This window comes from Akebia trifoliata, chromosome 15 (assembly GCF_017979445.1).
Source record: "Akebia trifoliata isolate Shusen 1 chromosome 15, ASM1797944v1, whole genome shotgun sequence".
NCBI classification, from domain to species: domain Eukaryota; kingdom Viridiplantae; phylum Streptophyta; class Magnoliopsida; order Ranunculales; family Lardizabalaceae; genus Akebia; species Akebia trifoliata.
In genome coordinates this window covers 11132179-11204267 of record NC_141389.1, presented here as the reverse complement: position 1 = coordinate 11204267, position 72089 = coordinate 11132179, and the positions used below count along the sequence as shown (strand labels likewise).

General features: G+C 33.4%; 4 protein-coding genes and 2 pseudogenes across 6 annotated transcripts in view; 5 read left to right on the top strand and 1 right to left on the bottom strand.

The window, feature by feature from the left end:
* The window catches only part of LOC147384338 (octanoyltransferase), an 8069-nt gene extending 6205 nt beyond the window's left edge, over positions 1–1864 (top strand). Inside the window, exons 5-6 of the mRNA XM_086426469.1 lie at positions 1289–1348; positions 1457–1864. Of these exons, the coding sequence (XP_086282595.1) occupies positions 1289–1348; positions 1457–1525 (129 nt within the window). The 3' untranslated portion in view covers positions 1526–1864. The remainder of the gene's footprint in view (positions 1–1288; positions 1349–1456) is intronic.
* Positions 1865–19367: 17503 nt separating this feature from the next.
* Positions 19368–32381, top strand: LOC147384337 (casein kinase 1-like protein HD16; annotated as a pseudogene).
* A 3808-nt stretch (positions 32382–36189) lies between these two features.
* On the top strand, positions 36190–40406 carry LOC147384336 (casein kinase 1-like protein HD16; annotated as a pseudogene). Its single transcript, XR_015172451.1, has 6 exons — positions 36190–36486; positions 39315–39552; positions 39775–39830; positions 39936–40007; positions 40140–40234; positions 40327–40406. The product of XR_015172451.1 is annotated as a casein kinase 1-like protein HD16 (transcript).
* Positions 40407–40514: 108 nt separating this feature from the next.
* On the top strand, positions 40515–41869 carry LOC147384335 (casein kinase 1-like protein HD16). Of its 2 annotated transcripts, none has more exons than XR_015172858.1 (4): positions 40515–40856; positions 40956–41098; positions 41183–41357; positions 41457–41869. XR_015172858.1 is itself a non-coding variant. In XM_086426159.1 (4 exons), the coding sequence occupies exons 1-4, from the start codon at positions 40674–40676 to the stop codon at positions 41478–41480; spliced, it is 480 nt and encodes a 159-aa protein (XP_086282285.1). In that variant the 5' UTR covers positions 40515–40673; the 3' UTR covers positions 41481–41869. The 2 variants fall into 2 exon arrangements, 1 of the variants encoding a protein (XP_086282285.1); XM_086426159.1 differs by having other exon boundaries at positions 41001–41098.
* Positions 41870–53831: 11962 nt separating this feature from the next.
* LOC147384334 (casein kinase 1-like protein HD16) lies at positions 53832–61287 on the top strand. Its single transcript, XM_086424912.1, has 9 exons — positions 53832–54166; positions 56985–57050; positions 57152–57222; positions 57445–57930; positions 58021–58087; positions 58193–58598; positions 58744–58841; positions 58927–59150; positions 61142–61287. Exons 4-9 carry the CDS (start codon positions 57660–57662, stop codon positions 61285–61287), a joined length of 1212 nt encoding a protein of 403 aa, XP_086281038.1. The 5' UTR covers positions 53832–54166; positions 56985–57050; positions 57152–57222; positions 57445–57659.
* Positions 61288–69353: 8066 nt separating this feature from the next.
* The window catches only part of LOC147384333 (10 kDa chaperonin-like), a 13267-nt gene continuing 10531 nt past the window's right edge, over positions 69354–72089 (bottom strand). The window contains exon 3 of the mRNA XM_086425679.1: positions 69354–69627. Coding sequence (XP_086281805.1) covers positions 69579–69627 — 49 coding nt within the window. The 3' untranslated portion in view covers positions 69354–69578. The remainder of the gene's footprint in view (positions 69628–72089) is intronic.

Here is a 72089-nt window from a genome sequence, read left to right as displayed (position 1 = left end):
ACGTTATTTGTTAAAAATCCTAAGGAAAAACTTGGCATTATAAAGAGTTCAGTAACAATAATCTACAACAAAAGACATGGCTTTGGATGAGTAACAAGGTTCACTTAGCCAACTCCAAATCTTTGGGGTAAGGCTTTGATGATGGTGATGGATGTTTGGGGATAGTATATGAGTGATCAAGGGGTGGTAACTCATATCATGGGATGATCGATTTCTTGGAATCGGTGGAAGATCTCTCATTTGATGACTTTCAACTATCAGGATTTTCTCTTGATAGATCATCAACAAAAGAAAGAAGATGAATTTGCTGGTCAACGTGACACAATCATAGCTCCATTGGACTGGACACGTAACAACTAGGACATCAAACTTGGCATAAAAGTTACAATAATGGACTTGATGTTTGATAAAAATATAAAAAAAATTCAACCAAATAAAGCAAATGACATGACACACACTTAAAATAAAGACTTGACATAATGAAAACATTCTTAGTCTTCATTGTTATAAAGATATTTCTTTTGGTTTAGTATTTGTAATAATTTCTCATCTGACTCACTAACATTTTCGTATATCCTTGTTTTGATCTATGGTGGGACTTTGGATAGACAATCATATGCATAATTTTCATGTCGTGTGTGAGAAAAACAAGCTCTTCTTTTGGCCTAAAACCTTTGTTTCGATTTCTTGAGATAATGTGTTGCTTAAATTTTTTCAATTGTGAGTTCTTAGGAATTGATGTCACTTTGGTAGATCATATAGTCCAACATCTATAATTTCGACATGGCGTGAACGCACTTTGATAGTTCTCATTATAGGAATTTTTTCATAACTTTGATTTTATTCAAAACAAGCAACGCCTTATTAGAAAGAGAAGAGATTCTTCAGAGGTTGAGATGACCTTCTTAGGCAATATATGGCGAATGCACAAAAAACAAAGCTAAATCCCACATAAAAGACGAGATCCCAATTAAAATGAAAGTTATGTATTATCCTCGGGATACATGTCTTATCTCGACCGTTAGATTTTTGTTTTAACAATTGGGATATCATGTTCTTATTTTTACCTTTTTTAGGAGTCATTTTTCAGGACACACTAGATCCAATTGATTTTTTCGTTACATGTTGGCAAGTTTTCAATACCTAATTGGAATCATATGTGAGGAAGATTTAGTAAATAAATTATCATCATCATCATAATCATTAAACCTTATCTCAAGGATTTGGGGTTGCCTAAATGATCTGGTTCCCGTTAAATTTGACTTTTTTTTTTTTTTCTGTTTTGTAGGTTGGCGCAGCTGAGGCAGAGCGATTCTGCAAGGTTTTCAAAAGTGTTCATAAGAAACTTGTATGCATGCATATAATGATCCTTAACTGATAATATTTTTCATTTTCCATTTTCTTTTCAATTATTAATGCATGGATATATGTCTTTGGCATTTTATTTGATTTTCAGGTGTACGAAGAATTAAGTGTGGATGCTGCCCAAAGCTTTATAAATTCAGAGACAAGTTTCAAAGGGTAGCTTTTAATATACTTCTCTGAAACCATTTTTATTTGAGGCCATCCATGAATTTGAATTCTTAAGGCAAAAAAAAAAAAAAAAAAATCATTAATTGGAAGTTGTAATTTTATTTATATATATATATAATCAGATCTATGAATGCTGGTTGATTGATGATGCCCTTGGTTCTAAGCTCACTTGTAGCAGCTTCAGTAAACTATTCTTACATGAGTTTTATTAGAGCCAATTTAAATAAAATGAGTTAACTATTGGCCTCAAGTGAAAACTCTTAAGATTCTATTTGTTTTCTGGGAAAATCCCTTTTGTTAGGAAAATACAAAATTGTGCCTATTTGTTTCAGTATTTTGCTGAGAAGTTTATTTTCCATTCAAATCTTATTTTCTGTTGATCGTGGTTAAATATTAAGATGAATTTTGAGCTGCAAAGCTTGAGGGAAGTCTTTGGCCGCGGTGTTGCAACCATGGTGGAGCCCCTTGACCAATGAGGAGCCGTGGTGTTTGGGTTCTGCTAGGTGTGTTGACCATGCAACATTGGTTAAGGTGATGGATAAGGTGTCGACCACCGAACAAGTTGGGGTTGGTCGGTGGTGGTATGACAAAAAACTCTAGGCAACAGAAGAAGTATATATTCTATATGGTTTTCACATAAATTTGTAATTCTCAAAGATAATAGAAAAAATATAGTCTAGTGATGTTCTTACACTTGAATTAACAATAGATATGGTTTTAAAGAAAATCAAGTGGACATGATTCAATTAGTTGGCTCCAAATATTTTAGATGATAAAGGCTTTGATGAGGATATAATGAAGATGCCTAATCATCTCTAGCTCTCTTCAACATCTATGAGTAGATTATGTCAACTTGTAGATTTAATCTGGATCCAAATAAGATTATCGTAACTAGGACAAGTATTTTTCTGCATATTTTTCTTGAAAAATCATTTTTCCGGACATTTTTCTAGCTTTCAAGTCAAGAGATGCTACAATTTTAACATACATAGTCTCTTATGAAAATATTATCACTCTTTTTAATTATGATCCTGAAAAATTATTGAGAGGAGATATTAGAAAAAAATCAAGCAAACCAGATAAGAAAATTGAAACACACGAAACATAAACTAGATAAGAAAATTGATTGAAGGATAAATACTGGGTTGTCGATATTAATGACTTAAATGCTAATTAAAGTTGAATTAGAATTAGAAATTAGAAAAACACTTTCATTAATTTAGTAATTCCTGACCGCATGACCTTGTGCTTCCAAAAACATGCCCAATCAGATGACACATCGTGGTAGAAGGATGAAATTCTAAGAATTTTGATGAAAAAAAATTCAATTCTAGAGAAAGAAATTATTAAGCAATTTGATTATTTTCTAATGCATTTTTATCATCGTAAATATTACCATGCCATTTCATCTTGACATCAAAAGAAGCTTCAAGCCCATTTTATTTCAGGGAATGAGAAAAACCAAAATCCCTTTAACCCAATGGATGGACTTTTGAGAGGAAAATTAAAAAAAAATATAAATATAAATGAAGGGCTCTATCTTGAAGTTCAAAATTTAAGTATTTTGGTATGATAAAATTTTTGTTATTATCTCAATGGCAGTTGAAGTCTGAAAATGCAAAAAATTGGCTCAAACCAGAAGAGGTATACCAAAATTACTTCAATTGGGTCCAGAATATTGGTAATTGGGTGGACGCCGTTAGGTCACAAGGGCCGCTGTGTGGTGTGGTCAAACAACAAACGTCGTGTTCTTTATGTTTTTTCTTGTTTGGTATTACTAATTTCCATTTGTTGTAGGGTAAATTTGTATTACTCCCTCGAAGTAGGTGAAATTAGGATCATCCCCTACGAAATGCAAGATGTGATCTACCCCCTGAACTTTTGTTGACCCAGTCAAACTGTTATCTAAATTGTTTATCCATTAGTTTGAAATCATAAATAGAATTAGCCAATGTTTGAGTGTGATGTATAATAGGTAAGAGTTGGTGTGACAAATAAAAAAACAAATTCTTTCTTTGCAACCAATACGTCCATTCAATATGTTTCCAACACAGCACCACCTAAAAACTTTATATTTTTATTGCTGCCAGCAGCGCAAATCTCATAATTTTTTTCTAACTTTTTTTTTTTTTTTTTTGCCACAACATAAATTTTTTTTTTCAAGAAATATTTGTGGCTGTTAGCAACACACAACCCAAAAAAATTTTGTTTATATATGTTGCCAACGAGTTTTTTTTTTTTTAAATTTATTTATTTAACAGTGCACACAGCTATATATATATATATATATATATATAGAACAACGTTATTACGACCCGTATTACGACTCATATTGTGACACATCATTTTGTCTTATATGGGAAAAAATATTTGGAATGGGCTGATTTTTTGTAAGGATGATCTCTGTGATGAGAGGATCATCCTGGCAAAAAATCATCAAATTCCAAAACTTCTAACCCCATCAAAATTGATTTACAAAAATTGGACGGTTTATAATTTTTCAACAAAAATTAGACGGTTTAGAAGTTTCATAGTGAGCTGATTTTTGGCAAGGATGATCTCCTCACCATAAAGATCATCCTCACAAAAAATCAGCTCATTCCAAACATTTTTGCCCATATAAGACAAAATGGTGTGTCGCAATATGAGTCGTAATAGGGGTCGAACCCGACCCATATATATATATATATATATATATATATATATATATATGGGGACGGTTCGGCAGCCCTAAAGTTTACCAAGTTTGGTGCCAAACATTTTTCAAAATATGGGTTAGAAGCTTTGAAATGAGCTGATTTTTTGTGAGTATGATCTCTATGATGAGAGATCATCCTCACCAAAAATCAGCTTATTCCAAAACTTCTAATCCCATCAAAAGTGATTTACAAAAATTGGACGGTCCACAATTCTTCAACTTGTAAACTAAGGTTAGAAGTTTCAAAATAAGCTGATTTTTTGTGAGGATGATCTCTTCACCATAGAGATCATCCTCACAAAAAATCAGCCTATTCCAAAACTTCTAACCCCATCAAAAGTGATTTACAAAAAATGTTTGGCACCAAACTTGGCAAACTTTAGGGCTGCCGAACTGCTTCCTATATATATATGGGAAATATTCAGCAACAAACATTTTGACAAATATTTTGGCAAAACATTTTTCAAAACATGGGTTAGAGGTTTTGGAATGGGCTGATTTTTGGAGAGGATGATCTCTACAGTGAGGAGATCATCATCACCAAAAATCAGCCCATTCCAAAACTTCTAATCCTATCAAAAACAGTTTACAAAAAATGGATGGTCCATGATTTTTCAACTTGTAAACATGGGTTAGAAGTTTTGGAATGGGCTGATTTTTGGTGAGGATGATCTCCTCACTTGAGAGATCATACTCACCAAAAATCAGCCCATTCCAAAACTTCTAACTCATGTTTTGAAAAATGTTTTGCCAAAGGACACACAAAAATACCTAAATTTCCCTTCAATATCCGAGTCCAATTACATGGAACCACCGTGATCTGATAAACTTCACTAAAAATCTGATTAAGGCACGAATTGAAGAACAATAAAGGTTTTGGGATTCGATAAGCCACCTTATTTCCCTAGTTCCTGGAGTTAGAGATCATTTAGTAGATTTAGAGGTTTATGCGACTAAGATTTCAAATTCCAACGAAATTTTGGTAAGAAAACGTTTACTTTCCAATTTGAACTTCATAGAATGCCGATTCATTTAGTCGCTTGGAACTACAACATTTCTTGATTTTGTGAAGAATTGAGATGCAACCTGGAAAGAACATCGGATCGATTGTGTTGCAAAACTCCAATCTCGAACATTTATTGGTTGAAGAGAGAGAGAGAGAGAGAGAGAGAGAGAGACGTCTCTCTTGCTGTTTTTTCGTCCTCTTCTTTCTCATTGGAGAAGAAGATAGAAATAGGAAAAAACAAACGTTTTGACTATCGACACCCCTGCCAAAAAAATATTTTTTTTTAATTATTTTTTCTTGGAATCCTCTCCTCATCACAAATAACATTAAAAAATGTAATTTTTTTTATTTCTTACCATATCACTCACAAATAATTTATTTGAGAAGAAGATGAAAAATAAAAAATCGTTTTCTACTAACGACACACCACATGTAAAAATATATTTTATTATTATTTTTTTTTTGTAATTTTTTTTCTTAGAATTCTCTCCTCATCATGAACAACATTAAAAAAATAAATTTTTTTGTTTCTTAGCGCATCACTCACAAATAATTTATTTTCATAACTTGCCGCCTATGCCTAGTAAAGCACTAAAAAAAAAAAATCTTTTAAAAGTCTATGGCTCCTCATCTTAACCACCATCATTCCGTCCTCAATTCATATGTTAATTTGAATATTTCATTATTTAGAGTCGTCCCAAAATGACCCTAGATTGAATCATAGAAAGAATGTGCCAGTCACAATTCAAACAAGTAATCAATAATCGAGCAAAAAAGAATGATAAAAAATAAAAATAAAATAAAATAAACTAGGTCGTTTTGACAAAACTTCCAATACTTGGGGCTTTTCAAGTCTGATCCTCAATAATCCCCAGTGGAGTCGTCACTAAAAGTGCCCTCGATCCGCGGAGTGTGCGGATCCGCTTTTGATGTTTGAGGTTTGGGAGTCGCCACCTAGTTATTATGGTGTAGAAACCAAATATTAACTCTACTAATAGATAAAATACTGATCTACACAGAGAATAGATCCGGGGATCAGGTTACGGGATTGGAAGATGTTAGGCATCAATCTCGTCTGGCAAACGCCGATCTCTACTTTTTCCAAATAATACTACATTGCAAGATAGACCTAAAAATAATAATAAAAATAATTGCCCAGCGGATTACAACGGTTCCTTAGTACTGGCAGAGAGTGTTTTTATATGAGTTTCCTTGCTATTCTTCCATCAACAGATCTATTTCTGATCTCCAAGTTGAAGTATCTTTTTTTCTAGATTTGAGTGTTTCTTAACTTTTTAAGGGATTTCTGGATGTTTTTGAAGGGTTTCTAGGAATTTCTGAATAAAAGTTGGGGTTTGGATGATAGGTAAGGAGTTAGGACTTCAAAATTAAGATTTGGAGAAGGTTAAGGAGACTTTTTGACCTACTTTTTCCAGGATTTATTTTGACCTGCCAAATTAGGTTGTGGAGGCTTTATATTTATAGATTTTTTTTGGAAGAATTAGGATTTGAATATGTTTCCTTTTAGATAAGGTGAATTAGGATTTTGACTTAAGTCTTATTTGATTGATTATGTTTATTTAGATTAGGGTTTTAATTAGGGTTTTGACTTAAGTTTTATGAGATTGACTTGGTCATTTAAATTAGATTTTTTAATCTTGCGTACATTGAAAGAATATATTTTTTAAGTTTCATGAAGAACCCCCTAATTATATCTTTAATTATTTGGACCCCTAGATGGAAAGGTTTTTTAATAAATATTAAGGGGGCTCCACTTAAATAAGTGAGGGTATTTCGTCACTGGATCTGATTTTGATATCCAAAATGAGGTATCTTCCTCTTAGATCTAAATATTTTTTAATTTTTTTAAAGGTTTCTAGGTATTTTTTGAGTAGAAACTGGGGTTTTGATGTTAGGTAAGGAGTCGGGGTTTCGAATTTAGGTTTTGGGGGTGTTTCTAACCTCTTTTTCCAAGGATTTCTCTTGACCTGCGAAATTAGATTGTGGAGACTACTATTTATAGATTTTTTTTTAAAAGATTAGGTTTTTTTAAGATAAGATAAAATTGTTTAATTAGGGTTTGATTAGGTCTCTTAAATTAGGATTTTGAATTTAGGATTTTTAATCTTGCGTACAATGAAAGAATATATTTTTAAGTTTTTTGAAAAATCCCATAATTATATCTTTAATTCTTTAAGCCCCAGATGGAGGGGTCTTTTAATAAATATTAAGGGGATCTATTTAAATAAATGGACAACCACCTAAAATATGGCGTCCCGCCAAACACTAACACAAATCCCCATGTCAGATCTCGAGGTATTAGGTGGCACTTTGAAATTTTGGCATGGTCTCCTCTGTTTATGTTAGCATTCCAAGATGTTCAACCTGCACCTGATAAACGATATACAATCCTGTATATAACTAAACAAAATATAATACTAACGAAAGCCTATATATGTCTAATAACGTACGATAAAGACTGCGGAAAAAGAAAATTTATATACAGGATTATACAAAAATTTCTCACTCTGACAAAAGTCCTAATGCTCGGAACAACATTTATAATACTCATTGACAAATCGACTCACTAGAGGGTGTAGCCCTAATACTCACCAGGTGACGAACTCTGGTTGTTTATCTGACCCACCAGATGATCCTCACTTGTGCTCTATACCTACATCGCCAAACTCTGAATCTGAGACTAACAAATGGAGAAGGAAATGGTGAGTAACAATGGTTATCCAGTAAGGAAGAAAACAATTGCTACCAATAACCTCTCCTAGAATGAACGAATAAACATATTGAATCATTTTAAAATATGCAAAGCTTTAAAGAAGAAACTACGATTAACTGGTACATATAGCTAGGGAAGAGCAACTAAACATTTTAAAACTCACATTACATCGATCATCATTACTTACTATAACATTTTCTTTTTATAAAAATCTAATTGATCAAATGGAAATGTTAAACATGGATTTCATTTTATATATCAAAATAAGCAACAGATACATAATACACAATGGTGGAGTATTGGAATTAGAGAGTTGGGATTCACGACTGGATCGCTCCCAATCGAGACATGATGTTACAATTCTTCTCTGGCTTTTAATTCCTGATTTTGTGGTCGGTTGTTGCACTTGCCACGCTTGGTTGACCATTTATCCAGCTTAGGCTGGCCGTTTGACGTGACTATAAGCAATGGGTCTCTTTTCGATGTGTCAGAACGTTCGACTACTATAGATTGTTAGTGATCACTGACTAATCATCTTCGTCTATGCCTATTAGGCGTGCATGTGATTCCCAAATATACAAACCATTTGTATACGACCACCTTTACATTACAAGTTTATTGGTAAAGATAAAAAGGAATAAACCCGGATTCTAGTTGTGACTCCATTATCATACGCGTCCCATACCACGTATAAGCTTGGTGGTCCCTACCGTATATCCCAGGATAATACACCATTCCGAATGATATGACGTACTATCCCTTCAGACATTCACAAACTCTTTAACAGCTCACGAAATAGCTACATACATAAATAATATATATATATATATTATTTTCATTTGAAAATAAAAGAGAAATTAACAATACAAAGTTGAGAATGGATATCCAATTTCCTACCATAAAATAAATAACAGAACATAAACGTAAATAACGCCTTGCACTAACATAAATTTAAATAAACATGCAACCAGTAACGTTATCCCTGGATATTCGTCCACTAACCTGCACACCACACAACAATGTAAAATGCAGACATCACCCCTTGGGTGTGATTATGACATTTTACTATTTCATACCATTTTTTCCTTTTTTCAATTTTTACAGTTTTCAATCTCTTCAATAAAATATCAATTTTCTAATATTCATCAACTCAATATGAGTTTATTGAATATTAAATCATAATTTCCAACTATAGAATTTATTTTTATCAATAATATTGAAAAAGAATACAAATTTTATATCAAAACGGGGTCCGAGCAGTGTACAAGATCCAACTGATGGAAATAACACGTTAAAATACCCTACCCACGTATAATTTATTAAAAAAATACAATTAAACATATCAAACATGCAATTTCTGACGTGAATTTTGAAATAACAAAAGAATTCTATATTTTTAGAAATACATCAAAATTTTTCGATAAAATCCTAAATGTAATTTTCACAATATACGATTACTAATAGAAATTGAGAGTTCCTTATAATCTTTAGGCGACAGAATTGAGGCACGTGCGTAGAAATCAAGGCGATCGGCACAAAAATCAAGGTGACTCGTACTTCGAGGTGGGTGATTTTTGAAATCGACCCAGTGATTTTGAAAATCTCGATGTCGTCGTCCTTTTTCCCTTCTATTACGAAGGACGGTGTGACACCGAAACAGATGAAATCCGAGGTCGAAGTTACGAAATTCCCGTATATATATACGATTGTTTTTTGACGATACGGAGTGAAAAAAATGAGAAAACGTAAGAAATTTGGGTGGGTTTTGTAGATATCGAGGCTGCGGACGTTTCTTCATTCTACGTTGGAAGTCAACGACGAGTCGTTTGTGAGAGATCTAAGGTTGAAATTTGAAAAAAATAAATTTTTTTAAAAAAAATTTGGTTGCTGTTTGACGGGTTGGAGAAGATGAAGTAATAAAAAAAGTATTAAAATTTTATTTATATAAAATTTGGGACAAAATCGGTATTTCGCCTATTATTTGATCGACGATAACTTGATCGTCCGCACTCCAAAAGTGACAAATGAATATTCTATTTCGCCTAATTTTTTTTATTCTAGATCTAATGGTGTACTCAATTTCTATAAATTCTGTCTCTAACAAAAATTTACATTTTTGACCTAAGGTGACCCCTAAAATTGACGTCATTTTCGTTTTTGACGATAATTCGACTTCCTAATCTCTAAAAATGACAAATAAATAGTATATGTTCAATAATTTTTCATTACGAACCCAATGATATAATCTAATCTAAATAATTCTTGCTCTAACAAAAAAAATCACTATTTTAGCCTGATCCAACTCGGTAATCGAAGATTTTGCAACTTTTATGTTCGGACTCGCATTTGAGCATGCTTACAAGCTAAAATATGTTTTTCGATCATTTTGAATCCATTGGTGAGGTCAGATTTCTTAAAAATGATCAGAAACCTCCTAAAGTTTTACCACTAAGTCCAACTTTCAAGATTTTCTCAAAATTCTACTATTTATTTTTCTCGAGATACGAATTAAAAACTTGGGTTTTACATAAAATTTTTCCTGAGGGTTTGATTGATTGATTTTCTTTTTTCAAAATTTTAATTTAATTTTATTAAGATTTCACTTTACATTAATTAATGTTTTATTTATTAATTTCAGAATTTAAAATTTTAAAAATTGAAAAATTATTATTTTACCCTCGAAGAGGACTTTTGTATTGAGAAATCATTTTTTGATATTTTAAGATGTTTTGAAATCGATTTTTCGTAAGAAATTCAATGGGATTATTGATTTGTGTCATTTATGAATTTTTTGGTATGAAATGATTGTGAACCTATGAAGGGCATTTTTGTAATTTTATCGAATTTGATGAAAATTGGCGAAAATGTTTATTTGATTTTACTTTGTTATTTTATATATTTGAAAGAGTTTTCCTAAGCATGATATAAGATCTAAGGATGTTTTGATGTTAAGGGTATTTTGATAATTTGATTATTTTTTAGAGATTTTTATCATAAAGCTTCTTTTTATCTGAAAATGATGATCTCTATGGTTTCTAAAGTTTTGTTTGCTTAAGATACCTCATTTGAATTTCTGGAACATATCTAATAAAAAATAAAAAATATTATAATATTCATTTATCATTGGGAACCGTCGCAATCGGGTTGACGAATTGATTAATCAGGCGAGTGTGAAAATGAGGTGTCTACAATATGCATAATATATAATTTCTAAATTATACAATATTTATGCTTAAAATATTATTTTGCATAATATTGAGTTTAATTATGTAATTTATTAAGTTTTATTATGAGAATATTTAAGTACATAATATTAACATAATATACATTTAATTATAACTAAACTATGCAATATATTCGCATAAAACTTAATTTTTTATGTATAAAAGAAATAATGTTTAAAGTGATCCATATAATTTTAGTTAATTAGATAATAGCCACAATATCTTTAATTAAATAAAAATATTAGGATCACATAAAGATTATTTAGATATTAATTGTAATTATTATACGTAATATAATAAATTTATTGCACAAATTTTTTTTTTATTATATTTATATAATTAATTAGGATAAAATATCAAATTATTCATAATTTACCCATAAGAATTATGAATTAATAATTTGGTAGTTTTATTATAAAGTTTAATCTAAGATAAAATATATATCAAATTATAAGTATATACCCTTTATAATTATGAATTAAGTAAATAATTTGATAAATTCTATCATAAAGAATAATTAAATTTGTTTGAATTAAAAATTTAGCCCACAGGCAATTTTTTTGTCATTAGATTCAATTTTTAAGTATGATTTACATTGGTAAAACATGAAATTTTATTTAGGCCTCAATTTTAACATAAACATGTAATTTTAATTTATGCAACTTCACAAACTACGAATTTTTCAAATATTCGATGTGATATTCTCAAATTAAAGAGTGATAACTATAAAATATGGAAAGAGAGAATTCTCTTTCACTTATGGTAGATGGACATTGATTCTATTATTAAGAAAGACGAATCACCTCTAATTTTTGATATCAGCTCTACAACGGACATTACGTTTTAATAAAAATGGGAGAGATCTAATTGCCTCAACATAATGTTCATTAAGATCAAAATCTCTGCTGCTATTTGTGATTATATAGATCAGCATGATAATGTTCGGGATTTGCTGAAAGTCATTGATAATCAATTCGTTACTTCAGACAAGACACTCATAAGTACCCTAATCATGAAATTCTTATCCTTAAAGCTCACTAGTGTAAAAGGTGTACGCGAGGAAATCATGCATATGGGGGATATTGATAATCTAAGATATAGTGGGAGATATGCCTTTCATAATTCATCTGTCAATGATCCGATATGCTCAAATCTCCAAGTCGTGAACCTTGTTCCATGGGATCTTTAACTTTCCAAACTCACATTCTCTCTCCTCTCTATGTTGGATCTAGTGATTGATGAAGAACACCACAATTAAGAACCCAATCTCTTGCACCGTTTTGTATGTATACTTTTGTTTATTGTGGGGTGTCAATCCACTTAAATAAATAGAAATAGAGGGCCTAAAGACCTTTTTTAGTAGGATTCATATCCATCAAGGTTTCCTATTAAAACCTAAAGGTAGAATCCTTGTGCAAGTCAAAAACTAAAACGTGTATGTCAATTGGGCCACACGGTTATTATGTTCTTACATATATCACCACCCCATACATGGCTAATATGAACTAATTCTCTAAGCCATAAATCTTTAGACTGGAGCTTGTTGGATGCTAGCTAGCAATGCTATGCATGTGTACTTTATATGATGTTTCTCTAGTAAATGTTAATTAATTTTATGGGCACACATGCATTGCCACATTGGCAATCCAACATCACAACCATTTAGATTTTATGGTAAACTCAAATTTGAAAAAAAAAATAAAAATAAAAATAAAAAAACATTTTTGGGTTTGATCAAAGGTTTTGAAAATGGATGGTTACTAGACTCTCAAATTAAAAATAAAAATTCAATGGTAAAAAATAACTTTCTAATTTTCTTTGGAAATTCTTAAAATTTTGTGATCTACATTCTTGTGTATATCCTATTGTTTTGTATGCACATGTTGATGTGGTCATGGAATTCACCTTACTCAGTGAGTTGTACTTCTTCGGGGCATGATTGAATTAACAATTGGTCAACTTTTCGAGAGTTCAAGGTTTGAATTTGTTTCAATAGTTTTTGCGTATTTTTAGGTTTGAAGGGTAATTTTGTAATTTGGGGGGGGGTTACTTTCGTATTTTGTTAATAGTATTTAAGATCGCTTTCTTAGAACTTATATCAATTTTGCAGTTGCCCTAATTTCAAAGAAAGAACTTATCTTTATTTTCTTTCACTTCTCATCTCTTTATTGTGGTTTTATAGCCTACACCATACACCGCTCTCTAGTTATAAGTATGGTGATCTTAGTTTTCCATTAGAATTACTTCTATAGGGCCTTGTTTTGAGATTCTAATTTTTGTGCTTGTATGCTTTAGAATTGCTTCGTTCGTGTTGTTGGTATCTTTTGCATGCCAAATTTGTCATAATACATCTTATGATGGATGAAAATATATTTCCTTTTATTTTAATTATTCTCCACCTTGATCGAAATCTGCATTTATGCATGAAGTCACAGGCCCGATCCCATTTTCAACAATATTTCATCACATAAGGTATGTTTATCTACTTTACTGATTTTAATTTGACTAAAATTTTGAATGAAAATTATAATATTTTTCTTTTTATTCATTAACAATATTTAATATGCAATATTTTAGCATATTGCCTACAGTATTTCTTTTCATATGGGAACCTGTACAATTATTTGTTTTTTTTAGTTTGGAAAGCAATGGTATTATAAGGACCCCATCCATCAAATATAAAGAAAGATGGCTATATATCTAATGTAAGATCACCATCTAGTTTGTCTAATAATTCCCTAGGAACTCCATTAGAATCCTGAAATCCAAGAAATCTTATATGCTATAGTTTTAGTTAGACAATCAACTGTCTGATTTGCAAGATTTGACAAATAATGAGCAAATATTTTGATGATAACACAATCTCACCCTTAAGACAACCTATAGCATAGGTTAAATATTATGAAATTAAAACTTAGATCAATGATATCATTTGTAGTTGTGCGATTTTTAAGTCTGAAATTCAACATTACATGTATTTGGAGTCATCACCATTCTTTTTTAAAAAATGGTGTGAATGGACACTCGAAAAATAGTTTTGAAAAATTATTTTTTGTTAGTAACTCATACGAATAAAGGCCATTGATCTACCAAAAATTTAAGTAAGGGGGTCCATCTTAGGAAATAGGGAAGGTGTTAGGCACCATATTTTCTCTACTTTAAGTTGTAACCTTATATTCAGTCATTTTTCTATTTTAAAAATGTATGGTGGGAAAATGGTGAAATGAAAAATATACCTCAAAATGTACCATCTAGGCCTTAAGCACTTACATTTTTATGGAAGTAGATATCCAAAAAATCTGAAAATGAATAATTGAATGGGCAAATTAAGAGGAGAAGAGAGGGAAATTATTTCCTATACCTACCTTGAAGCTTGGACTTTTTTTTTTTTTTTTTTCTTGATTCCTTAATGAAAATATTTATGTTAAATCTTTTGAGAAAAGAGAGAGAAATGAAGAGAGAGTATAGAGATTAGTAAACAAATGAGTGATTTGAGAATTGAGAAAGAAGAGAATGGTGAGGTTTGAGAGAAGGGATGCAACCATGGACTATTTCTGAGGGAATAATGGGTTTTTATAGGAATTTGAGACATTTTCTAAGGTCAAAAGGGACCTAAAATAAGGGTTGAGGGAAAATGACATAAATTATTGAAAGAATAAGGTTGAAATTAAAATCCAGTAGAGGACAAAATGGTAAATGGGATATATGGACCCTTTTGACACAGGTTAAGTGGTTTGGCCCATGAGAGTTGGATCTTTCAATGCATTTCTATGTTGAGTATAAGCCAAGTTAAAATGGAGTGGTAGTTGTTTAAGAGAATGGTTAAAGTGAGGGATTTGATTTTGGGAGGGTGGAGGTGGTGGTGAAAAGTGTCCATAGGTAAGCATGTGTTAACTTTTCAGGTGGGTTAGGTGAATTGATTAAGGAAATTGGGGTGTGGGGGTATGGAGATGACTCATTGAGTATTTTGAAGATAGTGTAATGGGGCTAGGTGGTGACATATGATATGATGTAGAAATAGTGATGGGGATGATGAGAATGATTTCTTTTGGGAGGTTGGTTGTGATTGTGACAAATGTCCCAAATCATTGAGTATGGGCTTATGGTGTTGTATGGACTTTGGTAGGGCTCTTAGAGTGATGTTGGCTTTGGGTTAGATCATAGGTAAAGTTTTGGACTTGGGTAGATTTTTGTAGGTTAGATCTTGACTTAGGTTTGAAATTGGTTAAAGGATGGAAAGTAGACTTGGATATTAGATTTAGTGGATTTAGTATTGTTGTGGGTTTTATGTGAGAATAGTGTTGAGGATAGGATTTGAGTAGGTTTGAGGGGCTTAGGGGATGAGTTGGAATTGTCTTTTGTTAAGGTTAACATAAAAATTGAGGAATTGGCTAGGATTAGGTTGAGACATTTTTTCGGGAGTCAGATGGGCTTAGGAATGGGTTTGAGGCTTGATTTTAGGTTTGGGAATGTGATGGTGATGAATGGATATTTAGGTGACGAATTAACCTTATTATGAGACCATGAGAAGTCCTAGGACCTTTACTTTAAACAAAAAGATCGAATTTTGAAGATTTGGACCCTTAGGCTCGTTGAAAACTTTTTTATTATAAAAATACGTATTTTTGAACCTTTTACAAATGGGTCTATTCAAATTGGGGTGTCTATAGCTGACCCTCTTTGCAAGAGTTGTGTGCAAAAAATAGACTTAAACTTTTTTTTTTACGGGCTCAAATTGTTTTGTTAAATCACGATTTAAAATATTGAATGGATTGATGATTTTTTGTAGAAAGTAGTCACACATGCACAGGGTTTAACAAGTTGGGCCTTGGAATTCCTTAATCTTGTTACACGGAACTCGTTTGAAATCTCAAATTTGATGAAAGTTTGATGAATTTGGAAATTCTGGTGTTTTTTGTTGTGTTCTAACAAATTGAATTTGAAGTGCAAGTCGAAAAAGAATTTTTGAAATAATTTTTTTTTTGTTTTAAATTTACACTACGTCATATTTTACATAAAACGACGGCTTTCGTCGTTGCAACAACAGTTGTATAATTTGATGTCGTTTTTACTGAACGACGGTCGGCATCGGTTAACAAAGTGTTGTGAAAAACGACGATCATGCTCTGTCGCACAAAAATGACGATGCAAATTTGTCATTTGTTTTGCATCAAATTTAAATTTACTGTCACAATAAAACGATGGCTTTAGGCCGTTGTTTTTTATGTCAAATTTAAATTTCAACATTTTTATCAACTACTAATTTTTGATATTTTTAATATTGTTCACCTGAGAGAAAAATGAAAATTTTCATCGGACAGAAAATTGAAATCTAACAAAATAAGTAAATACATCAAATGGAAACCATTTTCCTTCAAATGAAAATTAAAAATTACATTAATCCTAATAGTTCATTACTAAAACAATAAAACTCAGAATTAATTATCCTTTGTGTCAACAACTCAAAAAATTAAAATAAAACTGTTTGAAGCACCACATCCCCAATGTTTAAAATAGTTTCTCACAAAATATCTTCTGCCAACTTCACTTCACTTGACTTGTAGAAATCAAAACCAACACCTATCTTTGTCGGTCCTTGGAAGAATGACGTAGTGATTCTTAAGGATAACATCCATTCCTACTTCTTGTGACATATTGCCTAAATCTATGGTTGAAAAATTAAAAAATATTGTTAGATATATAGTAGTGACACCGACTACCTAAAGCAATCCAAGTAATTATGCAAGAAAGATGAATATACCAAATTACAAAATAAATGAGTTCTCATATCTACCATAGTCTATAACATTCAATTATTTTATTATAATTTTTTATGTTTAGTATCTATCTACCATATAAAGCAAGAAAAATACCTCTCTTCAGTAAAACTTTATTCTAAATTTGGGCCAATCAATAACATCACCGCATGTCAAATCAACGAATGTTCCTTCTCCACTCTGTATAATTACATTCCCATCAAGGACCTCATCTATAAGAATATCGTAACTATCTGAATCTACATTAGATGCACCTATCACTCTTCCTTCAGCAACACAATCATGTGGTCGTTGTAAACGATTCACCTTACAAGGACCTGTCTGTATGCTTGGTGGATCAGAATATGACTCATGATGTGGAGAATCGGGTCTTACCTATAAAATCATGTAGGCAATATCATTGCAACAATAGAAGTTTACTCATCTATTAAATCATTAATACAAATATATCATTACAAATCTCACAACACTTTCACATATATACTAGTAATTATAAACAGAGAATGCTGATAAGTGTTTGAATGATGAAAGTATTCTAGTTGGACTAACGCCTAGAAGATCCACTTCAATATTGCATTGTGCAATTAAACTAAAATCCTTGATTTTTAATCAACCTTCAATCCAGATATGATGATTTTTTGGCGGCTGCAAAATCTGACAACCCATCGGAACATTTTAATCTTCCTGCCTTTAACCAAGATAAATCTACCCTCTATGATCACAATGCCTCCTTCTACATTCCTTAGTCAGTCCAAAACTCTGCTTCTGATGAGCATTTTAATGGTGAAAGTAATTTAACTCCACTTGCACTAAGATCCTCCCTTCCCTTTGGAGAAAGAAGAAGCTCGCAATATAGGGGCGTAACACGGTATTAATTTTGGTTTATATGTGTAGTTTTGCATACTATGTTTATGTATAAAAAATGAAAAAAGAAGTATACTTTTTATTGGATTCTTGGTGTTCGTAGGAACAGATGGACAAGAAAATATGCAGCCCATATATGGGATAATAGTTATAAAAGAGAGGGATGGCCAAGAAAAGGGCACCAAAGTAGACATTCTAGCTCTAACTTTTTTCTTTTATTTTGTTGGTTAATTAACAAGGTTTATGTGTTCTTTGCAGCTAAATATTTATGAGAAAGAATTAGTGGAAATGAAGAAGCTATCAAAAAAAGAATTTATTGCATATCTTAAAAGGTAATTTATATGCTCTGTTCTCACAGAAAACTCACATTAATGTCCCTAAGATAATTTGAATTACCTAATGAGTTTCTTTTCATTAGAAATTGAAATTCTATTGATTGTTGGATGATCATACTATACCTTCACTATCTCTAGTATTGAAATTCTATTGGTTGTTGGATGATCAACTTCTCATATTGAATATTCTCTGAAGAATCATTCTCAACTTGAACATCATCTACATCATTATTTTCATCCACATATGCATCATCCTTATCACAAACACGTCCAAATGCATCATTTACCATGTCAACCATTTTCGGGACTACATCTTCGATATGATCACTAGCAAGTGTATCATCCCCGATGTTTACACAACTTCTTGGATGAGTTTCTCCATGATGGATCCATGTAGTGTAAGATGTATCGATACCATCACAAATCAAATGAGTGCGAATATTATTTATCGTTTTCTTCCCCCCGACCAGATTACGACACTTTACATAAGGGCAACAATACCAATCATCCTCCACTAATTTATGTGTATTAGCCTTTATGAAATCAAAAAATGTATTGATTCCTTCTAAGTATTCAACAGAAAGCCTTGGCGCAGTCATCCATGTCTTACTTGGGAGTGTGGGCTTTGAAGACATCTTCTAAGTATTCAATAACGATGTCTTTGTTGTATTTTTTGAAATATCAAAATCCTGAATTTTTCTACCCACCCTGCTAATAACCATAATAACCATAGCTAATATTATAAGTAAAACTGAAATAAATAAAAACATGAAAAATATACATCCAACAAATGCATACAAGATATATTTTTCATGCATACAAATGTATATTTTTTTCAAAATATCATTTTCTACTACTTTCTATAAAAATAGATTCACATAAAATGAATTGGTTATAATGTTAAAATAAAATAGTATACAAAAGAGGAGTTCTTGTGAGTTGGACAAGTTGAAATGTTGTGTGGGTGTGTAGAGTGGTAAAGCTCTTCCTGAGTTTATGGTAAAGAAGAATATGCAAAGGTGGGGTTGTTGGGCAGTGGTTTGATATTGGTGGGAGTGGGGTGTTATCATGGATGGCAGATGCAAAATGCAGGCAATAAGTTCCAAGATATTGATGAAAAATGTCAAACCCAAATGGTTGGGGTTGAGCGCATATTACATACTGTTAATTTTATTGTAGTATGTAACATCTTATAGATGGACACATTACATTATAGAATGCCATACTTTATCATTTATTCTGGTTGCATGTTGGTATGTAATATCTTAAGATTTCAATTGGATATCTTAAATATTTCAAATAGCTTTTGTGACTGTTTAAATTTTGAATGGTAGGCCTTGTGGATATCAACTTGTATAGCAGCTCAAAGAGCTTTGACTGCAGATTTGATATGTACTGAAAGATCATTGACTGCAGTTTTTCAAATGAGCTGTTATGACTACTTAACTATGTGTGGATCTGGTGATTATAGCAACTAAAAGAGATTTGACTACAAATTTTATATGGATGTTGTGCAGAACCTCTAATATGATGGCCTTGATCAAGACAAGCACGTAAGTGCTTCTAAGACACCGATATGGAAAAATAGTCGAATCCAACTACTAGAAATCACATTAAGCTGATTTTTGTTTTTTTTTTTTTTTGTCCATAATAATTTCAAAAGTTCTATTCACATTATAATTAGACGCTAAGAAGAACATAAATCACAACCACAAAAATAAAAAGTGTAGCCAACTAAGACACATATTAATGTGTTAAGGATGGATGGTCATAAAAATGTTAATATCATACAAAAGTCTGACCTCAAAAGATTTAAATCCACAATTCGTCAAGTGCTTCGCAATTGTCTCTCCTAATTCGGTGTAGCCTTGGCTTCACATATAGGCCATACAAGTGTTGTCTCTATTGCAAGATTGACACTAACAGAAGATACCTGAGGCTATCCATATTTATAAAACATCACTAAATGTGCTATAGTAAACTTAAAACAACAAAAGAGAGATAAGTTTCATTGCACTATGAACTGATGCTTCAATAGAAAAATAATGAATTAGTTCACCAAACATGCTGTAGTTTTTTTTATAAGTAAAATGAATTACACGAATTCAAATTCGGAAAAAAAAAAAAATTCACTAGTCTCCGTATTTAAATCCAATTAGATACCTATATTCAAATTAGGTAATGCTAAAATCTCATATTAAAGAAATTTATATATAATACAAGCTAGAAAAATAATACTCCCTTCCCCCCTCCTTCCACCAAATATGATCATTCTAAACCTATCATAGACATTACTGTGGAAAGTTTGGCCCACGTTTTTGTGGATGCATGAAGAAAGCAAAAAAACCAGCCAACTTAGTTAGTTGAAACATGATTTTTTTCATAATGGCCTTGATCAAAACAAGCCCGTAAGTGCTTCTAAGACACCAATATGGAAAAATAGTCGAACCCAACTACTAGAGAGATGGAATGTCTAAAATCCCACCCATTGCCATGCATAATTTGAAGACCCAAGAGCATCCCCCCAACCACTAAAAATTGACGTTTCAGAATGAACTTGAAGTAGCAGCACAAGTCAACTCCATAATGAAATAACAATTAAAACAAGCATATTGATAATCAATCAAGCTTTAACAAAGGTCTCAAAAGGTAGACTACAAACAATAGCAAAACTAATAAAACCAGGATGAAAAAACAATCACGTAATCAATTTCAAACTAAAATAAAACCCTTGTCTAATCCAAATAAAACTGTTCAACCACTCTATGAAGACGACACTGAAAATAAGAATTTATACTTTATTTTTCATATACATTTATAAATAAATAAAAAGGATAAAAAAGAAAACATAGGTCCATATTGTACGTCAGATCTCACATGTGACAATGATGGTAAGTCATTCTCAAGCAAGTATATCTACAGTCTGAATTATTGAGATGCACACCTTGCAAACCTCAAAGCTTACTTATCAAAAACAAACAAAGAAAAAAAAAAGAAAATTCTCTTAAGAGCTTCTTCAACAAACAAAAAATGGAAGGATTGTTTAGCCAAAGTTTGATCAAGGGGTCAGAACCAAAATTCCAGCAAAAAATTAGCTTAACCTCATCAACACACAGCTTCCAATGTGATGCAACAAACACACTAACCATACATGACAAACTTGTTCGACAATTACAGAGATAGAATCCCTAATCTTGAGAATCAAAACTAATCGGATTTCAAAATTATTAAATTGTTTAATACTTCTAAAATTATTCTTGATGTTATTTCTTGAAACATATCTTATTAGATCATATTTATTTGAAAAAATTCCATATACAGTGAATTCCAACCAGTCCCATCATCTCTTCCTCTTCTTAAGGTTACAAATACAACAACTTGGAGAGAGAGAGAGAGAGAGAGAGAGAGAGAGAGAACTGCCTGCAAAGTTTTTGCCGGAGAAGATGGTGTTGAACTTCGCTTGATTTCGTAATCTCTTTGGATTGTTGAAGACTTTCTGTTGAGATCGAGAGAGAGACGATTGTAAATCCAAAATGCTAAATCGTGCAAGAGGATATTGTGAGAGGAGATCGAAAATCAAAAAGCCTAGAATCATGAGAGAATAAATCGAATCGAGTATGAGATTTGAGATTCTAGGGTTTTTTGGAGAAGAAATTTCGAATCGACTGTTATTAAGGTTTGAGTTTGAATTTTAATGGATATAAATAACAGTGCCACCATAATTTTTTTTAACGCCACACCAATTGGTGTAGCATTAGTAAAAGTGGGTGCGGCAATAGTAACTTGCTTAGTTATTTAATGACGGATTAAGTTAGTTGTTAATAATTGACAATTATAAACGTCGTTAAGGGTTAAATAACTAACAAAATCCGTCGTAAATAAACAACTGCTTTAGTCCGTCATTTTTTTCACCTTATTTAGTTGTTTTTTCTTATTTGTGACGTAGTGTTAGATATGTTCTTTTGAGAAAACAAACTTAAATAATAAAAATTTTCTGAAGAGGAATTAAAGAGCTTGTGATGGTCTTTTTGAAGGTCTACCTTGAAAAACCTTTCAAACTTATCGTAACACTCTCTGATTGTAGTGTTTGAAAAATTAGAAGAAAATGTGATATTCTCAAGTTTTGAATCTAATAGGGATGGGATCTATTGTAAGAAGTTAATATCCTAGGCTAGGAGTCCAACAAGGAGTGAACCGACTGTGAAAAGTGAAGAAGAGATTTCCATTCTAAGTGTGTTTCGACAAGAATGATTTGACCTTTTTTTATTTTAAACGATGAACCTGTAAAATCTAAAGAAGATTGATATTCTTTTTTCCTTGATTTTTTTTATTACAAGTTGAGAATATCGTGCAATTTATACTCATGTGATAAAGAAAAACATGTAGCTTAAGCTCTTACTAAGAAGCAAGATGTGGTTTAGGGGTAATACTGGAGAATATCATACAATTTAGGCTCTTGTTGAGGAATAATATGTAGTTTAAACTCTTACTAAGGAGCAATATGCAATTTAGGTTCCTGCTAAGAAGGAAATGTATTTAAGCTCTTACAAAAGAGCAATATATAATTTAAGCTCGTATTGAGGAACATCATACAGGTTAGGTTCTTACTAAGGAGAAATACGCAGTTTAAACTCTTACATGAGCAATACACAAGAGCAAGCTAAAACAAAAATATTACTTGCTAGAATTTTTTGTGAGCCTAGGATTTTGGTGGGAATCCTTATGGATTTCACCATCTTGGATCCCAAGGCTCTTTTAGAAAGTAGGTGGAAATTCATTTGTGTTAACTACTTGTTCAACATGGAGCCTTTGTTGGAATTTAACTTTTGTAACCTATTTTATTTTATGGTCTATGTATTATTCTAGGTGGCCTTAAAATTTGAGCACAGAAGCTGTAAGGGATGTAACTGCCCTCAAATGGCACGTCTACAAGTATGATGCATTTCTGTTTGAAATGTAATTTGTAACTTTTATTTTACTCCTCTCTACAATATGTATGATTGTCTCAACGTCTTTCTCTATTATTTTTCCAGCACCCCTAGTGCCAATCTTGGTATGCCAAAAGTCCACTATAAGGGCCGACAAGGGGACTATTATATCATGGTATGTTCTCATTTCCTTTTTTATTTTTTCTCATAAGCAATCAAGTTTGTGGCTAGTAATTAGTGGGTGAAGCAGAATTTATACCCAGGTCATGATATCAACACTCACAAACTTTATCAACTTAGCAAGCTGGTACATTCACGTGGTTCGAGCTTTAATTTTGAGGAAGTTCAATCTTCTGTGTCTGTTACTTAAGTTTAATAACACCTCTTAATTCTACAGGTAATGGATATGTTGGGACCAAGCCTGTGGAATGTGTGTAATGACAACTCTCATAGGTGAGTTTCTGTTAGAAGTTAACTCCTGAATATATTTATTACAAGGCTTTTAAGTATATTAACCCATATACTAATCTGTTTTTCCATTGTATTTTATTATCTGTAGGATGTCCATGGAAATGGTTGCTTGTATTGCCATATAAGCAATCTTTATATTGGAGAAGATGCATTCTAGAGGGTTAGATTCTTTTGTTATAAGTTCTAAACCTCTGGTTATGGTTCTTTTACTTTTTTATTCCCATCCCACTACAAAAATAGTGCTTTTTAGCAACCCATTGTCAGCGGCGGCCAAAATAGGCGCCATTGTAGAGCACATCTTGCGCGCCAAATACCGAAATTTCGAAAAAAAAAAAAAAAAAAAAGAAAAATTCTCTCTCCATCAATAGATTTTGTGAAAACTTTTCTCTCTCTCTCTCAAGTTCATCACAGCTCTTCTACATCTAGGGTTTCGATTTCCATTCTAATAGGTCTCACACACACACACACACACACACACACACACACTCTCTCTCTCTCTCTGTATCAAGCTCTACTTCACATTTTCTGGAGTTTTGAGAATTGAAATCGCAGATTTCGAAGTTCTTTGAGTTTTTGAGAATCCAAATCACTCTCTCTCTCTCTCTGTATCAAGTTCCTCTTCACAGTTTTTGGAGTTTTGAGAATTGAAATCTGCTCTTCACATCTCCTCTTCACATTCTCTGAAGTTTTGAGAATCGAAATAGCAGATTTCGTAGCTCTTTGAGGTTTTTAGAATCCAAATCGTAAAACGAGGTATGATTCTTATAATAAGATTTATTCTATTTCTTTCTCCTATCGAATTCGATAGATTTATGATTTAGGATTATTTTTTGTAGATTTCATAGCATTTGGGGGAGATTTTTTTATCAGAGATTGCTTAAACCTGAGCTATGTTTGCTGTAGGACATTTGGGGGAGATTTTCAATAGAGCTTGCTTGAATTTGAGCTAAGTTTGCTGGTTTTAGAGATCAAGATAAACAATATTACTCAATTAGTAGGTACAATCTTGAAACTCCAGATTCTGTGTAATTGATTTGAGATGTGGTAGATTTGAGAGTTTTTTATTTGTTTGATTAGTAGGTACTATGTCTTTGTTGTTGGCATCAATGCAATCACTTCCCATGATGATAACCTCATGCATGGAAACCTGATTTATGAAGCTTTAATTGATATGTTTTATAAACCATGGAAGTTCAGTTCAATTCCATTCATTAGTTCATGTTAAATCCAACCTATGTATCATAGGTTGAGTTATCTTGTCATTCATGCTTATTACAGCAAGGTCCCGTTGTGACAATAAGATCTCAGAACAAGGTGTTTCGATTGTAATCAAAGTATTTCAATCTAATCTTAGATGGTACACCTCTTGTCAAGCATGGTTCTGATCTCATCCCCGTGATGTTTTAATTTTGATATATGTAGACTGTTTTTAGTGATAATCAGTTTGCTTTGAATTGTTCTTTAATTTGGCTAAACCCCCTTCCTTTGTATATATATATATATATATATATATATCTTTTTAATGTATTTCAACTATTGTCCTGAATTTGGATGTAATGCAGTGCTTAGTCCACATGTGTTGATGGCATGGCTTCCAATCATTTATTTAGTTATATTATAGTTATTATGTGATTTTATATTGCAGTGTACTTCCTTTAATACAATTTAACCATTGTGTCTCATTGACTGCTAACACTTCATAATATGATCACATATGCAACTTGAGCCATACTTGCTCATGACCAGCACTGACAAAGTTGTTTATTTGTGCCGCACACCCCACCATTTTACTATCTTAGTAACGCGTCGTACAAATTATAAATCAAAATTGCTTGACATGTACTAAACTTATTGTCTAATCCTATTGGTAGATTAGTTTGTCATGTAGAGGTACAACTTTCAAACACATTAAATAGGAAGGTGGAAGCTGTTGTAGATATGAAATGGCAGCAGGTGACTGCTGTTATGACACATGACTACCAAGTAGAAATGAGCACATGTGGGATGGTGCATTACCTTCATAGCAGATGCTTCTCAACTTGTTCATCATGCTTCATTTTCTGGAAATGAATATGTAAATGAGATTTTAAAGCATGCAAATATGCAGGAAATTAGGAGCTACAATCCAATGGGTTGAAATCTTCATAGAGTTGGATCAATGGACATTGGCAGAATAGAAAACACTTCAATTTGTGAAATCTGCCTGTCATGCAAAAGTTGCAGTAGTAGATAAGAGGATTGCCAAAGACACTTTTCTACAAGACAGGCAAATCACTTATGCACTTAAGAAATCTTTCATATCATCAAATGCTTTTGTTTTCTCATTTATGACTCATGTGAGAATGCTGAACCTTATATTGACTCAACTTAACAATTTGACAAATTTTTCTTTTTAATGCTAGTCCTTGTATGAGGTGTTAGTGAATCTAAATTGTTTTAGTAGTAAATAAAGCATAACTTGTTGTATATGTTTTTCCACAATTAGTACATAAAACATAATTATTTGAATGAATAATTCATTTTTCTATTGCACTTTACATTTGCAGATGGAACCTGGACAAAGTTCATCTGGTGAGAGGACAAAGTCGAAAAGAAAAAGAGGCCGCACTCGATGCCTCTCATTACATAATCTAAAGTCAGGAGAAAGATTTGAAATAATGCAAGATAGCCATGGACAACCTGTGGGGAAGCATGTGGCTAAGCTCCAAAGATACTTGGGTATATTGGCCCGCGATGGTCATATGTTTCCCCTTGACATCCTTGATTGGCATGCAATGCCAGAATCAATGAAGGAAAATGCATGGCAGACAACATTGGTATAAATTAATTATAATATAATATTAGATAATTTATGAGTTTAACATTGAACAATTTTGACTCCATAATTTTCAATTGATTTTTGATACAGGCCAAATTTGACATCTCGCCCACGCTTAAACAAGTTGTGTTACAATCTATCGGCAAGAAGTGGAGGGATCATAAATGTAAGTTGAAAATCAAATTCTATAATAAATACAAAGATGATGCAATTCGATGTGCCAATCGTCCATCCTATATTTTGGAGGCTCAATAGTATTCTCTCGTAGCCTTTTGGAATTCGGAGGAGGGGCAAGTACATTTTATATTTGAAATTTATACATATTGAGTTTTAAAAAGTTGCAAACAAATTGTAAGGTACTTTATATCTCATATATTTAATTTCTCACAAATTATTTAATGTACAGTCTCGAAGTTATAGAAATAAGGCAAATCGTGCTCAACAGACAATGACTCATACGATTGGGATGAAGAGTATAACTTGTATTAGATATGATGAAGTATATATATATTTTTATTATGTTGTCTATCAATTCCGTGCCCAATTATTTATATTAAAACTAATCTTGTTGTCATTCTCTTAATGTGATGTACATAGAAATTACAGAATTCGACGAATACTGAGCCAAATCGAGCAATCTTATTTCTCATGACACACAAGCCCAATGATTTGGCCATGGCGGAGAAGATTGTAAGTTTAATTTTAGATAATTTTCATCAAGGATTAATCAATTATGTTAATATCTGAATTTGAAGATACTAAGAATTTTAAAATATTTTGCAAGACAAGATAAAAGAACTTTTGAGTTTATTACCAAAAGACTCTCAAGATATTACAGGTCGAAATGATGTATTATCTCAAGTCTTGGGTCCTGATAGACATAGTAGTGTACGTGGTGTCAACTTGGGACCGACTCCTAGCAAATTATTTGCATCATATTCTGAAAATTCCTCTAGTGATTCTGTTGAGGTATATAAGTTGACGAAGAAATTAGAGTCTTTAGAGGAACAACAAATTGTGAGAGATGCTGAGGTGGAGAGACTCAAGGAATTGATCATTACTCTAATGAGAAAGGTAAATTCTCACCGATAATAGAATATGTTGTGTTTTAAAATATTTTATTAATAAATAAATATTTATTTATATAACTAATTTGATTAATGTATATGAATTGTAGGTTGATGAGCAGCACAAGCAACCCAATAATGATCAGTGTCCACAACAACAACCAAGATAGATAGCTTTTGTTTTTTGAGTGATAAACATGGATTTATAAGCATCAAACATGGATTTATAAGCATTGACTCTTAATTCAATCGACTTATTATTTTGTTGTACTTGTCTCTTAAGTAATTAAGTTTAATTGACAGGTTGAATAAAAATAGGTATTTAATTACAAATAATTTTAAAATAAAAGAAATTAAAAAATAAAAAATAAAAAATAAATCTTATTAGCGGTGGCCATTACCGCCACTATAAGTATTCAAAATTGTATTAATAGCTATGGTAAAAAACTAATTAGCGGCGGTTTCTGAAGGACTCACTTATATCTATAGCGACGGTAACACAATATATTAGCGGCGGTGTTTGACCGTCACTATAAGATCCACTCATAACTATAGCGACGGTAATACAATCTATTAGCGACGCTTTTTGACCGCCACTATAGAGCTCATATGGCAGCCACACCATATAGTGGCGTTACACGAGGCCATCACTATTACTAATAGGGGCGATTTTTTGGTATTTGCGGCGGTTTTTGACCCCCTGTAACGTCCACTCAACAACTCTTGTGTTTTTCTAGTAAATCAAACAACTCGTTGTTGTCTCGCCCAAAATGTGTCATTACGATTCCCATAACTTATGATGACAGGTATGTGCATGGTGATGTAAAGCCAGAGAACTTTTTGCATGGTCTCCTAGGGACCCCTGAAGAGAAAAAACTGTTTCTAGTTGATCTTGGGTTAGGTAAACATATTCTTTTAGTTTTGGGCATTTATATACCTGGAAATATTTCATGTTGTGTATCTCTTGCTTGATCACATTTCTTTGGGTATCAGCCACTAAATGGAGGGAGAATTCAACTGGTCAGCATGTTGAGTATGACCAATGGCCAGATGTTTTCAGGTATACTATATTATTTGTCATTTCGTTCTTATTTTTTCAGTTTAGAAGTTGCTTTTTTACATTGGACATCATTAATCTTTGGTTCACGACAATTCCATTTTTGAAGAGGGATAGAGCGCTAGGCTAGTGTGTATGCTCGTCTCGGGAGAACTGTTAGCAGGAGAGATGGCTGTGAATCTCTTGCATACACTTTCATTTCTTCTTCGTGGCCGCTTGCCTTGACAAGGATATCAAGTAAGCCCTTTCCAAGTTTTATCAGATGTTCATGCCATGCAATCTTTATGCCATGCTTAACTTCTTCTCTCAGGGAGAAAATAAAGGTTTCCTCGTATGCAAAATAAAGATGACGACATCTCCGGAGACGCCGTGTTGCTTCTGCCCACTGCCATACAGACAGTTTGTTGAATATGCGGTGAACTTGAAATTTGTTGAGGAACCTAACTATGCTAAATATATTTCCCTCTTTGATGGAATCATAGGCCCAAATCCGGATATCAGGCCAATTAACATAGATGGTGCTTGGAAGGTATTTTGTAACTTTTCTCTCTTATATTTTTCTGGTTGGTTACCATAGTCTTTTGGAAAATCAGTTTAGGTTGCTAATTTGTGATTACCTTTTATCAAGCTTATATGCGAGGTTGTTCATAAGTGAGGTCGGTTGATGATGTAGGCAGAGGAAGACGAACAACCAAAAAAGAAGGTCCGGATGGGGATGCCTGCAACACAATGGGTTAGTGTCTACAATGCCCACCGGCCTATGAAGTAGAGGTATATTTGCCTTGAATGACACATTATCCTCTATTTAGGTGACATAAAGAAGGCAAAAACTTCATGTATCTTTCTCCTGTTGTAGGTATCTCAAAAATGTAGCTAACGGGAAGCTTGCCCAACACATTAAGAAAGGAAATGAAGACGGGCTATATCTCAGCAGAGTGGCTTCTTGTTCTAATCTATGGGCTCTGATTATGGATGCAAGCACTGGTTTGGATGCCCAAGTTTATGAACTCTCACCCCATTTTTTTCACGAAGTGAGTACTTGCTTTGATCTTCTATCAAACCTAAGGCAATTGTCTAATGACCTCCTACTTGTCATTGATGCCACAATCACATTTGTATTGTTTTCAGATCCCTTTGGTTTGGGGAGGATAGCTCATGATGATATAATTTTTGGGTAGAATTTATCCATTAGGTCGTATGAAATAGGTGTTGATCAGACTGCGTCGATTGAGACATTACTGAATCATTTACAAGCGGGACTAGAGAGATGGGAGATTGGAGAGATTGCATCTCGGGTTGGTCACTTATACTACGGGCAGCATCTTCGAACATAAGAGGCTAGTGATTTGACTGAATCGTATATTTTCTATGAAGCAATCTTTAGTCGAGAGTATTTTAAGGATGGATCATCGTAGGATCTCAATCTTGCTAACAAGCAATTTCAATCTCGCTCGATTCTTTATTGTTCGTTTGGTTTTGAATCAAAGGAAAATGGTGCATCAGCTAAAGATGTTGGTGTCGCAAGCAGAATTTCCAGGTGATCGACCGTCTTTATTTTATTTAATTAATCTCTTTCGAAATTTCGAGTTATTGATTTTGTAGAATTTCATCTTCATGTTTGTTAAACATCGATTTTTATTGTAATTTTCATGAAATTTGTCATATATTAATTTATATCACAAGACGCATGCAATATTTAATTTTAAATGTATGATATTTGTTTTCAGGAAGATGACTACGAAGAGTGGAAGCATGCGGTTCGGGAAATAGGTTGATAAGGCATTTATGAATATTCAGAGTTGTTGGGTAATGGGTTGCAGACAACGAGGGGCATTAAGATCTTTTCATGTTTATGGCTGGGGACAAGGAGGGCATGTCATCAATTTCAAAACACAAGGGTTTGGAATTGTGGCCTTCGGTAATACATATAGCAAGGAAGAGATTAATCGGTCATATTCTTTCCTTTATCCCTTTTTTTTATCTTTTTATTAATATGATTGTAGGCTATCAACATATGCTTATCAGTTCAGAAACAACAATATCCAAATCCGAATCCGAAGTTTTTATCTGATATCCGAATTCAAATTCAAATCGAATGGATGTTCTAAAACTCTATCTGAATTCGAATCCAATTGTCCTATTGGATATCGGATAATATTCGATTAGAATTCGAATAAATTGTATATTAAAAAAAAATATAATTTTTCCTTATCTAATTGATTTTTGATTATTTAAAAAAATAATATATATTATATTATGCATATAATAAATTGATCAAATAAAATAATATATATTATATATTATTTGGAATCGGATATTATCAAATTTTTAATGTTAATATCAGAATCCGTATCCAATAAGGATTCGAATATATAAAACTATTCAAATTCGAATCCGATATGCGAAAATTTTGGATAATATCCGATTTTTTGGATTTGAATTTTCGACTATCCATTGACACCCCTATATGATCCAATGGATCGTATCAATTAGAAAAGCTCTTCATTCTCTTAGGGGTTGATTATTACTTATTAGAGTGAAAATGATCGAGGAAAGAAATCAAAGGTTGGCAGTTGCAATCTTACCCTTATGTTTTAGACACCATTTTTCGTGTGTCTACACCTTTATTTGGTCATGTATACAATTTCATTAAAGGATAAATCACAGAAAACGTTGGTGTGATTGTATAAGCTCTAATACAGGCTTTGCTCTATGTACGTTTAATAACATGCATCTATCGTTCTACTAGTAAAAAAAATATATCTTTGATGAGCAGATAATAGACGAATATGATCAGAATGTGCACTTTGTTGAAATTGACATTGAGGAAGCTCAAGAAATTGCTGAGGCCACGGGAATTATGGGCCTTCTATGTGTGCAATTTTTCAGAAATAAGGAAATGCTTACGTTGGTTATGTTGCATTAGTTGTACTATTATTTGGATCCATCTATATGTTGGGTATAAAATGGGTCGGATAAAACTTTATCCGAAATCCGAGTGACCTGAGTCCTATTTAAGTGCGTTTGGACCTTTGCAGAATTAAAAAATGAGCTGAATATCAGTTGATGTCCCATGATCCATGTAGGATCTGGTCGGATACGGATCCATCCCTATGTATGCCTAGATTTGAATGATATATTACTTTGAAAATTTATTTTTTTACGTTTTTCAAAATATCTTTTTTCTGATACTTTAATATAACATGAATTCTTATAAGAAAAAAATATAATAGTAAAGTAATATAGTATATCGATTTGAAAAGAAATAGAGCAAAAGAAATTTGAATGGACTTAAATTATTTGGCCCGACTGACCCAAATTAAGTAATTAGATTGGGTCAATTCCAGATCCAAGTTTAGTGAAAGCTAATGGTTCAAATATGATTTAGCTAATAAAATTTGAGTCTTATCTGGATCCAAATAAAAAATCTGGATCTGGATATTGTGGAGGATATTTCTCAAACAAATGACATGTGGTAATCTCGAGGAATTGTAGTCGAAGAACCAAATTATGTCATAAGCTAATTGATCATCTAACTAACATTAAAACCGATCTCCCAAGCTACATTGGTGTGGAAGTCGGAGAAAATTCCGTAAAATATAGGATGTCAGGTGTAATTGCTCTCGCAGAAATCAAGGCAAATTACTAAGCAGGTGCAACAACTTCGTTGATAATCACGGAGAAAATCCAGGAAGATCTAAGGACAAAAAAAATCTATAAGTACACGGGAGCAATAAATTTCTAACTTGGGCATCGGAGTGGTTTTCTTGCAGGCCCTCCCACAAGCAGAAGAAAAGAAGAAGAATTACATCAGGGAGAATCTCAAGGCGGAGCAAGTTTTTGCATCCCCAATTTGGCGCCATCTATGAGAAATGTTATGAGGAAAGAATTACATCAGGGACAATCTCGAGGTGGAGCAAGTTTTTGCATCTACAGATATACTCATATCCGGCCCAAACCTAACCCAATTAAGCCCTATGTGCATGTTAGCTTGATATCTTGGCTGATTTCATTGATTTTTCGATAAATGCTCAAACAATAACTTGAAACAAATAATGTAAAAATTACTATTGTTTATAACTTCAAAACAAAATAAACAAGTCTTGTTAATCTCTTCTTTCGTAGATTATATTTGTTATTCCTTGGCCTTCACCGGATATTTCTGTGTTGGATATGCAGGACCACACCGGGTGTGAAGATGAAGAAAGATTACAAAGAATCCATCCAGTCTAACAAATAAGATGTTCTCAAAAGCTTCTTTGTGATTGAAATTTGATACATTTCGATCTTGTTCCATCCAAACAGACAAGTCGAATAATATGCCATTTGGGCCATTTGGGCAAGGTTTTTAGATCAAGAGATGGGAACACAAGCAACCCTGTTGTGGAACCAAAGTTTGTGGTGAAAACCAGTCAGCCCAAACCAAACAAGAAAGATCTAAAATCCAAAGGAGCTTTATGACCAAATCGGCAGGTTGAAAAATTAATTGATGATTAATCAATTAGAAGCACTGGGTAAAATATTTAACCTTCACTCTACATTTTCTTTTCTTCACCAATCAAATGTCAAGAGCAAGATAGGGCTTTCAGGAATATTGAAAATTATAGGTTTTCTAAGGAAGTTTGGCTCTCCCATCCTTGGTCAAGGGCGGAGCCAGCATTTTCTTGTAGTGGGGGCAAACTATTGTTAGTTGTCTAGTTGAAGAACTTGAGAATGAATGATTTTAGGGAGAAATTAAGAGGTTTTTGGTTAGAAGTTGAAGAAAAAGATATTTAAGTCATTTTCAATTACTATATGAGAAGGCCCAATCAAGAGGCGATGTCATCAATAAAAAATTGAGGGGGGCGAGGGGAGCGGGGAATGGGGCATGTAATTAGTTGAAAATATAGGGGTGTCTCAAAGTTCTGCAGGGGCAATTGCCCCCACCAGCTCCTTACAAGCTCCACCCTTGTCCTCGGTCATGGGAGAAAAGCATGCGAACGAGTGTTGTAGCCATTGAATTCCAACCACAAATCTTGAAAGTTTCCCAATTTTTATATATTCCTCAAAGGCTTCCCAAATTTTTTTTCTTAATGAAATTTTCTCCAACTTATCCAAATAAACATAAATATGCGCAAAAATTTGTTTTACTATGGGTTGAAAGCATCAAAAGTTTAAAATAAAAAAAATAAAAAATCAAGTGTTTTTAACAAATGTTATCTTCATTTTGTTCATTTTATGTAAGCATCTCATGGAAAGATCGAAGTCAAGAGAATGCCATCCGTTTGGTAACATGGACAGAGCTGCTATTTCCACAGTAATTTTTGCTAATGCCACACCAACTCTGTGTAATTTTACATAGGAATTGGTGTAGCATTAACAAAAGTTGGTGTGGCAAGTATCTCTCTGTAAAACCCATGGTGTGATTTTATAACAGGACAATGCCTAGTCATTAATTATAAATTTTGGGGTATAATCATAATAAGATGATGTGCTTAAAATCTTCAATTTTAGTTGGGGAGGATTTGGCAAGTGTATTTAAGGGCATTTTTTTAACATATATAAGCTAGGGTTTTATGGGATCATATCCTATTCTTCATTGAGAATAAAAACGAGCAATAATTTTATGTAATTATGAGAAAGTATAATTAATACATAACTCGGCAATGAAGTATAATATCTCATATATTAATCCTTAAGGAGTCACTTATCTTTTGATCATATGGACTAACATTTAGGAGATAGATTCCTAACTTAAGAAAACTCTTTAGAATACACAATACAAAATGCCCCTTAGTAATAATTTAAAAAAAAAAACCATTTAACCCAAAACATTATATATATATATATATATAACAAATAATATTTTATTTTTATTGAATCTAGCAAATATTTACCTAATTTAAAATAAATAAATATGAACATACTATTCCAATGTGTCCTCAATGGAAAGTATAAATGATTGAATATTGTGAGGTTATCTTAAAAGAAAATGGTCAAAAATGAAACTTTTGAAGGCTCATGTTACAAAGTTTAAAAACATTGAAATACTCTATAAAGGATTGATGGCAATCAAATTTTGGCTAGTTAGTCTCCCTAATGGAGCTCGTCGGATGGTAGTTGTCAATGCCTTGCTTGTGTGCCATGTATGAGCATTTCTCCAGTAAGTGTTAGTCTTAATTTTGTCTCTCTCTCTCTCTCTCTCTCTCTCTCTCTCTCTCTCATCTCAAGTCATCAAGGATCAATATGAATTAATTTTCGTCTAGTAAAATACTAGGCTAAAGCTCACTAGACGCTAGTTATCAATATGTATGCCCAATAAAGATTTTGTAAGCAGTAATATTGTCATCTAACCATATCTTCATTGTTTTTATTATGACATTTATAATATTCTAAATATTTATCCACATAACTACAAATCTATAATTTATCAAGATCAAGAATCATTCATATATCTCAAGAAACCTAATCATGTTTCTAAAGATCAAAAGTTTAGGATACTCACTTTGTACCATAAGTTAAATCGATGATCCAAGATATAATGGGAGATGTGCCTTTCATAATTCATCTGTTAATGATCCGATATGATGAAATCTCCAATTCGAGAACCTTGTTCCACATGTTCTTTAACTCTCCAAACTCACCTTCTCTCTCCTCTCTATGTTGGATCGGTTAGAGTTCTAGTGATTGATGGAGAACACCACAAATAAGAACCCAATCTCTTGTACCATTTTGTGTGAATACTTGTGTCTATTGTGGGATGTTGATCCACTTAAATAGATGGAAATAGAGGGCCTAAAGACCTCTTTTAGTAGGATTCATATCCATCAAGGTTCCCTACAAAAACCTAAAGAGTATTTCTAATTCTGATATTATTGGAATTTATCATTAATTATTAACATTGATTTAATTGGTAGAATCATTGTGCAAGTCAAAAAGTAAAATGTATATGTCAATTGGGCCACACGGTTATTATGTTCGAACATATAACACCACCTCATACATGACTAATATGAACTAATTCTCTAGGCCACAAGTCTTTAGACTGGAGCTTGTTGGATGTTAGGTAGCAATGCTATGCATGTGTACTATATATGATGTTTCTCTAGTAAATGTTAATTAATTTTATTGGCACACATGCATTGCCACATTAGCAGTCCAACACCACAACCGTTTAGATTTCATGGTAAACTCAAATTTGAAAAAAAAAATCAAAATAAAAACATTTTTGGGTTTGATCAAAGGTTTTGAAAATGGATGGCTACTAGACTCTAAATTTGAAATTAAAATTCAATGGTGAAAAATAACTTTCTAATTTTTTTTGGGAGTTCTTAAAATTTTGTGATCTACATTCTTGTGTATATCCTATCGTTTTGTATGACACGTGGATGTGGTCATGGAATTCACCTTACTCGATAAGTTGTATTTCTTTGGGGCATGATTGAATTTTCAGTTCAATTAACAATTGGTCAACTTTTCGAGAATTCAGAGTCTGAATTTGTTTCAATAGTTTTTGGGCATTTTTAGGTTTGAGGGGTCATTTTGTAATTTGGGGGGTGGGGGTATTTTCGTATTTTGTTAATAGTATTTAAGATCGCTTTCTCAGATCCTACAATCAATTTCGCATTTGCCTTAATTTCAAAGAAAGAACGTATCTTCATTTTCTTTCACTTCTCATCTTTTTTTTTTTTTGTGGTTTTATAGCCTACACCATACTCCGCTCTCTAGTTATAAGTATGATGATCTTAGTTTTCAATTTGAATTACTTTCATAGGGCATTGTTTTGAGATTCTAATTTTTGTGCTTGTATGCTTTAGGGTTGCTTCGTTCCTGTTGGTGGTATCTTTTGCATGCCAAATTTGTCTAAGATATCTTATGATGGACAAAAATATATTTCCTTTTGTTTTAATTATTCTCCACCTTAATCGAAATCTGCATTTATGCATATGAAGTCACAGGCCCGATCCCATTTTCAACAATATTTCATAACATAAGGTATGTTTATCTACTTTAATGATTTTAATTTCAGAAAAATTTTGAATGGAAATTACTATATTTTTATTTTCATTCATTAACAATATTTAATATGCAATATTTTAGCACATTGCCTATAGTATATCTTTTCATATGGGAATCTTTATAATTATTTTGTTTTATTTAGTTTGGAAAGCAATGGTATTATAAGGACCCCATCCATCAAACATAAAGAAAGAGGGCTATATATCTAATGTAAGATCACCATATAGTATGTCTGGTAATTCCCTAGGAACTCTATTGGAATCCCTAAATCCAAGAAATCTTATAAGCTATAGTTTTAGTTAGACAATCAACTGTTTGATTTGCATGATTTGACAAATAATGAACAAATATTTTGATGAGAATGTAATCTCGCCCTTAAGACAACCTATAGCATAGGTTAAATCTTATAAAATTAAAATGCAGATAAATGACATCATTTGTAGTTATGTGGTTTTTGAGTCCGAAATTCGACATTACATGGATTTGGAATCATTATCATTCTTTTTTAGAAAATGGTGTGAATGGACACTCGAAAAATAGTTTTGTAAAATTATTTTTTGTTACTAACTTTCATACGAATAAAGGCCATTATCTATCAAAGATGTAAGTAAGGGGGTTCATCTTAAGAAATGGGAAAGGTGTTAGGCGCCATATTTCCTCCACCTTAATTTGTAACTTAAAATTCAATCATTTTTCTATTTTTAAAAATATATGGTGGGAAAATGGTTAAAAAGAAAAATATACCCTCAAAATGTATGATCTAGGACTTAAGTACTAACATTTTTATGGAGGTAGATCTCCAAAAAATCTGAAGATGAATAAGTGAACCGACAGATTAAGAGGCGAAAAGAGAGAAATTATTTTCTAGACCCACCTTGAAGCTTGGAGTTATCTTTTTTTTTTTTTTTTTTCTTAATCCATTAATGAAAATATTTATATTAAATCTTTTTTTATTTCTTTTGAGAAATGAGTGAGAGATGAAGAAAGAGTATAGAGATTAGTAAAGAGATGACTAATTTGAGAATTGAAAAAGAGGAGAATGGTGACGCTTGAGAGAACGGATGCAACCTTGGAGGATTTGTGAGAGAATAATTGGGTTTAATAGGAATTTGAGACACTTTTTAAGGTCAAAAGGGTCCTAAAATGAGGATTGAGGGAAAATGACATAAATTGTTGAAAGAATGAGGTTGAAATTAAAATCTAGTAGAGGATAAAATGGTAAATGGGATATATGGACCCTTTTGACCCAGGTCAAATGGTTTGGCCTATGTGAGTTAGATCTTTCAATGCATTTCTATGTTGAGCATTAAAATGGAGTGATAGTTGCTTAAGAAAATGGTTAAGGTGAAGGGTTTGATTTTGGGAGGGTGGAGGTGGTGGTGAAAAGTGTCTAAAAAGTAAGCATGTGCTAACTTTTAGGTGAGTTAGGTGAATTGATTAAGGAACTTGGGGTGTGGGGGTATGGAGATGACTCGTTGAGTATTTTGAGGAGAATGTAATAGGGCTAGGTGGTGGCATATGATATGATGTAGAAATAGTGATGAGGATGATGATAATGGTTTCTTTAGGGAATTTGGTTATGATTGTAACAAGTGTCCCAAATCATTGAGCATGAGCTTGTGGTGTTGTGTGGACTTTGGTTGGGACTCTTAGAGTGATGTTGGGCTTGGGTTAGGTCATAGGTAAAGTTTTGGACTTTGATAGGTTTTTGTAGGTTGGATCTTGACTTGGGTTTGAAATTGGTTAAAGGATGGAAAGTAGACTTGGATTTTGGATTTAATGGATTTAATATTGTGATGGGTTTTATGTGAGAATAGTGTTGGGGATAGGATTTGAGTAGGTTTGAGGGGCTTACGTAAGGGGATGAGTTGGGATTATCTTGGGTTAAGTTGAGATAATAAAAGTTTTCTGAAGAGGAACTAAAGAGCTTGTGATGATCTTTTTGTAGGTCTACATTGAAAAACCTTTCAAACTTATCGTAACACTCGCTAATTGTAGTGTTTGAAAAATTAAAAGAAAATGTGATATTCTCAAGTTTTGAGTCTAATAAGGATGGGATCTATTGTAAGAAGTTAATATCCCAAGCTAGGAGTCTAACAAGGATTGAATTGACTGTGAAAAGTAAAGAAGAGATTTGCATTCTAAGTGTGTTTCGACAAGAATGATTTGACATTTTTTATTTTAAACGATGAACTTGTAAAATCTAAAGAAGATCGAAATTCTTTTTTCCTTAATTTTTTTTATTACAAGTTGAGAATATCGTGCAATTTATACTCATGTGGTAAAGAATAGCATATAGCTTAGGCTCTTACTAAGGAGCAAGATGTGGTTTAGGGTCATAGTAGAGAGTATCATACAATTTAGGCTCTTGTTGAGGAATAATATATAGTTTAGACTCTTACTAAGGGGCAATACACAATTTAGGTTCTTGTTAAGAAGGAAATGTATTTAAGCTCTTACAAAAGAGCAATATGCAAGTTAAGCTCTTATTAAGGAATATCATACAGTTTAGGTTCTTATTGAGGAGTAACATGCAATTTTGGTTCTTACTAAGGAGAAATATGCAGTTTAAACTCTCACATGAGCAATACACGAAAGCAAGCTAAAACAAAAATATTACTTGCTAGAATTTTTTGTGAGCCTATGATTTTGGTGGGAATCCATATGGATTTTACCTTCTTGGATCCCAAAGCTCTTTGAGCAAATAGGTAGAAATTCATTTGTGTGGACCGCTAGTTCGACGTGGAGCCTTTGTTAGAATTTAACTTTGTAACCTATTTTATTTTATGGTCTATGTATTCTAGGTGGCCATAAAATTTGGGCACAGAAGTTGTAAGGGATGTAACCCGCCTCGAATGGCACGTCTACAAGTATGATGCATTTCTGTTTTAAATGTAATTTGTAACTTTTATTTTACTTCTCTCTACAGTATCTATGATTGTCTCATCGTCTTTCTCTGTTATTTTCCCAGCACCCTTGGTGGCAGTCTTTGGTGTGCCAAAAGTCCACTATAAGGGCCGACAAGGGGACTATTATATCATGGTATGTTATCATTTCCTTTTTTATTTTTTCTGATAAGCAATCAGGTTTGTGGTTAGTAATTAGTGGGTGAAGCAGATTTTATATCCAGGTCATGACATCAACACTCACAAACTTTATCAACTTAGCAAGCTGGTACATTCACGTGGTTCGAGCTTTAATTTTGAGGAAGTTCAATCTTCTGTGTCTGTTACTTAAGTTTAATAACACCTCTTAATTCTACAGGTAATGGATATGTTGGGACCAAGCCTGTGGAATGTGTGAAATAACAACTCTCATAGGTGAGTTTCTGGTAGTAGTTAACTCCTGAATATATTTATTACAAGGCTTTTTAGTATATTAACCATATACTAATCTGTTTTTCCATTGTATTTTATTATCTGTAGGATGTCCATGGAAATGGTTGCTTGGATTGCCATAAAAGCAATCTTTATATTGGAGAAGATGCATTCTAGAGGGTTAGATTTTTTTGTTGTAAGTTCTAAACCTCTGATTATGGTTCTTTTACTTTTTTATTCACATCCACTCAACAACTCGTTGTTGTCTCGTCCAAAATGTGTCATTACAATTCCCATAACTTATGATGAAAGGTATGTGCATAGTGATGTAAAGCCAGAGAACTTTTTGCATGGTCTCCTAGGGACCCCTGAAGAGAAAAAACTGTTTCTAGTTGATCTTGGGTTAGGTAAACATATTCTTTTAGTTTTGGGCATTTATATACCTGGAAATATTTCATGTTGTGTATATCTTGCTTCATCACATTTCTTTGGGTATCAGCCACTAAATGGAGGGAGAATTCAACTGGCCAGCATGTTGAGTATGACCAATAGCCAGATGTTTTCTGGTATAATATATGATTTGTCGTTTCGTTCTTATTTTTCCAGTTTAGAAGTTGCTTGTTACATTGGATATCATTAATCTTTGGTTCACGACAATTCCATTTTTGCAGAGGGACAGTGCGCTAGTGTGTATGCTCGTCTAGGGAGAACTGGTAGCAGGAGAGATGGCTGTGAATCTCTTGCATACACTTTCATTTTTCTTCTTCGTGGTTGCTTGCCTTGGCAAGGATATCAAGTAAGCCCTTTCCAAGTTTTATCAGATGTTTCCTTGTATGCAAAAAGAAGATGACGACATCTCTGGAGACGCTGTGTCGCTTCTGCCCACTGCCATTCAGACAGTTTGTTGAATATCTGGTGAACTTGAAATTTGATGAGGAACCTAACGATGCTAAATATATTTCCCTCTTTGATGGAATCATAGGCCGAAATCCGGATATCAGGCCAATTAACATAGATGGTGCTCAGAAGGTACTTTTTAACTTTTCTCTCTTATATTTTTCTGGTTGGTTACCATAATCTTTTGGAAAATCACTTGAGGTTGCTAATTTGTGATTACCTTTTATCAAGCTTAAATGCCAGGTTGTTCATAAGTGAGGTCGGTTGATGATGTAGGCAGAGGAAGACGAACAACCAAAAAAGAAGGTCCGGATGGGGATGCTCACAACACAATGGGTTAGTGTATACAATGCACACCGGCCTATGAAGCAGAGGTATATTTGCCTTGAATGACACATTATCCTCTATTAGGTGATATAAAAAAGGCAAAAACTTCATGTATCTTTCTCCTGTTGTAGGTGTCACAATAATATAGCTAACGGGAAGCTTGCCCAACACATTGAGAAAGGAAATGAAGACGGGCTATTTATCAGCACCATGGCATCTTGTTCAAATCTATGGGTTCTGATTATGGATGCAAGCACTGGTTTCAATGCCCAAGTTTATGAACTCTCACCCCATTTTTTTCACAAAGTGAGTACTCACTTTGATCTTCTTTCAAACCTAAGGCAATTGTGTAATAGAACCTCCTACTTGTCATTGATGCCACAATCACATTTGTATTGTTTTCAGATACCTTTGGTTTGGGGAGGATAGTTCATGATTGTATAATTTTCTGGCAGAATTTCTCCATTGGGTCGTATGAAATAGGTGTTGATCAGACTGCGTCGATAGAGACATTACTGAATCATTCACAAGTGGGATTAGAGAGATGGGAGATTGGAGAGATTCTATCTTGGGTTGGTCACTTATACTACGAGCAGTATCTTGGAACAAAGGAGGCTTGTGATTTGACTGAGTCGAATATTTTCTATGAGGCAATCTTGAGTCCAGAGTATTTTAAGGATGGATCATCGTAGGATCTCAATCTTGCTAACAAGCAATTTCAATCTCGTTCGATTCTTAATTGTTCGTTTGGTTTTGAATCAAAGGAAAATGGTGCATCAGCTAAAGATGTTGGTACCGCAAGCAGAATTTCTAGGTGATCGACCGTCTTTATTTTATGTAATTAATCTCTTTCAAAATTTCGAGTTATTGATTTTGTAGAATTTCATCTTCATGTTTGTTAAACATCGATTTTTATTGTAATTTTCGAGAAATTCATCATATATCGATTTATATCACAAGACACATGCAATATTTAATTTCAAATGTATGATACTTGTTTTTAGGAAAATGACTTCAAAGAGTGGAAGCAGGTGGTTCGGGAAATAGGTTGATAAGGCATTTATGAATATTCAGAGTTGTTGGGTAATGGGTTGAAAACAACAAGGGGCATTAAGGTCTTTTCATGTTTGTGGCTGGGGTCAAGGAGGGCATGTCATCAATTTCAAAACACAAGTGTATCTCCAAAAATTACACATGTGTAAAATCTTTTTTTTATTTTATTTAAAGTTACTCTTGATAGCAATGGCCATGATCGGAGCTAAAGACCATATTTAAAATAAAAAAGAATTAATTACACGGTAGTGATGGCCACTAGATGTTGTCGCTATAAATCCAATTTCTTTAACATTTGACAACGGGTTTTGGAACTGTGGCCTTTGGTAATACATATAGCAAGGAAGAGATTAATCGGTCACATTCTCTCCTTTATCCCTTTTTTATTTTATTTTTATTAATATGAATTTAGGCTGTCAACAAATGCTTCTCGGTTCAGATATAGTAATATCCGAATCCGAATCTGAAAATTTTATCTGATATCCGAATTCAAATTCGAATCCGACGGATGTTCTAAAACTCTATCTGAATTCGAATCCAATTATCCTATCGGATATCAGATAATCTCCGATTAGAATTCGAATAATTTGTATGTTAAAAAAAAAACAAAATTTTTCCTTATCCAACTGATTTTTTATTACTTAAAAGACCTATTATATATTATATTATGTATATAATAAATAAATCAAATAAAATAATATACTATATTCTTTATATAAAAAATAAATCAAATAAAATAATATATATTATATATTATTTGGAATCGGATATTATCAGATTTAAAATGTTAGTATCAGAATCCGTATCCAATAAGGATTCTAATATATAAAACTATCCAAATTCGAATCCGATATCCAAAAATTTCAGATAATATCCAATTTTTTGTATTCGAATTTTCGATTATCCATGGACACCCCTATATGATCCAATGGATCGTATCAATTAGAAAAGCTCTTCATTCTCTTAGGGGGTTGATTATACTCATTAGAGTGAAAATGATCGAGGAAAGATATCAAAGGTTGGCAGTTGCAATCTTACCCTTATGTTTTAGACACCATTTTTGATGTGTCTACACCTTTATTTGGTCATGTATACAATTTCATTAAATGATAAATCACAGAAAACGTTGGTGTGGTTGTATAAGCTCTCTAACTGAATTCCATCTATACAGGCTTTGCTCTATATACGTTTAATAACATACATCCATCGCTCTACTAGTAAAAAAAAAAATTTCTTTGATGGGCAGATAATAGATGAATATGATCAGAATGTGCACTTTTGTTGACATCGACATTGAGGAAGCTCAAGAAATTGCTGAGGCCACGGGAATTATGGGCCCTCCATGTGTGCAATTTTTCAGAAATAAGGAAATGCTTACGTTGGTTATGTTGCATTAGTTTGTACTATTATTTGGATCCATCTATATGTTAGGCATAAAATGGGTCAAACTTTATCCAAAATTTGAGTGATCAGAGTCCTATTAAGTCGGTTTGGACCTTTGTAGTGGACCCGAATTAAAAAATGAGCTGAATATTAGTTGATGTCCCATGATCCGAGTAGGATCCGGTTGGATACAGATTCATCCCTATGTCTGCCTAGATATGAATGATATATTACTTTGAAATTTTATTTTTTTACATTTTTCAAAATATCTTTTTTCTACTACTTTAATATAACATGAATTCTTATTAAAAAAAATTAATAGTAAAGTAAAATAGTATATCGATTAGAAAAGAAATAGAGCAAAAGAAAGTTGAATGGACTTAAATTATTTGGCCCAACTGACCCGAATCAAGTAATTAGATCAGATCTATTCCACATCCAAGTTTAGTGAAAGCAAATGGTTCAAATATGATTTTAGCTAATAGAATTCGAGTCGTATCTGGATCCAAATAAAAAATCTAGATTTCGATATGGATATTGTGGAGGATATTTCTCGAACAAATGACACGTGACAATCTCGAGGAATTGTAGTCAAAGAACCGAATTACGTGATAAGCTAACTGATCATATAACTAACATTAAAACCAATCTCCCAAGCCACATTGGTGTGGAGGTCGGAGAAAATTTTGTAAAATCTGGGACGTTAGGTGTAATTACTCCTATAACTGAGAAATTAGGTGTAATTGCTCCCGCGAAAATCAAGGCAAATCAGTAAGTAGGTGCAACAACTCCGACGATAATCATAGAGAAAATCTGGGAAGATCTAAGGATAGAAAACCCTTTAAGTACAATGTTACACAAAAAATGTATGAAAAATCCTTTCTGAGAATACTCTATTGGATTGGCTTTAGATTTCTAACCTGGGCGTCGGAGTGGTTTTCTTGCAAGCCCTCCTACAAGCACAGGAAAAGGAGAAGAATTACATCAAGGAGAATCTCGAGATGGAGCAAGTTTTTGCATCCACAATTTAACGTCGTCTATGGGAAACGTTACAAGAAAAAGAAATACACCAAGGAAAATCTCGAGGTGGAGCAAGTTTTTGCATCTACAGATATACTCATATCCGGCCCAAACCTGATCTAATTAAGCCCTATGTGCATGTTAGCTGGATATCTTGGCTGATTTCCTTGATGTTTCGATAAATGCTCGAACTATAATTTGAAACAAATAATGTAAAAATTACTATTGTTTACAACTTCAAAACAAAATAAACAAGTCTTGTTAATCTCTTCTTTCGTAGATTATATTTGTTATCCTCTGGCCTTCACCGGATATTTCTGTGTTGGATATGCAGGACCACATCGGGTGTGAAGATGAAGAAAGATTACAAAGAATTCATCTAGTCAAACAAATGAGATGTTCTCAAAAGCTTCTTTGTGATTGAAATTTGATACATTTCGATCTTGTTCCATCCAAACAGACAAGTCAAATAATATGCCATTTGGGCCATTTGGGCAAGGTTTGTAGATCAAGAGATGGGAACACAAGCAACCCTGTTGTGGAACCAAAGTTTGTGGTGAAAACCAATCAGCCCAAACCAAGCAAGAAAGATCTAAAATCCAAAGGAGCTTTATGACCAAATCGATAGGTTGACAAATTAATTGACGATTATTCAATTAGGAGCATTGGGTAAAATATTTAACCTACATGCTACATTTTCTTTTCTTCACCAATCAAATGTCAAGAACAGGGCTTTCAGGAATATTGAAAATGATAGGTTTTCTATGAAAGTTTGGCTCTCCCATCCTTGGTAGGGGCGAAGCCAACATTTTCTTGTAGTAGGACTGATGAAAATATCGTCACATGGGCATGTTATTATTAGGAATTTTTTATTCCATTTTCTTTATTGTTGCAAGACTTGGCTTATAGTAATTAACCGGGTGTATAGGATGTTGTTAGTGGTTTTTTTGTACGTGTCAGGATCTGTTACGGTCATTAGCATGATCTTAATTTTTACTCGGTCCATAGGAGGCTACGTGTTTACTTTTCTGTTCCACATGTTCAGATGAGTGCCTAGTTTAGTGGTACAATGTTGAGTTGTAATGCCTATATATAGGCTGCTTAGTTGATGAAATTGAAGTGACAAGAGAATTCAACATTTCCTCTCTTATCTTTTAATAACAGTTTCCTCTACTTACACATATATAGAAGCTAATTTTTTATCAATGGTATCAGAGCTTTGAAAGTGTGGGTCCCGCAAATTAGAAGAAGAAGAAGATTGCCTAATTCCACCATCTCTCGAAGTAACAGAGAACTTCTCAGAAACAGATTTTTCAACTCGCTCCCTTGCATCCAAAGCAACCTTCCCAGCCATTGCTATTTCAACAACGCACTCCCAAATCTCTACGGTTGCTCACTCTACTGCAGCACGTTTTGTCTTAAGTCTGTCTTTTATAGAATCCCGTCTTCTCTAATTTTTCTCTGGCCTCTGTCACTGCTCTCTATCGAGCTTCAGTCGTAGCTCTCTCCATTGCAACCCTTTCATAGGCTTCAGTAAATACCCTTTCACGTGTTATCCTTTCAACAACCATTCAATCTTTTTCTCATTTCTTTTTCTTTTTCTTTTTTCAAAGCTTGGGAATGACAACTGGTAACAGTGAAATAAGAACAACAACTTTGTTCTCTTTTAGCATTAGCAATGAGCGAAGAGCAATAGCTTTGTTCTTTTTAGCAATAGCAGTGAACGATGGCATCAGAAAACTTTGTGCAACCTGCAATTCCACGCTTTGATAGCCATTATGACCATTGGAAAATGTTGATGGAGAACTTCTTGAGGTCTAAAGAGTTTTGTCAGATTGTTGAGAATGGAGTAGCAAAACAAGCACCAATCATAGTCTTAACAGACTAACATAAAACTGAATTTGATGGGTAACGATTGAAGGATCTCAAAGCAAAGAATTATCTTTTCCAAGCCATTGATCGTTCAATCTTGGAAACCATTCTTTGTAAGGACACCTCCAAACATATATGGGATTCCATGAACAAGAAGTACCAAAGAACAACAAGAGCAAAGAGGTGGTAGCTCCAAGCACTTCGTACAGACTTCGAAATACTCCGAATGAAATCGGGAGAATCGGTTTCTGATTTTTTTTCTCAAGAACAATGAAAATTATCAACAAAATGAGGATTCATGGTGAGAAGATGGAGGGCGTAACAGTAATCGAGAAAATATTTTGATCGATGGTACCAAAGCTCAATTATGTGGTGTGTTCAATCGAAGAGTCAAAGGACCTTGATCAACTCTCAATTGATGAACTCCAAGGTTCATTACTGGTTCATGAGCACAATTTGATCCAGCAAAACAATGAGGAGCAAGCTCTGAAAGTTTCAACTAACAATAACGCTACGATACTGAATTAATCAGCATATCAAGAAAGAGGAAAAGGAGGTCAAGGCAATAGAGATGCAGATAGCGAAAGAGGAGGACGAGGTAATAGAAGTAGAGGTAGACCAATCAATTTCAAGGAAGAGGAAGAGGACGAGGAAGCTACCACTCGACTACTTATAGACTAAGATCAATAGACAAGTCCAGTATTGAGTGCTACATATGTCATCAGTGTTGCCACTACAAATCTAAATGCCGAACTAATCTGAATAGACAACATGGAGAGATGTCTAATCTCGTGGAGAAGGAAGAAGAAGTATCATTGTTAATGGTTTGTCGTGCAAAGGAGGAAACCAACAAGTATTTATGATACTTAGACATAGGCTACAACAATCATATGTGTGGAGAAAAGTCTGCATTCTTTGATTTGGATGAGTCATTTAGCGATAATGTGAAGTTTGGTGACAATTCTAGTCTCAGTTATGGGAAAAGGAAAGGAGACAATCCAAACCAAGGGAAATTCTTTTTAGTTCATCTCTAATGTTCTTTTTGTTCTAGACTTGAAAACCAATTTGCTTAATGTTGGTCAATTTCAAGAAAAAGGATACAAGATTTCTATCAAAGATGGAGTATGTCGAATACAATATGTGAATATGGGATTAATTGCTCAAGTTAACATGATGGCGAATTGTATGTTCCCACTTTATCTCCACAACACTACTCATTCATGCTTTTCAACAAAATTGAAGGATGCGGCATGGCTATGGCATTTTCGCTATGGTCACCTAAACTTTGGTAGATTGAAGACTCTATGGCAGAAAAATATGGTGACTGGTCTTCCTCTAATTACAGCTCCCTCTGAAGTTTGTGAAGAATGTGTTGTTAGCAAACAGCACCGTAACCAATTTCCGCAAGGAAATTCATGCAGAGCAAAAATTCAATTGGAGCTTGTTCATTCTAACATTTGCGGGCTGATAAACCCATTTTCCAATGGAGGTAAAAGATACCTAATCACTTTCATTGATGATTTTAGCCAAAAAAACATGGGTATATTTTTTGCACAAGAAATCAGAAGTTTTTGTAGCCTTTAAAAATTATAAAATGCTTGTTGAGAAAGAAGTTGACAGCCTAATAAAAGTGCTTCGCACTGATCGTGGAGGAGAATATAACTTAACAAAATGGTATTTGCGAAAGGAAGAATCGTACCATTCTGAATATGGTCCGAAGTCTTTTCGCAAAGAGTGGCATATCAAAAGATTTCTGGCCTAAAGCAGTCAATTGGAGCATTCATATTTTGAATAGAAGTCCCACATTTGCTGTTCAAAATATGACACAGGAGGAAGCATGGAATGGACAAAGGCCATCAATAAATTATTTCAGAATTTTTGGGTGTGTTGCCTATGCCCATATTCCAGATCAGAGAAGAAAAAAAAACTAGATAACAAGGAAGAAAAATGCATTTTTCTTGGTCTTAGTGCTCAATCAAAAGCTTACAGGTTTTTCAATCCTAGCACCAACAAAATTCTTATTAGTCGCGACGTTATTTTCGATGAAGATCAAACCTGGTCATGGAATGAGAATCATGTTAGAAAACAAATTCCAACTATTTTTTATGGAGAAAATGAAGATGAAAGGCAACATCCAATAGAAAATGAGCGACAACCAGTTCCAACAGCTATTCAAGAAGAAGAACGACTTCAACATACTAGAAAAAAACCTGCATGGATGACAGATTATAAGGAAATCTAAATTGATCAATCTAAGGACCCACTTACACATTTTGCTCTATTTTCATACTGTGACCCTACCATTTTTTAAGCCGCTGTGAAAGAATCAAAATGGCGGAAGGCGATGGATGAAGAAATTGTAGCAATTGAAAAGAATAATACTTGGGAGTTGATTGAGCTTCCGAAAGGGTACAAGACAATTGGTGTCAAGTGGGTGTACAAGATGAAAGTAAAGGAGAGTGGCGAAGTCAACAAGTACAAGGCGCGCTTAGTAGCTAAAGGCTATAAGTAAGAGTTTGGCGTGGATTATAAAGAAGTTTTTGTCCCTGTTACGAGACATGACACCATCAAATTAGTGATTGCTTTAGCTGCTCAAAATTCATGGCCTATCTTCCAATTGGACGTGAAATCAGCATTCTTATATGGTGACCTACAGGAACATGTATTTATTGACCAACTTCATAGTTATGTGAAAACTGAAAGTGAATATAAGGTGTACAACTAAAAATGGTGTTATACGGGCTAAAACAAGCTCCACGAGCTTAGTATAGTCGTATTGAGACTTATTTTTTGAAAGAAAGTTTTAAAAAATGTCCATATGAGCATACACTGTTCATTAAAATTGGTGATGAAGGAAAAATGCTCATTGTGTGCTTATATGTGGATGATCTTATTTTCACGAGAAATGATAGTGCCATGTTTGACAAATTTAAGAAGTCCATAATGGTTGAATTCGATATGTCTGATCTTGGAATGATGCATTATCTTTTGGGTATTGAAGTGGTGCAATCTGCCAATGGAATTTTTATCTCTCAAAAGAAGTATGTGCAAGAAATTTTAGACAGGTTTTAAATGAAGAACTGCAATTCTGTTAGCACGCCATCAGAAGTGGGTTTGAAGCTCATCAAAGATCCTGAAAGAAAGAGGGTTGACAACACCCTTTACAAGCAAATTGTGGGAAGCTTGATGTATTTGACTGCCACAAGGCCTGATATTATGCATCCTGTAAGTCTCATTAGTAGATACATGAAATGCCCAAAGGAGATGTATCTTTTAGTTGTCAAGAGAATTTTTCGATACTTGCAAGGAACCATAGAATATGGGTTGTTCTACAAGAAGGGTGAAAAGTCAGATTTGTTTGGTTTTACTGATAGTGACTATGCAGATGATCTTGATGATATAAAGAGTACGTCCGATTACGTATTCATGATGGGTTTAGCTATTGTTTCATGGAATTCAAAGAAGCAACCGATTGTCACTTTATCAGCAACCGAAACAAAACTTGTTACTGCAACTACATGTGCTTGTTAAGGCATTTGGCTGAGGAAAATTCTTGAAGAGCTACACTTCAAACAACAAGAATCTAATATACTTTATTGTGACAATATTTCAACAATTAAACTTTCCAAGAATCTTGTTTTGCACGGAAGAAGCAAGCACATTGATGTTAAGTATCATTTCTTAAGAAACCTCACAAAAGATGGAGATATGGATCTTGTTTATTACAAAAGTGAAGACCAAGTTGCTGACATATTTACCAAACCCCTCAAATTACTTGTGTTTCAGAAGTTAAGGAAGTTACTTAGTGTCTGCACTTCGCAAGATCGTGATTAGAGGGTGTTTGGCTGTTAATATGTCTTAAACTGAGTGTTTAAAACATCAATTTAAAAGAGGGACTGATGAAAATATCATCACGTGGGCATGTTATTATTAGGAATTTTTTATTCAATTTTCTTTATTGTTGCAAGACTTGGCTTGTAGTTATTAACCGGGTCTAAAAGATGTTGTTAGTGGCTTTTTGTATGTGTCAAGATCTGTTATGGTAATTAGCATGATCTTTAGTTTTACCCAGTCCATAGGAGGCTACGTGTTTACTTTTCTATGAGTGCCTAATTTAGTGGTAGAATGTTGAGTTGTAATGCCTATATATAGGCTACTTAGTTGATGAAATTGAAGTGACAGGAGAATTCAACATTTCCTCTCTCATCTTTAATAGCTCTTTCCTCTACTTACACATATATAAAAGCTAATTTTTTATCAGGGGCAAACTATGGTTACTTGTATAGTTGAAGAACTTGAAAATGAATGATTTTAAGGAGAAATTAAGAGGTTTTTTGTTAGAAGTTGAAGAAAAAGATATTTAGGTCATTTTCAATTACTATATGAGAAGGCCCGGTCAAGAGGCGATGTCATCAACCAAAAATTGAGGGGGGCGGGGGGAGGGGGGAATGGGGCATGTAATTAGTTGAAAATATAGGGGTGTCTAAGTTTTGCGGGGGCAATTGCCCCAACCAGCTCCTTACAAGCTCCACCCTCGTCACCGGTCATGGGAGAGAAGCATGCGAACGAGTGTTGCAACCATTGGATTCCAACCACAAATCTTGAAAGTTTCCCAATTTTTATATATTCCTCAAAAGCTTCCCAAATTTTTTTTCTTAATGAAATTTTCTCCAACTTATTCGAATAAAAATAATATGCGCCAAAATTTGTTTTACTATGGGTTGAAAGCAATAGTTTTTTGGAAAAAAAAAAATCAAGTGTTTTTGACAAATATTATCTTCATTTTGTTCATTTTATGTAAGCATCTCATGGAAATATCGAAGTCAAGGGAATGCCATCCGTTTGGTAACATGGAGAAAATGTGGTGGTTACAAAAAGAGAGCTGCTATTTTCCCAGCAATTTTTGCTAATGCCACACCAACTCTGTAATTTTACATAGGAATTGATGTATCTTTCTGTAAAACCCATGGTGTGATTTTATAATAGGACAATGCCTAGTCATTAAATTATAAATTTGGGGGTATAATCATAATAAGATGATGTACTTAAAAAAAGGGATCCTCTCCCCACAATTATAACCTTCAAAATCTTCAATTTTCGTTGGGAGGATTTGGCAAGTGTATCTACGGGTGTTTTTTTAACATATATAAGCTGGGGTTTTATGGGATCATATCCTATTCTTCATTAAGAATAAAAATGAGCTATAATTTTATGTAATTATGAGAAAGTTAATCAAAAAGAATTGAAGACAACTTCATTGGAATGCAAAGTGGATGTAAAAAAAATCGAATAACCTCAAGTCCTAGCCCCGGCTTTGGCTAAGAAATTAGCAGCCCGAATTGTTTCCTGATAAAATTCAAATGAAAATCTATAAAGGATCTCTGAAGAGCGTGAAGTTGACGGATCAAAAACATTTACATTTCCACGATAATTCGATTTCAGTCTTGATTCACCAAGTCACTTAAGATAGCTTCTAATCCTTGCAAATTGGAGGGCTTCAACTACTACCTATAATGCCATCCACAAACCAAAATAATTTCAATCCTTCCATTTCTTGGGGACACATATAAACCTTTCACTCTTAAATTAATACATAACTCGGCAATGAAGTATAATATCTCATATAATAATCCTTAAGGAGTCTCTTATCTTTTGATCATATGGACTAACATTTAGGAGAAAGATTCCTAACTTAAGAAAACTCTTTAGAATACACAATACAAAATGCCCTTAATAATAATTTAAAAAAAAAAAAAACCATTTAACCCAAAACATTATCTATATATATATAAACAAATAATATTTTATTTTTATTGAATCTAGCAAATATTTACCTAATTTAAAATAAATAAATATTAACATACTATTCTAATTTGTCCTCAATGGAAAGTATAATGATTGAATATTGTAAGGTTATCTTAAAAGAAAATGGTCAAAAATGAAACTTTTGAGGGCTCATGTTACAAAGTTTAAAAACATTGAAACACTCTATGAAGGATTGATGGCAATCAAATTTTGGCTAGTTAGTCTCCCTAGTGGAGCTCGCCGGATGGTAGTTGTCAATGCCTTGCTTGTGTGCTATGTATGAGCATTTCTCTAGTAAGTGTTAGTCTTAATTTTGTCTCTCTCTCATCTCAAGTCATCAAGGATCAATATGAATTAATTTTCGTCTAGTAAAATACTAGGCTAAAGCTCACTAGATGGTAGTTATCAATATGTGTGCCTAATAAAGATTTTGTTAGTAGTAATATTGTCATTTAACCATATCTTCATTTTTTTTATTATGAGATTTATAATATTCTAAATATTTGTCCACATAACTACAGTTCTATAATTTATAGTGGGAGATGTGCCTTTCATAATTCATCTGCCAATGATCCGATGTGCTCAAATCTCCAAGTCGTGAACCTTGTTCCATGGGTTCTTTAACTTTCCAAACTCACCTTCTCTCTCCTCTTTATGTTGGATAGGCTAGGGTTCTAGTGATTGATGGAGAACACCACAATTAACAGCCCAATCTCTTATACCGTTTTGTGTGAACACTTGTGTCTATTGTAGGGTGTCGATCCACTTAAATAAATGGAATAATTGGCCTAAAGACCTCTTTTAGTAGGATTCATATCTATCAAGGTTTCCTACAAAAACCTAAAGAGTATTTCTAATTCTGATATTATTGGGATTTATCATTAATTATTAACATTTCTTTAATTGGTAGAATCATTGTCCAAGTCAAAAACTAAAACATGTATGTCAATTGGGCCACACGGTCATTACGTTCAAACATATATCACCACCCCATACATGACTAATATGAATTAATTCTCTAGGCCACAAATCTTTAGACTGGAGCTTGTTGGATGCTAGGTAGCAATGCATGCATGTGTACTATATATGATGTTTCTCTAGTAAATGTTAATTAATTTTATGGGCACACATGCACAGTCACATTGGCAGTCCAACACCACAACTGTTTAGATTTCATGGTAAACTCAAATATGAAAAAAAAAAATCAAAGTAAAAACATTTTTGGGTTTGATCAAAGGTTTTGAAAATGAATGGCTACTAGACTCTCAAATTTAAAATTAAAATTCAATGATAAAAAATAACTTTCTAATTTTTTTTGGAAGTTCTTAAAATTTTGTGATCTACATTCTTGTGTATATCCTATCGTTTTGTATGACACATGCGGATGTGGTCATAGAATTCACCTTACTCAATAAGTTGTATTGCTTTGGGGCATGATTGAATTTTCAATTCAATTAACAATTGGTCAACTTTTCGAGAGTTTAGGGTCTGAATTTGTTTCAATAGTTTTTTGGCATTTTTAGGTTTGAGGAGTAATTTTGTAATTTAGGAGGGTATTTTCGTATTTTTTTAATAGTATTTAAGATCGCTTTCTCAAAACCTGCAATCAATTTTGCATTTGCCCTAATGTCAAAGAAAGAACTCATCTTCATTTTCTTTCACTTCTCATATCTTTTTTGTGATTTTATAGCCTACACCATACTCTACTCTCTAGTTATAAGTATAATGATCTTAGTTTTCCATTAGAATTACTTCCATAGGGCCTTGTTTTGAGATTCTAATTTTTGTGCTTGTATGCTTTAGGGTTGCTTTGTTTGTGTTGTTGGTATCTTTTGCATGCCAAATTTGTCATAATATATCTTATGATGAATGAAAATATCTCTCCTTTTATTTTAATTATTCTCCACCTTGATCGAAATCTGCATTTATGCATATGAAGTCACAGGCCCGATCCCATTTTCAACAATATTTAATCACATAAGGTATGTTTATCTACTTTAATGACTTTAATTTGAGTAAAATTTTGAATGGAAATTACAATATTTTTCGTTTCATTCATTAACAATATTTAATATGCAATATTTTAGCATATTGCCTGTGGTATATCTTTTCATATGGGAATCTTTATAATTATTTTGTTTTATTTAGTTTGGAAAGCAATGGTATTATAAGGATCCCATCCATCAAACATAAAAAAAAGAGGGCTATATATCTAATGCAAGACCACCATCTAGTATGTCTGATAATTCCCTAGGAACTCTATTGGAATCCCGAAATCTAAGAAATCTTATAAGCTATAGTTTTAGTTAGACAATCAACTATCTGATTTGCATGATTTGGCAAATAATGAACAAATATTTTGATGAGAATGTAATCTCACCCTTAAGACAACCTATAGCATAAGTTGAATTTTATAAAATTAAAACTCATATTAATGATATCATTTGTAATTATGCGATTTTTGAGTCCGAAATTCGACATTACAGGGATTTGGAGTCATCATCATTCTTTTTAAGAAAATGATGTGAATGGACACTCAAAAAATAATTTTGAAACATTATTTTTTATTACTAACTCTCATACGAATAAAGGCCATTGATCTACCAAAGATGTAAGTAAGGGGGTTCATCTTAAGAAATAAGGAAGGTGTTAGGCGTCATTATTCCTCCACATTAGGTTGTAACCTTAGATTCAGTCATTTTTCTATTTTTAAAAATATATGGTGGGAAAATGGTTAAAATGAAAAATATACCCTCAAAATGTACGATCTAGGACTTAAGCACTTACATTTTTAGGGAGGTAGATCTTTAAAAAATTCGAAAATGAATAAGTGAACGGGCAGATTAAGAGGGGAAGAGAGGGAAATTATTTTCTACACCCACCTTGAAGCTTGGACTTATCATTTTTCTTTTCTTTTTCTTGATTCTTTAAGGAAAATATTTATGTTAAATCTTTTTTTTTTTTCTTTTGAGAAAAAAGTGAGAGATGAAGAGAGAGTATAGAGATTAGTAAAGAGATGAGTAATTTGAGAATTGAGAAAAGAAGAGAATGGTGAGGCTTGAGAGAAGGGATGCAACCATGGAGGATTTGTGAGAGAATAGTGGGGTTTTATAGGAATTTGAGATACTTTTTAAGGTCAAAAGGGTCCTAAAATGAGGGTTGAGGGAAAATGACATAAATTGTTGAAAGAATGAGGTCGAAATTAAAATCTAGTAGAGGATAAAATGGTAAATGGGATATATGGACCCTTTTGACCCAGGTCAAATGGTTTGGCCTATGTGAGTTGGATCTTTCAATGCATTTCTTTGTTGAGTATTAAAATGGAGTGATAGTTGCTTAAGAGTATGGTTAAGGTGAGGGGTTTGACTTTGGGAGGATGGAGGTGGTGGTGAAAAGTGTCCAAAAAGTAAGCATGTGTTAACTTTTAGGTGAGTTAGGTGAATTGATTAAGGAAATTGGGGTGTGGGGGTATGGAGATGACTCGTTGAGTATTTTGAGGAGAGTGTAATGGGGTTAGGTGGTGGCATATGATATGATGTAGAAATAGTGATGAGAATAATGGTAATGATTTCTTTTAGGAGGTTGGTAGTGGTTGTGACAAGTGTCCCAAATCATTGAGCATGGGCTTGTGGAGTTGTGTGGACTTTGGTTGGGCTCTTAGAGTGATGTTGGGCCTGGGTTAGGTCATAGGTAAGGTGTTGGACTTGGGTAGGTTTTTGTAGGTTGGATCTTGAGTTGGGTTTGAAATTGGTTAATGGATGGAAAGTAGACTTGGATTTTGGATTTAGTGGATTTAGTATTGTGATGGGTTTTATGTGAGAATAGTGTTGAGGATAGGATTTGAGTAGGTTTGAGGGGCTTAGGTAAGGGGATGAGTTGGAATTTCTTGGGTTAAGTTAGATAATAAAAGTTTTCTGAAGAGAAACTAAAGAGCTTGTGATGATCTTTTTGTAGGTCTACATTGAAAAACCTTTCAAACTGATCGTAACACTCTCTAATTGTAGTGTTTGAAAAATTAAAAGAAAATGTGATATTCTCAAGTTTTGAGTCTAATAGGGATGGGATATATTGTAAGAAATTTATATCCCAAGCTAGGAGTCTAACAAGGATTGAACCGACTGTGAAAAGTAAAGAAGAGATTCACATTCTAAGTGTGTTTCGACAAGATTGATTTGACATTTTTTATTTTAAACGATGAACCTGTAAAATCTAAAGAAGATCGAAATTCTTTTTCCTTGATTTTTCTATTACAAGTTGAGAATATCAAGCAATTTATACTCATGTGATAAAAAACAGCAGTAGCTTAGGCTCTTACTAAGGAGCAAGATGTGGTTTAAGGTCATACTGGAAAGTATCATACAATTTAGGCTCTTGTTGAGGAATAATATGTAGTTTAGACTTTTACTAAAGAGCAATACGCAATTTAAGTTCTTGTTAAGAAGGAAATGTATTTAAGCTCTTACACAAGAGCAATACGCAATTTAAGCTCTTATTAAGAAACATCATATAGTTTAGGTTTTTATTGAGGAGTAACATGCAATTTAGGTTCTTACTTAGGAGAAATACGCAGTTTAAACTCTTACATGAGCAACACACAAGAACAAGCTAAAACAAAAATATTACTTGCTAGAATTTTTTTTAGCCTAAGATTTTGGTGGGAATCCATATGGATTTTACCTTCCATCCCAAGGCTTTTTAGAAAATAGGTGGAAATTCATTTGTGAGAACTGCTTGTTCAACATGGAGCCTTTGTTGGAATTTAACTTTGTAACCTATTATTTTATGGTCTATGTATTCTAGGTGGCCCTAAAATTTGAGCACAAAAGTTGTAAGGGATGCAACCCCCTTCGACTGGCACGTCTACAAGTATGATGCATTTCTGTTTTAAATGTAATTTGTAACTTTTATTTTACTTCTCTCTACAGTATCTATGATTGTCTCATCGTCTTTCTCTGTTATTTTCCCAGCACCCTTGGTGGCAGTCTTTGGTGTGCCAAAAGTCCACTATAAGGGCCGACAAGGGGACTATTATATCATGGTATGTTCTCATTTCCTTTTTTATTTTTTCTGATAAGCAATCAGGTTTGTGGTTAGTAATTAGTGGGTGAAGCAGATTTTATATCCAGGTCATGATATCAACACTCACAAACTTTATCAACTTAGCAAGCTGGTACATTCACGTGGTTTGAGCTTTAATTTTGAGGAAGTTCAATCTTCTGTGTTTGTTACTTAAGTTTAATAACACCTCTTAATTCTACAGGTAATGGATATGTTGGGACCAAGCCTATGGAATGTGTGGAATAACAACTCTCATAGGTGAGTTTCTGTTAGAAGTTAACACCTGAATATATTTATCACAAGGCTTTTTAGTATATTAACCATATACGAATCTGGTTTTCCATTGTATTTTATTATCTGTAGGATGTCCACGGTAATGGTTGTATTGCCATAAAAGCAACCTTTATATTGGAGAAGATGCATTCTAGAGGATTAGATTCTCTTGTTATAAGCTCTAAACCTCTGATTATGGTTCTTTTACCTTTTTTATTCACATCCACTCAACTACTCCTGTGTTTTTCTAGTAAATCAAACAACTCGTTGTTGTCTCGCCAAAAATGTGTCATTATTATTCCCATAACTTATGATGACAGGTATGTGCATAGTGATGTAAAGCCAGAGAACTTTTTGCATGGTCTCCTAGGGACCCCTGAAGAGAAAAAACTATTTGTAGTTGATCTTGGGTTAGGTAAACATATTCCTTTAGTTTTGGGCATTTATATACCAGGAAATATTTCATGCTTTGTCTCTTGCTTGATCACATTTCTTTGGGTATCAGCCACTAAATGGAGGGAGAATTCAACTGGTCAGCATGTTGCATATGACCAATGGCCAGATGATTTCAGGTATACTATATGATTTGTCGTTTCGTTCTTATTTTTTCAGTTTAGAAGTTGCTTGTTACATTGGACATCATTAATCTTTCGTTCCTGACAATTCCATTTTTGCAGAGGGACAGTGCGCTATGCTAGTGTGTATGCTCGTCTAGGGAGAACTGGTAGCAGGAGAGATGGCTGTGAATCTCTTGCATACACTATCATTTTTCTTCTTCGTGTTTGCTTGCCTTGGCAAGGATATCAAGTAAGCCCTTTCCAAGTTTTATCAGATGTTCATGCCATGCTTACCTTCTTCTCTCAGGGAGAAAATAAAGGTTTCCTTGCGTGCAAAAAGAAGATGACAACATCTCGGGAGACGCTGTGTTGCTTCTGCCCAATGCCATTGAGACAGTTTGTTGAATATGCGGTGAACTTGATATTTGATGAGGAACCTAACTACGCTAAATATATTTCCCTTTTTGATGGAATCATAGGCCCAAATCCAGATATCAGGCCAATTAACATAGATGGTCCTCAGAAGGTAACTTTTTAACTTTTCTCTCTTATATTCTTCTGGTTGGTTACCATAGTCTTTTGGAAAATCAGTTTAGGTTGCTAATTTGTGATTACCTTTTATCAAGCTTATATGCTAGGTTGTTCATAAGTGAGGTCGGTTGATGATGTAGGCAGAGGAAGACGAACAACCAAAAAAGAAGGTCCGGATGGGGATGCCCGCAACACAATGGGTTAGTGTGTACAATGCCTACCGGCCTATGAAGCAAAGGTATATTTGCCTTGAATGACACATTATCCTCTATTTAGGTGATATAAAGAAGGCAAAAACTTCATGTGTCTTTCTCATGTTGTAGGTATCACTATAATGTAGCTGATGGGAAGTTTGCCCAACACATTGAGAAAGGAAATGAAGACAGGCTATTTATCAGCAGTGTGGCTTCTTGTTCAAATCTATGGGCTCTGATTATGGATGCAAGTACTGGTTTCGATGCCCAAGTTTATGAACTCTCACCCCATTTTTTTCACAAAGTGAGTACTTGCTTTGACCTTCTTTCAAACCTAAGGCAATTGTTGATGAGTAGGTTTTATACCTACGAATTAACCACTTTTAAATATAATATTTTATTAATTTTAGAGTCTTTTAGTTGTTTTTATTTAAGTTTAGTTAGTTTTATACTTTTTATGTGTTTATATGTTTTTATTTGATTTTTATACTTATTTTACAGATTAGGAACAATATGGAACATTGGGATAGGTGCATACGTTTAGGAGAAATTCTGACTCCAAATTGGTTCTCTCGGAAGAAGGAAGCTAAGCATACAAGCTAAAAAGTTTTCAAGCCGCAGCTTGATAGAAAACGATGTTGCGACGGGAATTCAAGAATGGCATAACAGAAATATAGAAATACAAGCCGCGGCATGATATATTGGGAGGCCATGGCCTGCTTACGTTTCCAGTTTTACACGTTAATTTGTGGTGACCGAATTAGAGATGGATTTTGGGACTCTTAAACCCTAATGACTCCATACCTATAAATAGGAAAGTTAAACCCTTATTTGCGGACAGAAGTTTTGGGGTTTTTCTTGGAGGCAGAAGATTGAGAAGGAGGACGGGAATTGGAGATCGGCTCTTGAGTTTTATCTTCTTTAACTTTACTATTCTCTTAATTTTGTAATCTAAGAATGACTAAATACTTTTGTGATTTTGTTTTCTTTTCAATGAAGAACTAATTTCTATTCTAGGGTTATAATGGAACCCATTCATGATATTTGATTAGTTTTTTTCTTTCTTCTTCTATGATCCCACATGTGATTGTTTATTCTATCCAATGTTTAATGCGATTTGATTAACTGATCATTAATTGAATTGATTTGGTGAACCCTAATAATATCGGCAGAGTTATTTTGTATTCATGACCTAGATAGATTAACATATGCTAATTTGAGATAGGAATATACTCAGGTTGCATGTGCATTCCTTATGAGAACTTATTCTTAATGAATTCTTCTTGATTTGATTCTCATAGGCATATAGGGAATTAGCCTAGAAGGGTATTTTTACATGACCATCGAAAGAGGCTTGTAGAGAATTTAGTGTTCTTGGATGACAACCATAGTGGATTAATTTATCATAGAGGGAAGGAGAATTAAATCAAGTGGATTGTTTGGGGGAAATTATAAACCTAGATTTTATCACTCATTGATTTTAAATCTACAAGTTTATTTTCTCTGTTAGTTTTCTTGTTTAGTTTTAATTCCTATTTTTACTTTTGTTTGGATAAAATTAGAGTGAGATAAATTGATAATTAGCAATAGATTGGTATTTAGTCTCCGTGGGAACGATACTTTCTTATCACTTTATTACTTGTTTCGATACGTATACTTGCGTGCGTAAATTTAGACAACAATTGTCTAATAGAACCTCCTACTTCTCATTGATGCCACAATCACATTTGTATTGTTTTCAAATCCCCTTGGTTTGGGGAGTATAGTTCATGATGGGAGAAATTTGATGGCTCTAAACTGTCAAATTGAGGATCATCAAAAATTTCAAAAGCTATAGCCATCAAATTTCACTTTCTCAAATTAGTGGGTTTGGCCCATCGAATTTTCTTGTCAAAATTTTCAGTTTTCACATAGTGGCACCTTCTCCACCATGGTCGCAACAACCAACACGAACTTGACAATCATGGAAATAATGCTATTTCCATGCACCTACCAATGCAGAATCAACATCATGAATCAAATTCAGTCAACAAATCATATGACATTCCTGCGAATCCAATGCTACTTGTCGCTGAGGTACAATTAAATCTTGTAGAGGCCGCATACAAGATTACCTTCAATTATTGATTTTATTTGTGAACAAGTCCCACTCCAAAACAACACATATACATTCAGTTTTTATTCGACTGTGATGAGTTTGTTGGGGCCTAATATAACTATAATGCCTCACCAAAGTTTTAGCGTGAAACTTGTGCATAGATCATTGAGCATAGGATCCATAGATCATCACTTGTAATCATAATATATGGCAGCTAATTAGTACTCTTAACCTTCGTGCTTGCAGATATGGTCGACAATAAGAATTTGATGTTAGACAAATTGAGTAAGGTGGACTTTGAAGATGACAATGATTTTTTCTTCACTAACAATTTGCTCAACATGGAGGAATTTGACAGAAAAATTACAAAATCAAACGAATGGGGTTTTTAAGTATGTGCTATGATGAAATGGTTCAAGTATGCACACCCATAGGGTTAAGGGGCCTTAAGATTAACTTCTTAGACAGGTAATATAAAAAATTGATTAATTTTCTATTTCATTTTCGTTATCTCTTTTTGTCTTTCTTTCTTTTTTGCTAAGCTTTTTTGCTTTCTTTTCTACCCAATATAAGAAACAATTCAAGTAAGAAATAATGCAAATACAAATTCTAATTTGTAAATTTTTATTAATGAAGCTTAGGTTTATTCAAATTAAAATTTGTTAGTTCGAGAAATAACTTTGTAAAGAGTTACCAAAACAACAAAAAATTAACTCAATGAAAACTCCCAGTCGGAGATAAAAATGAATCTAATACATTAATATATCAACCATGTATTGCATCACCCTCAATATTCATCTTTGCTTTCTTCTCTATCAAATTCAAGTTTCTTTTTTATTTCTTTCAAAGTAGGGACAAGAAAAGTGCAGGATGAAAGAAGATTGAAATTTAGAAAATGAAGAGAGAGTACTTACAAGAAGTCTTCTCTAAGCGTTGTAACAATCTCGTCGAGAAGGTTATTGATAGAATATCAAAATAACAGCCATGATAACATCATATTTTGTTGGCGTGGAGGGAATTAGCAAGGGAGTCCATGCGAAATAAGGTGGAGGCTTTGTAAAGTTTCTCCAAGAATTAGTAGTAGTCTAGCCAATAATTAGTCCCCAGGACATGAAATGTAGCTACAAAAGACGACTTCAACACCTTATCTTCCTTTGTTGATGGATCGAATCCAACTTCATACGTAGGAGAATACTATGTTAGAATTCAATAAATTGTGTGGCCCATTGACCTCACGATTTGATGTTTTAATTGCACAAGGATTCTATAATGATAATAGATATCAATATTGAAAGGAATTCCAATATCGTTGGAATTAGAAAGTATTCTTTTAAGATTAATAGGAAACCTTGATGGATAGGAATCTTTCTAAAAGGAAAACTCTAAGCCCTCAATCTCCATCTATAAAAGAGGATCGGCAACCCTATAATGGTGAGAGTGGAAAATACACATAAGGAAGAGAGTTTTAAAATAGTGATATCCTTCAATCACTAGAACCCCAACCGATCCATATAGAGAGAAGGAAGAAGGTGAGTCTAGAACTAAAGGAATTAAGCTATTCGGGTTCGAGCACTTCGACAGACATGTGGATTGCAAAGACGCATCTCAAATGATTCTTGAATCAACGATTTCATTATGGCACAAGGTAAGTACCCTAACTAAATAACAATTTACATGAATAGTATTCTTGAGATATACGATTGATTTCGATCCTATTGGGAATCATAGTTGAAAAGTTATGTTAAAGATTTGTATGTTTTGAAATCTTGCATACTAATGATACTTAGCCCATGTTGTATAGTGTAAAAACCTTGAAATGTTCCTAGCTAAAGCATGTTAGGTGCCATCTGCCTTATGTCTTGCATGTGTGCCATGTAAGTATTCTATCAATAATAATATTGTCACCAAACTACATTTTTATTATATATGTTACGGCTATAACCTAAGCGGGTTGAAGGTAGACGTAGGCCCAACTCAAGTGGCAGAGCTCTCAACCCCAAGTCAACTTGAATTGAGCATTGAGCCTGAGCTCATTAATCCAAGTTCAACCTCATCTTCTAAACTCGAGTTAGCCTAAATTAGGGTTACATCATATGTATTTAATATAATATGAAAAAGAAATTATAATATTTAAATAGAATAATATAGCATTTAGAAAAGAAATATAGCAAAAAAATGTTGAACAACTGTTAGTAATTTGGTCGGGTTGGATCCATATTCGAATTTAGTAAAAGCAAATGATTTGGATATGATTTTAGCTAAATAGGATCTGAATAAAAAATTTGGATCTAGTTATGGATTAGCTCAAATCCGACCCAAATCAGACCCATTTAAGTGCATGTTAGCTTGATATCTTGGCTAATTTCCTTACGTTGTGTTTGGATTGAGAGAAATGGAGAAAACAGAAGAGAAAATAAATGAGTCTCTCCATTTCTCTTGTTTGGATTGTTAAGTGGGGGAGAGAAGAGAGAAGAGAAAAGAATTGAAGAGAAGAGGAAAGAAAAAAAAAATTGATAGTTTTCTTTCTCTCTAAAAGTGGAGAGAAGAGGAGAGAAATGGAGAGATACCCATATAAAATATTATACAATTCCAACTCTGCCCCTAGATCACTTTTATGATATTTTAAAATTCTAAAGTTGTCTCAAGTTCTTTCCTATCAATCGAAACATAGTGGAGAGAAATTGAATTTCTCTTCTCTTCTCTTAAAGAGTTTCTTTTCTCCCCACTTCTCTCAATCTAAACATAGCTTTAATGTATCAAAGGTTTTGCATGACATTACCCGATAAATGCTTGGACAATAATTTGAAACAAATAATGTAAAAACTACTATTGTTTATGACTTTAAATATTTATTATAAAAATAAAAAAAACAAACAAGACTTGTTAATCTCTTCTTTTGTAAATTATAGTTGTTATTCTCTGGCCTTCACCAAATATTTCTATGTTGGGTATATAGGACCGTATTAGACGTAAAGATGAAGAAAGAGTACAAAGAATTTTTCAAGTCAAATAAATGAGATTGTTGGTTGTTTAGGCGTCCATGTAGACCCAATCCATGAATATCACGTATTAAGACTCATCTTGAGTCAAAGTCCTAATAAAATTGAGTCCCTATTGTAATAGGAGACTGCAATCTCTTTTCTTATATTTATCTCTACAAATAGATAAGAAATAGAGACGTGAAATACACAACACAAAATATCAAATTCTCTCAATATTTTGTCTTTTCTCTAAGTAGGCAATTATCTCGGTTTCAATCAAAGACCCTAAGGCTTAAGGCATGGAAAAAGTGCTTGCTATAGAAATGTTGACGTAACGGGTGTAGACATCCCAATTTGAACGGAGCCCTACTCGAAAGGGCCCAAAAAATAATAAACTTTCAATAAAATTGGCCAACAGGCCTCAAGAGCCCGAATCACTCAAATATGACATTTTGATCAAACCGAGGCCCCTGAGACCTCCTAATGGTCTAGTGGGCCTACCAAAAAGAATTGGCGCACCCCTACCTTCACCGCTCCACCCCCAAAGCCCAAACCTTCAAAAAACTCAATTTCTTTCAATAAATGACCTAAGGCTTCCCACGTGGCCCATGACCCCAATTCCTCATCACCTTTCTACATTTTTCAACCAATTCAACATAAGCCCAATTATTCTACCCATTACCTAAGCCCATTCAACTCAACCCATATTTATTCCTATTCAACCCACAACTTAAGCCCAACCTCACACTATACCCAAGCCCAACTCAATACCCAAGCCCAATTATCAACCCAACCCAACATCACAACCAATCAACACAATCATCAAAGTGGGACACATATCACCACCTCAACTCACCTCCCTCATCCCACTAACCATCCCATCACCTTTTCTTTAAATATCATCTACCCATACCCCTAACCTATACCTACCCCTAATCTACCCACATCAATCCATTACCTTTTTCTCTAAAAAAATCTAATCTACCCACACCCCTAACCTATACCTCCCCCTAATCTACCCTCATCATTCCCTACAAAACTCATACCTATAATCTAAACCCACACTCCTCCTCTCAAATCAAACACTCATACTCTCCTATCAATTCATCTCAACCCTTCATTTCCACTCATTTTAACACATGGCATCATCTCCCACACCCTCCCAAAATATCATCAACCACCTGCTTACACAACCCTTCTTTTAATTAAAATCATATCCCCTCAACTCACTTCACTAATTAATTACTCTCTTACACAATCTTATCCTCTCAACCACTCTCATTTATTTTATTCTATCTAATACTCAACCCAAATGGGTTGAAAAATCCAACCCATTTGGGTTGTAAAACAACTCATTTACCCTTCTTACACAAATGTCCTTCAATCATCTCTAATTTATCCTACATTTCTTTAAAACCCCATACCATTCTACCACTTCTTTCTTTCACCTCATTCTTACCCCTAAAAATATCATATAACTCATAAATAAAAACCCCCTCATTCTCAACTCTCATTACGTAATGAAAATTGAGAAAAATACTCTCTAAAAAAAACTCTCTACTCACCTCACTACTCTCAACTCTCAACTCTCAACTCTCAACTCTCAACTCACCTCCATTACCCTCAACTCTCAACTCTCAACTTCTTTTCAAGCAAATCCAAGAAAGTCAAAGGGATTCATTAAGAAAAGGTAAAGAAAGTCAATAAAGGAATAAGGTGGGTTTGGACAAAAGAACACCCCCTCCAACTCCCCTCTTCTACTTATTTCTTTCTTCACACCTTCACACACACCACCATGGTTTGAACCATCAAAGGGCCCATTTTTTAATAAGGGTGCCCTTAATGGGATGAACCAACATTAAAACCCCTCATACTTGAGGGCACATATCGGATTTTTTGATTTTTTTTCTTATTTTATTTTTATTTTCAAGATGGACCGAGTTCGAGGTTACCACCAATGGTGGATGGAGTAGGGTGCTTAACACCTTGCCTACTCCATAAAATAGACCCCATTATCTTGAATCAAAAGTTTGACCAAATGAGACATATTCGTACGAGAGTCATCAAATGTCAAAAAACATGATTTTTCAAAAAAATACAATCCGGGTGACCATTCACATCTATTTTAAATATGAATAGTGGCAACTCCAAAATCCCCCAAGTGGAATGATATATTCAATATCGAATAAATCACGTGTCCACAATGGGTATTTGGATTTTCGATCTCCAGCGATCGACTCAATGTGATATGACTATAGGTTTGAATCTCCACTGCGACTTAAAATGTTCGCTCCCTCAAAAACCTAACAGAGATGATCTCGAAAAGCCTTTTTGTGAGTGATATTTGATACATTTGATTTTGTTCCATCCAAATAAGCAAGTCAAATAATATGTCATTTTGTTGTATATTTTACAATGAGCCCTTATACATCTCGAAATTAATCCATTATTGGGAAAAATAATTTTGAAGTTCGAATTTTGTTCTTTAACTCAGTAATTACTTGCAGGGTGTAATGGTTAGGTCCAAGCTGAATTTTTTTTTTAATAAAATTTGAATAGGCACTGTCAACCTAGGCCGGACTGAAAAATCAAGCCCATGGGTCTGGATTGATATGGATAGTTTTCACATATTTGGTATCTTTTTGATAAATAATTATTTTCACGGATTATTTTTTTTATAATTTTCCCTAAAATGGAAAGTGTCCAATTTTATTTCTCTCGAACAACCCCATCAAAAGGTTCATATACAACATAATGGATAACTTCAAGTAGGAGAGGAAGACAAAAATGACAAGTAGTTCGGGAATAATTCGGCCAAGAAAAATCCAGAAAAAAGTCGAGAGAGAAAAATTACATATAATAAGAATGTAGGAATATGTATCATGTACTAAATGATAAAATTATAAATTTATCACATGTACATAAATAATTAGTCAGAGTCGTTGAACACTTGGACTCATCTTGCGGCTTCCAAAAACATGATCTGATGCCATAGTGATGTAGAGGAAAATTTTCTATAAACTTGAAAAAAAAAATCATAAAAACTTATTGAGTGTGCTAGACTAATATTATGAGGGATATCATGGGGGACATTTCTAACGTGGAAGTGTGTAGGAACTATAAATGCTTTCATCGAGATACGATTGAGATCTCGATGAAAAGCATCTAATTCATACTCACTTCCATGTCATAAATGTCCCCCATGATATCCCCCATAATATTACTCTTAGCATTGTAGGCATCAAAATTTAAACAGCCCCTGTAGTTTTCTAAATTAACGAAAAACCTTTAAATCTAAAATGGGCCCACACATCTAAATTGGGGCTCATTGATTGGGACGGGTTTCATAAGGTTTGGATTTGAACTTTTGCAGATAAAGCCCATGATCCAACAAATTCAAGTGATCCACATTAAATTTTGGGCCCATACACCCAACAAATGGGTTGGTCCATGATTAAATCAATAATCAAATACCATTTAAATCGATTATGTAAAATTCTATTAAGTTGGGAGCATATTTGGAAATATCCTTACCTTAAATCTATAAATACCAAAGCCACCCTCATTTAGAAGGAATCAGGAATTACTTTCTCTCAAAAAATAAAAACTTCTCCTCTAAAAAAGAAGAACCTTTCAAACTCTCCTCCAGAGACGAAGCAAAATTCTTCAAGAAACTTCAATTCCGATTAAAGAGAAGATCAAGCCTAAATTACTTCTTCGAAAGTCAAAAAATCTTTCTCAGTCGATAAAAAAGTGAAGCACACAGAAAAAAAACATACAAAGCCTTTACAAAAGATCAAGCATCAAAATCAATTATCTACACGTCAAAAGTCGCCTTCTCAACCCAAACACGCACGAAATCCGAAGATAAGAAAGCTACTACACGTCACAATTTATTTTGTACTTGACTATCAATGAAAAGATAGCATTGAGATCTTTATCTCCATTTCATAAAAAACAATAAAATCATTTGCGATCTTGTTTCATGATTCTCAAGGTAAATTGTGAAATTTGTTGTCAACAAGCATTATTTAAACTTATTTTTCACCATTGAATTTTAATTTATAACTTGAGAGTTTATTAATCATCCATTTTCAAAAACTTAGATCAAGTTTAAAAGATAATTCCTTTTTTTTTTTTTTTTAATTTTTTCGTTGGATCCGAGGTTTTTCCATGAATCATGCTGGAGTGACCTCAAATATTGGACCTCATATCGCACATCTTGATGTGAAATTGGATAGGAACAATAGATGCTTTACACTCGTATCTCAAGGAAATTTATGATTCCCATACACTTTCATGTCAGGGTGTGCGATGTGAGTTAAAATCTTGAGGCCACTTAGCATTATTCGTCTTGATGTCACTTCAACATTGAGGTCACCTCAAGATTAGACCTCAACGGAGGCCACTTTGATGTGGTGGCGCACGTATGTCCATAGATGTGTTTTACTCGTATCTTAGAGAAACGCATCTACGGACATGTGCACACTACCACGTCAAGATCCCCCCCTAGTGTCGTCCACTAAGGTCATGTCAGCATTAATCTATAAAGAATAATGCAGAAGTAACATCAAACTGGAACCTCATATCGCACTTCTTGACATGAAAGTGCATGAGAACCATATATACTTTTCATCGAGATACCAAAAGACATCTATGAAACCTATCCACTTTCACATCAAAAAGTGTGATGTGAGATTACAGCTTGAGGTCACTCCTACACGAAAGGTGAAACCACCCTCTGGAAAAAAAAAATTAAATAAATAAATAAATAAGGCAAAGTCATGCTAGAGTGACCTCAAGTTGGAAGCTCATAGGGCACTTCTTGACGTGAAAGTGGATAAGAACCATAGATGCTTTTCACTCATATCTCGATGAAAAAAATGTGCTTCCCATACATGTTTCACGATTTTTTTTATAAATGTGATTTAATCAATGAGAATTTCATAATTAAATCATAGTTTTTTTTTTTTTAAACCGACGATTTTTTTCACTATGGTTGAGAAGGTGAAAGTTGATATAAACATAATTATTAAATTAAAAAAAGGCATGCCATCAAACAGGAGGATGAAGATTTGGTAAGCCAACCCCATATTTTTCTAACGACAATGATGAATTCCTGAACCAAGAGTTATGAGATGCAATAAGACGTCCACTTTTAGATTTTATGAATCATCTCCAACGAAGCATTACATAGCACCAAACAAAATGGACTGGAAAACAATGATTGAAAATCACATTTCAGCAAAAAACCAAAAATAAAAATATAAAAATTGGGCAGAGTTATTTCAATGAAGTAATTACTTGATAAGTAGTTGGTGTCAAAAAGCAGACCATTGGAGCATTGGGGATCTGCCAGTGTAACATACCAGACTGAATTTATACTGTAATAAAGGATTTTTCAATTTCCATAACAATATTAGGCAAATCATCATGCAAGAATCAAGAAAGACAAACTGTTGTGATACACACTTGAATCAGGAAAAGAAAAGGATAACATTTAATTCCATAGAAATTATTCCTCGAATTATCACAAAAGAAGACGATGTTCCACCTAGTTTCAAGAAAGAAGAATATAGGAGAGTTCAGTTGTAACCCAACAACAGCCCAACTCTTCTACATGTCTAAGAGACTCTACTACCTCAACAACAAGATTCTTCTCAAACATTTTACCCTTGGTGGTAAGGGATGACAGAATTATATTAGTCATGGAGTGTTCCTAATATGTCTTCATCTCTATACAGATGATACCTGAAACAGTTTCAACGAATAACAAAAACAGTATTAGCATTACTGTATTTGGGCTATTTAAAATTCTTTAAAGAAATTAGAAGATAATGAAGAAAGTGCATAACCCAAACGCCTACAACAGCGTAGTAGCAGCTAGAAATTGCAAGAAAGATAAAATATAACACCAACTATAACCCCTCTTAATCAGTTGCCGATGGCCCTAAAGCCTCTCTGATCAAGCAAAGTACCACCCTAAAGACTGGAGCAATCAGTTTATCAGACTAATTTATTAAATGAAACTTTTCCATAAAACAGAGAAGTACCAACTTTGTTTGAGTATCTAATTTTAACTGGAGACTGTTTAAAAGGCATTAGTCCAAAAAAACAAATGCTAATGACTCCCACATCTGATATCCAAGCTTGACAATGGGAAACAATAGCAAAATTAATATTTTCTTGTGTTATGTGACCACCCCAAGAGGTAAAATTTCACAGTTGAGTGGAACAAAGTAGGAATGCTACAAGGGCAGAAAATTGTGAAAAGAAAGCATCAAACTTTAAGTGATATGAGACCTCTGATCAAGAAATATCACTTCACCAAAAACTTCAACAAGCACTCCCAAGCAATTAAGATGATTCAACACGTGGAACTTGAAAGCGTGAAGAGATTGGAATCCCCTTGACCATTCTAGCACAAAACCAAGTATGGTACACAAACATACATACACACACACACACATAAAAAAGGTTATATTTAATCAAAAATCGTTATGGACAGTAAGATGGTCCTGTCTCTTCTCATTAGAGTACTGGAGATGCAGTCTGGAAACTTTTGGAAATTTGTTTGGAAAAATCAGGTAAAATCAGACTTTAATCATCATTGCGGCTACCATTGGGAATAAATATACATCATTTTACCATGAATGCTTATGTTTTATTATCTAGAAAGCTCTCAAATATTTCAGTTTTACATCATAAAGACGCCTCATTTTTATCAAGAAACTTTATGTTTGGTAACATTGATTTATAATCTAAAACCATTCATCTCACTCATGAAAGGTTTGTTTTGTAAATTGTAGTAATGTTTCCTATTTACCATAAGAATTTATAATTTAAAAGCCTCTGATGTTTATTATCAGATATCATGTTTAGTAACTTATAAATATCTCATTTTCTTGGTTTTTGTTTTGGAAATAGATAAACCTCTTCTATTTTCGAAGTTATAATATGTACATTTACTAGGTATGTATAGATGACTGTTGTGATGTGTACTCGGCACATGAATACTCAATGGAGTAATTTAGGAGTGATATGGTAGACGATTAATCTTGGATATGGATAATACATTGTTTATAATTATGGATGGGTTATTTAGTGAGTAACATCGAGATGAAACATGACATTGGAATTGATGGGCAATTTATGGGCATCCATAGAACGAGTTGAAATGTAATAACTTGAAATCTTAAAATGTATCTCAAGGAAAGAATTTTATATCCGTGCATTGATTTAAAAGTATAGATTCTTAAATTTTAATATTTGAGGAAAATAAACTTCACCAATAGAATTAGAAGGATCGAGAAACATACTTTAGCCTGTAAGCACGCCTAAATCTGAAGTCGATTGAAAAAGTTATCAAATCCTCGAGTTTCGCATTAGATATTTCCCAATAGGTAAACGACACCTTAGAGACGTAATTTGACGAAACCGATCATACCATTAGATTCGTGTCGAAAAATCACCCAAAATAGAGTATAAGTTTGTCTAATTTGGCATTCGGGAAAAACAATTCCCAAAATGACAAGTATATCCCAACTTAAGTGATATAAATATCTAAATTCTATTAGAAAAATCAGATTTTTCTTACTCTTCTCTCCAAACAAATCTCAACTCTTTTCCTTCAATATTTGAAACTCAGATCTACACTAAACAAGAACGATCCGAGCTTAGGCGCAAGAAGGAAAGTTGTTCCTCTCGCCGAGGGTTACGCGTGGACGCAAAGAAATCCGATTTTCGCCGGAAGAAAATTTTGGAGATTGGCCGGAGGCGATTTTAAAGTCCATTCAACCGTTGAAAATAGCTTGAAGTAGGTTGCCTTCCCTTCTACCTTCTAGTTATGCGATAATTTCATAGAAAATCCATATGATTATTGATAAATCAATTGTTTCATTAAGTTTATACATATTTGAACAATTTGAATCATGTTTGCAAGCTTATTTATGATTGGTTTTAGTTCATTTGATGTAACATAAGCATTTTATAGTTAGTATAATATTTGAATCGATTTTGGTTGAGTTTCAACTAAAAATAACGAAAAATCAGCAATTCGGAAAAGTATCCGAATGTTGAGTTTGGTTCTAATTTGTTTTGTGTTGCTTCCATATAGTATGTGTACCCATTTCCTACATTTATTTCATTAAAAACAATTAAGTATTACTTTAAGTTCTTTAATATATAAATAAATAGTTCGTTTTCAATTTCGA

What these genes read in the sequence shown, in the direction of transcription:
- LOC147384335 (XM_086426159.1), top strand. Translation starts at nt 40,674, where the DNA reads ATGACGACATCTCTGGAGACGCTGTGTCGCTTCTGCCCACTGCCATTC. An exon ending in CACCGGCCTATGAAGCAGAG is followed by an intron (nt 41,099 to 41,182) that starts GTATATTTGCCT and finishes CTCCTGTTGTAG; the next exon opens with GTGTCACAATAATATAGCTA. An exon ending in CACCCCATTTTTTTCACAAA is followed by an intron (nt 41,358 to 41,456) that starts GTGAGTACTCAC and finishes TATTGTTTTCAG; the next exon opens with ATACCTTTGGTTTGGGGAGG.
- LOC147384334 (XM_086424912.1), top strand. Translation starts at nt 57,660, where the DNA reads ATGCATTCTAGAGGATTAGATTCTCTTGTTATAAGCTCTAAACCTCTG. An exon ending in ACATAGATGGTCCTCAGAAG is followed by an intron (nt 58,599 to 58,743) that starts GTAACTTTTTAA and finishes TTGATGATGTAG; the next exon opens with GCAGAGGAAGACGAACAACC. An exon ending in TACCGGCCTATGAAGCAAAG is followed by an intron (nt 58,842 to 58,926) that starts GTATATTTGCCT and finishes CTCATGTTGTAG; the next exon opens with GTATCACTATAATGTAGCTG.